Genomic DNA, 62,334 nt, shown 5'->3' with positions numbered 1-62,334 from the left:
ATTGCCACTTCTAGATCTATAACTCAAGATCTACTCCAGACTTGTTACAACCAGTATTCTTTGTCCTACCAAGTTATTGTTGGCTCTAATCAAATCAGAAGAGGGTGAGGTAGCTTACACACTAGCTAGCACTAAATCATCTTATAGACGGATATACAATCTAAACACATAGTCTTTTCTCTCAAGGTGTTTTGATAGCTTTACAAGAATTTATAGAAATATACAATTTTTACATAAAGAATTTGAATATGAGCGCGTAAGTTCATGTCCCATGTCTTCAAAGCTTGTGGTATTGATAGGTCTTCTTCAACAAGTGTTTGTTGTATATAAACAAATAGATTTTTTCTCTTGAGCTTGCGTCTCAAGATTGTGGTTGTTGGATGCACATACTTCTTGTTGAAAAATCATTCTCTTTAGCTATCATGTTAAGCACTCTAGCAGAAAACTATTACTTTTTGTGTCAAAGCAGGTATGTACAATAAAGCCCTTCTTTTGATGGTGATTGACAACTTTTAAAACTTGATCTTCATTTATTCTTTATAGGATTTGACAGATCCTAGGAGAATTGCAAAATAAATCTCAAACACAAAGTATTAAATGAAATCTTAAATACCATCATTTAATGTTGTATCGATCAGATCGTGACTTTAGTTTTTTATTGCTTGTAACATCATACCCAAACTCATGAAGCATGTTTTGATATCTCCTAAGACATAACTTTTAACATTTGCGTTTGTTTGCATCTAATCAAAATAATTAAGGGTCCTAATTCATCTTAAGACACAAATGTCTTTTAACTTAACAAGTAATTTTTATGGCTTACTTTTCATGGGATTTTTACCATTTGTATGACTCTTTGGTTCGAACATTGATTGAGTTTCATAGTTTATATGTAGGTGAATTTAATGAGACAAATTTACATCTTAAATAAATAAATAAAAATTATTCAAAATCATGCCTTGAAATAAAATAAAATAAAAATCTTTGTTTCAAAATGACAATAGTAACTTGAATATGAGAGTTAAATAACCAAAATGAATCATTTAAAAGATATAGACTTAAAATGAATTTTGAAAATAAGATAAGATCTAATGCTTCTATCCTCTCGGACCTGGATCACATCCAACTTGTGGGAGACTCCCATACTATCTTTAAGGCATTAGTGATGGCCATATTAACATTAGGTTTATTGTTGGAGGATAATGATATAAACTAAAGTGAGGATTTTACTCTTCCGTTTCAATCAAGTAGTTCATGAGCCTCTAGTTGCATTTTGGCAGAAATCTAAACAATAATTTGTGCTAGATGAGGCATCTCTAGTAGATGAACTTCATTTAATGACCAATGAAATTGCATTCTTTCATTAAAAAAATGCAATAATCCTCAATCACAAAAAAATCATAAATACAAACTTTAAATTTTTTGCTTTTGTCCTGTTGTGATGCCTTTGCAGGTCATAGCTTTATATATAAAAAATTACTATTGCCTATGATATTATGATAAAAGACCAAATTAGTATATGTATAATACTATAGGGTATTTAAAAAATAAAAGTGACTCTAAAGCAATAGATGAGAATAATAATTCCAAATCCAGTGTTTAGTTTAATTTAGAGTTATCAAGCTTCCAATAAGCATGGATGTCTCAAACTATGCCTAGCTTTTTGCAACCATAATAAAATAACTTCTTACAAACGTTTCAGACATTAGTTAAATCAACCAAAAATAAGAAATAAAATCATTGCATTATGTAACATTACTTTTTAGCATATATTTGAAACCTTCGACTTTGTACAATTTCTTATTGCATAATCTGCTATTAGGTGTAAAATTGGGTGGGGTTAAGTTACACCTATTTATTTTATATAAGTTTAAGGCGGGTTTATCTTTTTGAAATTTTTTATTAACTTATCCTAATAACCCATTTTGTAGTAAAGCATTTTAAATAGGCTAGTAAATATATAATTTAATACATCACAAGAAAACACAAAAGTACTATAAAATCCTATATATAGTAACACGACATTTTTATTTACTACTACAAATATTTGTATATTTTGTAGACGAAATACAATCATGTAATAGAAAATCGGAGCACATACGGTCCATAACAATTGCAAGACCAGGCTCCACCGTAGCCCAATGGGCCACAAACGTCTCAAACTACAACATATGGTGATACATACACTTCCCATAAACAAGAAAAAAAAAAACTAGTGATACATTGTATTTGCCTATCTTGTCGTATGACTCTAGGGACAATCATAGTGATACCATTTAGAATCTTTGCTTGGTAATTTTTTATTATTTTGTGCATATAGTTTATGCTCTAAAACTAAAAGCAACTCTCGGGTTGAACTGAACCCAATGCTGCTCCACCAGCATGGTTGCACGAAGCCAGGGCTGGTTGGTTCTTGTAAGTGAGCTTCACATCCTCTAACTTTATCCCACTACATGGATACTTGGAACTGCAATCAAATTTGACAGCAACATGGGTCGCAGATGTTCCATGAATGTCTTGGTATGTCACATCACTCTGACTCCAGAAGCCTGTTAATTATATTGATTCAATTGGGTTAAGAAAAAAAAATAATCAAACTTTAAAAACAAAATCAGCTCACTTTTATCATAATGATTTTCCTATTTATTTTAGGATGTGTTTGGAAGAGTTTATTTATACTTCAGTATTCTCTAATGAGAATTGGAGTTTCGTCTTAACTTATCATGCATATAAAACCAATTTAACCTTATTTCTTCTTGAATTCTAAAAGTGATTTATTCATAACAGTTTACTATATGATAATAGTTATTCAATAAGTGTTTAATTAAACTGGATGATATATATCCAAAGAGATCTAGTGTTCATCTTTTTTCTTTCTTAACTCAAGTTGGTTGTTGCTTCCTGCACTCTTTTCAGAATGTGTTTTTATCTTCCGGATAGGTCATTCTAAAAGCAAATTAAAAGAGAAGTGCATTCCAGAATGTAACAATTTCACATTTTGGATTGGTCATTCTGGAAAAAAAAAGAAGAGTGCAGGAAATAACTAAAAAACGAAGGAAGCACTAGCCCCTCCAGGTCCAGGAGATACTACAATTTGCATACCTGACCGGGGCAACCCTTGTTATCTGAGCAATAGTTTTGGTCAATTATAACGGGGTTTTCAACATTCTCCATGATTGCGTCTTGGAAAAGGACGTTCCTCACAAATCCGTTGCTGGGTCTCCCCCACGTCTTTATTCTAACACCATTTTGAGTTCCAGTGAATGTAACCGTTTTAACTGTCACATTTTGAACACCAGCTTCCTTCAAATCCTTTCCCAAGCTTCCAATGCTGCAAAATCCAATAAAAAATTGCAATTATTAACATTATAAAGATAATAATAAGCATGTCAACACCTATAATCCGCTAATAACACGGAGCAACATTCTTAATTTAACCTACTAGTAGGATCTGTCGACGCTAGTGCTAGGAGTAGGGATAAATGCATAAAGGTCTTAACATTCGAATCTCGTCCTCGTCATTAATAATAATAAAAATACCTTATTCCATGTCCTGGTCCACAAGCAATGTTTTCGATCCACAAGTTAGTGGTTCCAGGACCAATGGAGATGCAATCATCGCCTGTTCGAATTTTGGAGTTGATGATGGCGACGTGTGATGACATTTGGATATGGATGCCGTCGGTGTTGGGGCTGTTTCCATCGGCCAAGACCTTCACTCCTTGCAGCTTCACGTTCTGGCATCCATTAAACACTATGTGAAACAGTTGACTGTTCATTGAGGTCAACCCACCAATGGCAATGTTATTGGAGTTGGTGAACGCCAATGTCTAAACACAACAAAACAAAACTACGGTTAGTTCAAATTCTCCTTTGCTTTATATGAAATTTACGAATAATTGTTTTACATGCAAAGCGCCAAGAGAAGCATGGTGTTTTGTAGACTTGGTTTAATAATAATAAGAAGAAGAAGAATATTAAATATAGTAGAATTGGTGTTGAAATTACACTATCAAATGATTAGATGGACGAGTTCTAAATTAATTAATTAATACTAAAATTATCAATTTTATCATGCATGAGAAAAACAAAATAATAACTATCACAAATGATCATATATAATAGATTTATTGACATTTTACCATAATTAATTTGAAAACATATTAAACATACAGAGTTAAATTCAATAAATAATTGGTCGAGTGTAAAAAAAATTGTTATAATAATAATAATATGATTTTTTGTAATGATATTATAAGTAATATTTTTAATATTTTTAATATGAGAGTAAAATGATTAAATCTGAATCGTCTAAACATACATACATGACTAAGATCTAATACTAATATTAAAAAGTCAAATAATTTTTTTTTAAAAATCACATAACATTAAATTTTAATCATTTACATTTAATTAAATATATGATTTAAATTTAAACCCCTCACTCACATACAAAAAAAATTTTCTCTCATATATCATCATTGTTCGACGTTCATATATCTTTTGATGTATTATATTTTTATTTATATTGAATAGGAAAGCCAATCTCTTATAATGTGTAAAAAAAAAAAAACGTCTCTTATAATGTGGCTAATACAATTGTACTAGTATGTTAAAAAAAAAAATCGATGAGATAAATTATCAAAAGTCCAGGCCCCACTTGCAGCAGCAATATTCTAGCAAACTAACCACATAACTATATATATATATATATATATATATATATATATATATATAGACTACTAACTCCTTGCTTGATATTTGCTTCAACTTCTAGCAACCACTCTGAGCAGTGGAAAACCGTTCCATGAATCTCCCCCACTAAACAAACTCTCACTAATCACCAAGTCCACAACTCCACCTCCAACATCAAATCAAAAAAATAAAAATGGGAGCAAGAAATTGTGCATGTCAACGAATAATGTTCAATCCATGAAAGTTAAATTAATTAATTTAACATACCGTGGCTCCGCTGGGGCAGTTTCCTTTGCCGGAGTTCTTGCAATCCCACAAGGCAGTGCCTTGGCCGTCAAGCGCCCCGCCGTGAATCGAAACTCCGTTGACACGCTCGAATTCCAACCAGTTACCGGAGTTTTCGGTGACCCTATAATCTGAAGGAGCCACCAAAGTGCCATCAATTGTTATAGAAATACCCTTGTTGTTACATTTCCCATTGAAGGTTGCACTTTTAAGCAAGAACTTTCCTTGTGGCACGTAAATTGAGGCTGGGTTGGTCGAAGCACAAGCTTTGGCCCATGCATTGAGAAATGCCTTGGTTGAGTCCGTTTTGCCATCCGATTTGGCACCAAAATTGACCACATTGTATGTGGCTCCCAATGCCACGGATGAACACAACCAACAACCTAAGATCACACGAAGGATAATAAGACTAGGACTAGGTTTTGGTGTTGGGTTTGCCATTTTTATTATTTTTTTTAGTGTTGAAGATGATTGATTATGATCGAGGTAGTGATGAGAGAAGTTGGAAGATGGAGTTGTGCAAGTGGTGAAGAAGGTGGTGTGGGATGGGAGTTGGAACGGTTTGTGAGGGTATTTATAACTAAGGATTTGAGGGCAACGCACTGTGCAGGTTATTTTAGTTTGTTCCATGTCTTGTCAATTATTACTAACTATGATTTTATGTTACTATGCTATATGCTATGATATTTTATGTACTAATTATAAAAAAAAAAAATATATGCTATGATATTTTATGTACTAATCATTAAAAAATATATGCTATGATATTTTATGTACTAATCATTAAAAAAAATATGCTATGATATTTTATGTAATAAGGAATAAATAATTGAACGTGTTAATGAAATGGAAAGAAAGTAAAAGTCGAGCCGAACTTTTGAGTTAGATAGGAGGGCCTGATTTACTGGCAGTGACCTTTGCGTGCTCCATTCCTTTATTAATTGTTTCATTATCTTAATTTTCTTTTATTGGTTTTAAGATTTTTTCGGAAGAGTCAAAGACAGAGAGAAGTTAATTCAGTGATTGGTTACTACAATCTTGTATGAGTCAAAAGTGTTTCGTGAAGGTTAATTAAAATGGGTCATCAAAACGTGGCTGTATGAACTAATTTTTTAACTGATATTTTAATATATATATATATATATATATATATATATATATATATATATATATATATGAATTTGTTTAAGTATACACTCCAATTTTTTAATATAATAGTCTTAATAAGTTATATTATTAGTGTATTTTAAGACAAATTCTATTTGTTAACGTATTTATATTAAAAAAAATAAGAGTGTGTTGGACTTTAACAAATTCTATTAGCATTTGTTAATGTACACACTCATTTTTAAGTAAGTATGAATATGTATTAATAAGTTATACTATTAATGTATTTGAAGACAATTTTTAGTTATAACTTATTATCATACTTATTCTAAAAAACATGAATGTGTGTTAACAAATCCCTGTACAAAATATATAGAGATATGAAAAATCATACTCTTCCTTTCCAAATTACATGACGTTTTAATAGATGTCATTTTATAAAACCAATGTTGTATTAAATACTTCTTCCAAAATTATTCTTAATTAATACTTAGTGGAAGTAATGTATAAAAAGACTATATAAGTCATTAATTATTCAAAAGTTACCTAATATTTCTTTTGAAATTTAATAAATTAATTACATATGATCTGGAACGAGGGAATATGTTCAATAAACATACATTATATTTATTACATTTAATTAATATAATATTTAAAGTTATTCGAAAATCAATTTTACTTCAAATATATTAATTATAGTATTTATTACATATAACATAACTAAATATTAATATAATATAAGATCAAATAAAATAATATGGTTAAATATTACTACTATATTCATTATTTTTCTCAATGCTACAATTCATTAGAAAATGTTGAATAGAGATTATAATAATTATTACTAACATAAAATTGAAATTAAGACTAAATTCTATATTTAATACTTATTTTCAAGTTTATTCTATTTTTTATGAGAGTTTATTTTACTTATATAATAGATATAGATGTAGATGTTATAGGATTACCACAATTATAAGATTAGATTCACTTTTTTTGTTAATGTTAAAATATTTTCGAGTGTCATTTAATTATGCACTGACATAAATAAGTTTAATTTTATCAATAATTAGTTAATAACATAAAATAAATATTACTCTTCCATAAAAAATATTATTCTCATTAAATGATTAAATGATACAACAAATATTAATGCGAAGCTTTTTGTACATTTATAATATATTAAAATTAATTTCATTAAATTTATGGTTAGATTTAATTTTTTTATCCATAACTTATGATTAGACTAAATAAAGGTGATCAATATCTTTATAAAATAAACCTTTAAGACCATTACTTTTACATTTTTATTTAGAAAAATGCGTAGGTTTAATTCAATGGTTGCATCATAGGTCTACCAAAAAGGAAGATTTAGCTAACAATAAATTAAGGGGAAGTAGATCGAGGAAAGAAGACAGATCAAAATATAGAAAGTACTGACTAATTGGGTTTAATTTATAGCTTTAGATATAGAACAGCTTGTCTTTATCTATTGTATTTTTGTGTGGCAGTGTGGAGAATATATAGTTATATAAAGTTCTATTCTATTAATTACTGTTGAGGAGAAAAGGGAGCAAATCATGTTGGGGTAGAAGAAAAAAATGAACATATATAGAACATATCTTGCTAGATAGAGTGATGTGCTGGTATATGGTAATTACTACTACAAATTAGATGGGGAAATGGGAGATCAAGGAGAAACTATAGTTATCAATAGTAGGAAAACAGACACTTCGTGTCTATATGTCTTTTCAAGCTTTTTTTTATAAAAAAAAATAATAAAAGATAGTAAATATTTGTAGGTTTGTGAAGATAATTGTAAAGACAAAATAATAATTTATAAATATAATTATAAAAATAAAATGATATAAAAATGTATACATCAAAATATTTATATTCTTTTTATATATAATCCGAACAAAAAAGATACTCATGTTATTAGAAATTAAAATAAAATATTATAATAATTAAAGATAAAAACACCAAAAAAGATCATATCAAATAAAGTTATTCTCTTTACAATAATTATAGATTATATGTTACTCGGACAACAAATAATAGTATTACTCTATATGTATGGTTGCTTGAAAATTCAACAGAAAAATTTAGACATAATTTCATTACGACAAAACAAGGAAATCACCAATAACGTGATGTGACATTCGCATCTTGTAGGTTGCGGACATGTTACCAAGTTAAAAAGCCTAAGTCACGCCATCATTTCGTACTCATTTTCCGAAGTTAACGTAGTGTGTAATGTGTATATACCCATATACTAAAATTCAATATATACTCGAACTACCTCTAAGATTCTGTCTAGTGCACTCACTGTATACTTCAATGAGTATTATAGAAGTCATATGTACCATGATTCCTGGAGTCATAAAGCAAGCAAATGCAGGATCCTACAGTTATCATTTAAGGGTGTACATTTCTTTGAATTAATTATTTAAATTATCATCCAGTTATAGTTGTGACTAGAAAGAATCAATATTTGACAACGGTTTTTACTCCAAAACTGTCTTAAAATGTCATAATTCTAAAAGGATTTTAATTAATAACCGATGTGGATTTTTTATGTCTTATTTGGATAAATTTTTCTAAAATACAATTTTCAAAGCAAAAAAAATAACAATCCAGTTTCAGTAAATTATATCCTGAATTTCATTTGTATTAAAAATCAACAGTTAACAAAACAACATATACACAAACAAATATCTCAAATACTAGGTGACCTCAGATTGTGGAGGTGAAACTCCAATTCATATTACAGAACTATACTTTTAGTATAGTAAGCATAAATGCATCTAAATTTTGTATATGTGAAAATGTTGAGTTGAACTTGAAGAAGTTAGGAAGAATAAGTCTTACCATGCACACAAAACAATAGACTACCTCTTGGAACATACTCAGAGATTACTAGTTTCTCATCCTTTCTAAAATGATAAGCTAAAGGAGTCAATATATTCCAGTGTTTAAGCTATGTCAGCTTCCTCATCCCTACATCAAAATCATCTTTCTCCATAACATTAATTTCTATAGTCCTCTTCACCACCACTGCCACTCCATTAGCCAACACGGCCTTGAAAGAACACTACTAGAAAAACCTAATTTTACGACGCACATTCCACATCGGTCCTATGAAATCGTCATTGAATAATATGCGGTGACAAATTTGTCATTATGTTCTGCGTAAATGACGACGGTGGAAAGTAGCTCGTCTTCGTATGGATGTTACAACGACAAGTCTAGTTTTGACCGTCGTTGAAATGAGAAATCCACAACGTTTATGGATAAACACCGTCGTGGTTTGGGAATTCGATTAAAAGACTACCCCTTACACCCATCAAGTCACTCATAGGCCCTACCCTCTATCTCTTACCCTTAGTGATTATCTCATCTCCCGTCCTCCCGTCACTCCTCCGCCCTTGTTGGTTTCTGAGTCGTCGTGTAAACGCATTGTGTGGCCATGTCGTGTTGTGCATTTGGTGTTGTGGTGGCGAGCTAGGTTTACACGTTTATTGTTCCCTCAACAAACGTATGTCATTTACTGTTCCCTCGACAGGTTTGCTCTCTTGCTACCTAACTATTATAGTTTTTGTTCCACTCAAATGGTGCTTTATTGGTTTTGTTCACCCAATTAGGTTAATGTCAGCTTTATGTCAAATGCATAACATGATCAAAAATTGATTTGGAAACGACAAAGTATAGATGCATTCATTTGTGGTTTGCAAACCTGTAGTGTCTTATTAGTATTAATATCCCCCTTTTGAAAAAAAAATATAGAAAAATGTCTTACTACATGGTTTTGGGTATACAAGACAAAACATTGGGGATATGATGCCATTGGTAAATTTGCAGATAAAAGGAGTATGTTTTTCAGAAGAACGTGAGGGAGAAAATGACGAAGGGGAAGTGTGCATTTAGGATATTTTAGGAAAATATAAAAACAAAAAAGGGAGTGTATTAGTAAATATGGGAACTGAAAATAGCAATTGCCTTAAGGGAGTGTATTAGCATTGATCAAGTTTGTGATGACATTATAAGATACCTCCATGGTTGAAGTAAGCTAGTTCAACCTTGAAATAGTAACTAAAATGGTCACAATACAAGTTAAGGAGATAGTATGGAGCTGGAAAAGGTCTCACATCATGAGATGATAATATACATACAAAATGGTTAAAGAAATACCAATAGGTATCAAAGTAGTGATGAAGTTAAAACCGATATGACACTGACACCACTCTAGCAAATAAATAGTAGATATTTTTCAGATAAATACTATATATAGGCTATAATCTTAAGTCCAACATCATAGCTTACATGTGTTGTAGGAAGAACATGTACATCACCATTGAGACTAAAGCCATTCCTTTTATAGTTGATGAGAATCATGGCTGCACCACCAGATTTCTTTACTTCCTCTCCTTTGGCAATTCTTCCTATACCTCCTCCTCTCTCACACAAAACAACCTTGCCTCAGAAAGTTGTATCATTCAAGGATCCATTAACACAAAATACAACTTCTAATGTGCAAGGGTAGCAGAGTTGGAGAAAAATCAGAAGGCTGGAAAATAGATTCATCGTCAAATTCTTGCCCATTTCCTAGCTTTGTTGTTGCTGCAATGCTTTTGTTGATAATGCTTGCTCCAACTATGAGGATCCAAGGCGCTCCATTAACTATGGAGCCAAGGAGAGGGCCAGAGTTTCCTACAACACAACTTACAAAAATTCCCTTCTACATTGCCACAAATGTGCCTATAGCAATGCTTTCATCAAAAAAAGAATTTGGCTTTCTCGAGCTGAGGGATATTGGTAATACATCTATTCCATCCTCCACAGCTGCATCCAATGCAACCAATATATCACTCTCTCGAAAGCCTTTAAAGCATACCCTGTAAATTGCTAGGTGAGCATAAGGGGAATCCTTGCTACTGTGCCTTCAACATTTCCAAGTACTTCTGCATGATCAACAAAAGCACCAACAACTGTGCTTGTTCTGTGAGTCCCATGTCCTTCCTCATCAATGGTTGCCTCTGCTCTTTTAATTACTACTTTAATAGGTTGGGCTTGTATACACTATTACTTATTGCGGATAAATAGTAGATATTTTTCAGAGTTTTTCTTGTTCAAAATTATTAAACTACAGATGATTATATGGGTGTGAACATGGAAACAGACCCGCCATTCATTTTCCTTTTTAACGGACAAACCATGTGATGTACTCTCCTCATTGGCATCTTTGATGGTCTTCTTTGCATATGTCCACACCACCTTAACCAATTTTTCTATAATTTTTCCTTGATAATTGTCATAAATATATCTCCTAGTATGCGAACATTTTGTATCTTGTCATTTCTTGTGTGGCTACATATCTATCCTAGAATAAATGAACAAACTACAATTGTAAATATCGTACATATTTTAGGATATGAAAAGATCTCTTTGTATCTTGATATTTTTTTATATGTATTGGAATAAGTTCTGATGATGGGTAATGTGGCTTGGGTGAAATGGCACCTGCCTGGATCAAACCTAGGACCCAGAACAAAAAGGCAATTCTACCTAGGCCAATGGCAAGTTTAGCAATAACCAGCATAGTTAACCGTGCTCAACATGAAAAAAATATAAGACCTCCCACTTTTAGCTGCTTGTATAACTTGAATATGTTGACCAAAAAATCCTTTTGGTCTTTGTTTTGTACAAATCAAAAGTATTGTTGATATTGAATTAGATCTATATCGGAGGTATAAACTTGTTTTACAAGGCTGCAAACCAAGAAAAAGTTTGAAGGGGAAATTATTCATCAGAGTATTGATTTTTGTATTTATTTATTTTTGGATAAATTGCATAATAGAAATTTAGATAGTTAAAACTTTGTGTTCTACATTAACCCATTAGTTGGTAGAGATGAAAGCTTACCATTCCATGGCACCAGATGAAAGGGAAAGCTTGACAACAGGCCAAGTAGTTGTTGGCAATTATCTCAATTCCACTAGCATTAACATATCAGGCAAGTTGTAAATCACCCTTAGTATTGGAGGCTTCAATTAAGCAATCTGACATTGTTTAAGTCCTTTAATCTATTGAAGTTACATTCTCCTCATGGCCTCATCTAGACCAGATAGTCTTTCTTTGACAAAACAATGTTTGGGACAAAATTTTGAGTTTAGTGTTGACTAATTTAATTATAGACCTCACTAGTTGTCCTCTACCTCATCCTCATTCCCCTTCCTTGTCATATGCTTGTCCTCTAGACACTTCAAATCATTGTCCTTGAAAGCTCTTTATTTTATCATAAGGAGAAAAAACTGAAGCATCAAAATTAGAAATATAAGAAGCTAATATAAGTTAAGCTTGTCATCAATACTTAAAATTAAATTATTCATCTACGTAAGTTAGAATCAATTTTTGGAGAAGTTAACTTAGAGAACTTTTATAAATTAGTTAGTTCATAAATTAATTTTAACTTATGTGAAAAACTTAATTCATTTAACATTTTTCTTTTCTTCTCAAGTGTTTATTGATAAATTTGTCCAAATAAATTAGAGTCATCCATATATAAATAGATAGACAGCTTATACAACAATTAGTAAGTGAGCTCTGTCTCAAGTAGAAATAGGCACCTCCTCTGTTCTTCACTGTTGATAGGGTATCTATAAGGGTAGGTGCTCCATCAAATCCACTTATATAAACCAATATCTTCTCTAGAAAATAAAGAATGTTTTTGAGTGTGTTCTAACCCAAAGAAATGCACAAAAGATGCCACGGATATGTACTTGTAATACCCTAATTTCGTCTGGGGACCATCCGTTTGTTGGGATGCGACCCTCGTTTGACCACTTCGAGGTACTTGGCACTCATCGTTAGGCAATTCATGAAGTTCTGTGATATGCTGAAAGTCAAAAGAAAGCATTGTTGCACAATCCGTATAGTTCTGTGACATGCCGGAAGTCAAAAGGAAGTGTTAATGCGCAATCCGTAAAGTTCTGTAACATCCCGGAAGCCAAAGAAGGGATGATTACGTAATCCGTAAGGTTTTGTGACATTACGGAAAGAAAACAAGTATTGTTACATAATTCGTAAAGTTCCGTAACATTACGAAAAAAGAATCAGCAAAAAAAGCAAGGGGGTGTATTTAGTAAACAGGGGGTGCAAATAGCGATCAGGCCCACTTGGGCCTTCCAAGAAGTTCCCCAGAAGGCGGTGCCATCTGGAGGAAGCAACCTAGCTCGCCTAGGCGAGCTGGGTGGCAAGCTTCTCATTCTTTTCCCTATAAATAGGGGAAGGAGGGAAGAACAAAAATGTTCAACCCTCCTGGTATCTGAGAATCACTTAAAATTAGTGAGAAAAATTGTTTCCGTGAAGAAAACCCAAGCCGAAGCGCTTCCGTAACGCTCCCAGATGTTTCCGTGGGTGATTTCGTGAAGATTTTCTGCCGTTCTTTGTCATTCTTCGTTCGTTCTTCGTCATTCTTCGGTCTTCAACCGGTAAGTTCCCGAAATCGAACTTTTCAATTCATTCTATGTACCCTTAGTAGTCCTCATTTGTTTCGCGTGCTTTTATTTTTATTTCATTTACTTTCTGTACCCCCTTTTGACGTGTTTTAGTCATTTATTTAAGTCATTTTCTCGCCTAATCAAAAAATAAAATAAATTTCCACCGATCATTCATATTGTAACATCTTTTAATTTCTGTTAAAATGAAATCTGACCGTTCGGTCATGTCGTAACCACGTTTAAAGCCAAAAAAGAGGAAAAATAATAAAATAATAATCAAAAAATATTTTTTAGTAAAATAATCAAAAAGATCAATCGGACGTTTTTCTTTGAGATTTTTCTTTCTTAATCGAATTGACTAATAACCAAAGTGAAACTAAAGCTAAAATCAATTCATAAATCAAGCTTTTGTCATCACCTAAAAAAAGTCATTTTTAAGGTCCAACGCCTTAAAATGATCTTTTCCGCTTTTATGGAGATTTCTAAAAAAGACCTAAAATCAACACGTAGCTTTATTACCTCTTTTAAAAAATAACAAGAGATCATTAATGGTCCAATGCCTTAATGTTTTCTCATTTCAAAAGAATTGAAAGATTATTTTATGGTTCAACGCCTTAAATGACCTTTCATTCAATAAAAACATATTTTGCAAAAAAGATAAAAATAATTTAACCAACGTTTGGTTCTCAAAGAACTACGTAGGTCTGATTTTCTTATCACAATTGAGGAATACGTAGGAGCAAGGGAAACACCGTCGTCGACCATAAAAAGATGAAAAATATATAAAAGGCATAGGAACGTGAAAAAAGGGAAGATAACATAAATTGAAGTCATATTTACACATTTGATTAAAGGCTGTCGTCTCTTGTGACGGATGTGTGGGGTGCTAATACCTTTCCCGTGTGTAAATACAACTCCCGAACCTTTCACTTAAAGTTCGTAGACCATGTCTTTTTCGGTTTTTTTGACGTTTTCCTCAAATAAACGTTGGTGGCGACTCCGCGTGTATTCCTTTCTTGGAAGACACCCCCGTGAGTCCCGCGTCGCCCTCCTGCCGAAGGGTAGGTTGCGACAATACTCAACATTTCTTTTTTTGAAGTGGAATGTGTTAGTATTAAAGTGGCTTTAAAAGATAGAGCAATAGGCATGATTGCAATTAAAAATCACTAGCGATTGTTTTAGGAAACAACAATGCCATACCTTACAATATACTCAAAAAGTACATAACAAAATGAACAATTTTAGTAACTAAATTACAATGATTTCAAAACTATACCAAAGCATTATTAATTTGTCCAACTGATAAAGTTTTTGACATTATTTCAAGAGTGACCACCTTCTACTGTATTATTCAAGGTTAATTCCTTCAGTTTCAATGACCTTGCTTTTATGCAATTATCAGCAACTAATTGCTCTACCTTATTCCTTATCTCTCCCTTTGATATGAATCCATTCTCATCCTTGTCTAATCCCAATCCAAACCTCCACACATCACAAATATATCACTTGTTAACAAACTGATCCTTGGCTAATGGCCAACACAAGAAAGGTATGCCACCACATACACCTTCTATAGTAGAATTCCAACCACAGTGACTAATGAAACAAGCTATGGCAGGGTGGTTCAATATCTTCTTTTGTGGTGTCCAACCTACAATTCTGCCTTTACTTCCATGAAATTCATCAAAGTATGCATTGTTTACCTCGTTATCATTACTCAGTCGTACAACCCAAAGAAAAGATGTGTCAACGAAATCAAGTACAATAGCTAATTCCTTAAGTTGGTTGTGATCAATTACTGCCGAACTACCAAAGGCAACATATATAACTGATTGAGGAGTCCAATCAAGTTGTGTCTTGTTGCCAGGGTGAACTTTTGTTGTTGTTACTAGCCATCAATGGACTATTAGTGGGCACCGTGGTTATATGGAAAATGCGACAGGCTGGAGACCTTTTATTTGTTAAGGGCTAAAGCTTAACATTGAATAGAATTTTAATCAACTTTTTTGTTGTTGCATTCCAATGTTACAATGATTTTTGAGAATTCACAAGTTTGTTTTATTTTAGTTTATGAATTTCTTCTGTTTATGTGTTTTTACTTTCTTGTGATTGTTTGTGTTTTGCTAAAATTGTTGCATTTTTCAGTGGAGTGAGATTCATGTGAGGTTGTGGAAGGGAAAAGGTTTTATTATCATGATTCTCTCTTGAAAGTCACCGCTCTTTTGATTCTCATCAATTTTTTTATGATAACTTTTAGTCTTTTATTAATTTTGTTGACATCACTTTTAGTCCCTCTAAATTTTTTGTCTATTTTTAATCCCTCATTTATTTTTATTGTTCAAAATTACTCTCAAATATAAAATAAATAAGGGGCTAAAAATAGACAAAACATGAATTAATTTTAAGAAATAAAAATAAACAAGGGACTAAAAATAGAGAAAAATTTAGAGGAACTAAAAATACTAAGAAAAATTGAGGAAAGACTGAAAATTATCCAAAAAAACTTGAAGGACCAAAAATTAAAATTTGAGGGACTAAAATCCTAATTAATCCAACTTTTTTTTTCTTTTCATCACTTGTCATGGAGGAGAGGTTATATAGCAATTTGGCCCCAGCCATGAGGTTACGTACTTATGTAAAAGAAAAGAATAGAAACAATACTGAAACTATTAATAGCTTGTGCATTTGATTAAATAACAAGGAAATAATGGCCATACACAAATACACAAGCAGAGGAAAACCAAATTCACAATACTGAAACTATTAATAGCTTGTGCATTTGATTAAATAACAAGGAAATAATAGCCATACACAAATACACAAGAGGAAAACCAAATAATAGCCGTACACAAATAATAGCCATACACATACTGCTAATAGCTCAACTCAATCATGTTTGACGGGGGGCCTTTGATCCAATGAACACAAGTCACAAGCTGGCCCATCACCCAAAAGGAAAATCCACAAATAATATTTTAAAAAAATATTTATTAAACCATTGATATGGGAGTCTGAAAAAACAAATGGTCACTATATTTTCCCACCTAGAGTAATCTAGTATTCAACTATTCATATTCCACCGATAAAAAAATCTGGGTCTCTCTCTCTCTATATATATATCTCCAAAAGGCAAAGTGGGACTACCAGACCAAGCAATGCTTATAATTTCTGACCTAACAAATAAATGTTTATAAGATTTGTTAAGTTATACTTTCTTATTTTTTAATTAAAATAAATTAATAAATTATAACTAAAAATTATCTTAAAATCAAAATGTAACCTATTAACATACTTTAATTAAAATACAAGTGTATAACAATAAAGCAATTTATTTTACCAGAAGCAATAACTTTTCAAGTGAGCAAAAGTAATTCATTCTCTAAAAGCAAATAAACTTACATGTTTAGCCATTCCAAAGTCTGTCAACTTGATTTCACCATTAGGATCAACTAGAATGTTAGCCCCTTTGATATCCCTGTGAAAGCTGACTGAGCAAATGGATCAAAAACCAGAAGTAAGTTTCCTATTAAAATTGTGCACACTCTTTATTCACATGTAGGAGCATCAAATCATCAAGGCATGTACCCAAAATTTTCAAATTTGAGTAATCTTTCAAGATAGTATATATATAATCAAATTCAATTAATCACTTGTCAATAAATAAATATACTTACAGGTTGTTTGCTAACACGGCACAAGTAATGCATATGCTAGGCAGAGCAAGCCAAACATTACTTGAAGGGAAAAAAAAAACACATCATTCAAAGAGCACATAAAAGAAAAGTAGAAGCATTAGTTACAAGAGTAGAAAAGCATACAATTGATCACAAGTAATGCAGCAACTATAGCTTCTAATGGAGATGGAGACCAATACATTCCTGCCACCAGCCACAAAGTCCGAGGCCAAGTACTCTTATGACAAGTAACACCACCTTCATTAATTTAATTTTCTTCCAGCCCAAGAGATATACAATGTCCTAGGATATCAACTTAACTAAATGAGTATTGTTTAATGTGAAATAACAGCATTAAAACTATACTAAAATGAGTCAAATTTACAGCCTAATGCTACACTTTTGAGGGCACAAAATTGGAAGCGTCTTTCGAAAATCACCAACCAAATAATTATAAATGAAGGGAGGAGGATAAGAATTGTACAGATCCAGTAGTTTAAAAGGTTTCCCACCCACCCAGTTCATCTAACCAAACACCAAACCGCACCTCAAGAGGGAAAAGGAAATGAAAACTAGGAAGTTTGTGTAATTTCACAAAACCTCATAGTTAGTGTAATTTACTTAAGAATAAATTTGTCTTTTGTATGTATATCTGGATTCTACATTTCAAGAGAGCTAGATGTATCAGACAACTTTAATTTAGATTATTTCAATTGTCTCCTCATGTTCTAACATATATCCTTATGATGTATTTAAATCAACTAAAAACAAAATTTGACAGAAACCATCGAAAACTATACCAAGAAAAAAGGAAGCAAAAGAAAAAAGAAAAATTATCTCTCTGTACCTAGCCAGGTACACCTTAAGCAGCTCTATGTAGTCTTCAAATTCTAAAGTGTTAGAGAGATCCAAAACGGGAAGACAAATACCAAGCGGCTCTCTGTACCTAGCCAGGAAGCATCTTTTGGAAAGGGTTAGAGAGATCGAAAACGGGAAGATAAAGGGAATTTTGAGGGCACAAAATTAAACTTGCTAAATTGAAGATAATTGAAAAAATCTCAACTTTATATGTTCATCTCACAGACATCCCCAACAACATGAAGCAGAGAAAATATAAAAGCAAGAAAATACCCTCCCGACAAAAAATAAAAATATGGAATTTTTGCCTAACAAAACAAAAATTAGTACATTTTTTTGGTGGGGTGAACCCAACCGATGCAGCCTCTTCTTTTGCTGGTGCCTCTATGGTGTCGTCATCGGCGGCTACTGCTTTGATTGTTCTGGAGAACTTGAGGGGCTTCAAGCGGGAGAAGGAGAGGCGCGGTCGAAATTAGTGGCGCGACGTTACACGAGACTGAGTAGGGTTTTGTCGAAAATATTATATATATATATATATATATATATATATATATATATATATATATATATATATATATATATATATATATAATATCATCTTTCATTTAATTTCAAAAATGCCACTAGACCGTGCTTTCTAAGACGTCTTTAATGCAACCGTCATAGAGTTCAATCCAGACATGCTTATATTTACGGTAATGCCACCGCATTATTAATTAAAACGGTTTTGTCACGACCATCGTATAAGGGACGTCGTAAAAAGCCTATTTTGTAGTAGTGATATTGATTCTAGCTTTATGTCCTCATATACTATCTTTTCTTGTAATATCATCTTCTCATTCTCACTTTTGAATTTGAACAATAGATGTAAAATCATATGTGGATATCTTGATTTTTTTAATTACTACAATTATTTCATGATAAATCTAATGACATGTTTAAATTGGGTGCAATAATAAGCATATACCAAAAGGGAGTAGTGAGGGTGAAAAATTGGTAAAAGGGATACTAAGTTATGCGGATGAGAAAATTAAGGATGACAATCACGAAAACATTGCGTCAAACAAGTGATGAACATAGTCAATATAAGAAAAAATATGATTAGTTTTAGCACATAAAACAAACATTAATTTAATTTTGAAAACAAAGAGAAAAGTGTAGAGGGGAGGTGTATATTTGACATTTTTTTTATTTCAAAGAATACAAAAAATATGTAAGACGCACACATGTTGAAGAATATCAAAAAGAGAATATGGTATGTGTGATAAGAGAAATTAAATTCTAGTAACCAATAGAAAAAGAAAGAAAAAGTTTAACATAATCTCAAGGGTTTAGGTGAGATTGTTTGATAGATGTTTCATACTAAAATAATCTCATGAAATCTATTGAAATCCTTCTTAAAAAACAATTCATCCAAATTTGTATTTTTTTAATAACAAAAGACTTTTTATAAGTTATAAAAAAAATCCTAATTGAATACTATCACATTTTGTTGTCTTAAAAAATCTTTAAAAACTTAATTGAATATCACAGGATTTTTATATAAAAAAAATATTTTGAAATCATAATCTAATACGTCCCTAGTTTAATTGTTGTCTAGTTTAATTGTTGTGAAAGGGTTTTATGGATTTATTACATAATGTAAAAGTTTCACAATATTAATGAAGTTATATTGTTTTAGAAATAATAATAATAATAATAATAATAATAATAATCTATTAATATTGCACGATAAGAGTAACAAGACAGGTTGAATCAGTTGGACCAAACTCATTTTGTCTCTTTTTTTTTGGCAGGGCACCAACTTTGAATTTTTACATCTTTCTAAAAGACATTAGTCAAGCGTAACTCTTATTTGTCTAATTGCATAGTGTAATAGAACGTTGGATCTTATTTGTCTACTATGCAAGAAATTCACTAACGATTGAGCATCCTCAGTTCCAATCAACTTTAACTTTTCAGTGTTGACATAATTTTATATATTTTTGCTCCAAGTAACTCCCAATCTAATTATGCAGTCTATAAATATTGACTGTACGTCATGAATCAGTATCAAAGGTCTCCTTATCTACTATATCATGTATGTCTTCCTATCCATTGGTTTCTTCTTTGTTTTTTTACTCATAATGGAAGATTATTCTTATTTTGACAACGATGAGAAATGCATAAATAGTCGATCTTAAACGAAGAACATATCGATGTGAACTTTGCATATGTAATATTATTGTACACACATCTTAATATTAGTTGTTTAGATTAGATTAGATAGTTTCATAGGTTGTATGAATCTTTGTATTTGTATCAAATATTTCTTCTTCTTTTTTTTGTAATTTTAAGTTTATGTTGCATATACTTCTGATAGATAATCATCCATATCTACATATGTCTTAGAAAAGCAATTGTCTGCAATTGATGCTTCTTCAGGTGGTCGGGCATGTTTATTTTATAGTATCATCTTTATAAATACACAACAGTTGTATATTGGGTTATCTTGCATCTGTTTCTATTTTTTAATTTTTTAATTTTAATTCAACAGGTTATGCCATATGGTTTCTGCCATCTTGCTATCAACAAAAATTCCAATTTGATACCGTTGTTTGATCCTTTAGGAAACAAGTGGCCTTCCAAAGTTATTTGGGATGTGAATGCTAATTTAAGTTGAGAGTTGATTGGTGGATGAAATGATTGTTTTTTTTATTTATTATTTTTATGTACCAAATCAAAATGTGACTTGTTACCCCTCAAATGAAACACAACACAAAGAAAGGGATCACAAGGCTTTACAAATATGAGATTGTACAACTAAGGATGAATTTAAGTAATTAATTGGCATCACCTATACCGACAGGATATATTTATTTTTCGGATATTGTTATTTAAGAACTCTAAAGTAAAGCGTACTTGACTTGGAATAGTTATGGAATGAGTGACCTTTCGATAAATTTTCCAAAAAGTGTGTAAATCAGAACAAAGTACGCTGAAAAGTTGCGTATTAATTTGTAAGAAAAATCAATGATAGGTTAATTTCCTTATATTAATTTTCTTATTTTTATATGTACCAAGAAATAATATGTACAATAAGAAAACACAAATTGACTTCAACTTATAACCAATAAACTTTATATATATATATATATATATATATATATATATATATATATATATATATATATATATATATATATTTCATTCTTGAATTGTAATTGATAACTTTGACTAAGGGAATTTGAATACAAAATGTTGACCGATAGCTTTAAGTACAATTCAAAACTTTCATGTTAATTTGTAAGAAAAATCAATGATCTTGAGAGCACTTGAGTGATGTCAGAGATGGTAGACTTAGAAATGACTACTTAAAAAAGGTTTTAATTAACAAAGATATTAGATAAAGTATCATTATATAAAGAATTGCTGAAAAGTCAATAATTAAGTGCATTACATGATTCAATTCCCAAATTTTTAATGTATATAAGTAAATTTAATTTTCAAAAATTTTATACAAGCTAGAATGTGAATTTTATAAAGGTTCTAATAAAATTGTGAATTTTATTTAGAATATACGTACATCATTGTGAATTATTTCTTTATTAAACCTTTGAAAATTTGAAATTTTTTAGTTCCACTGTTTAAAGATATAATTTGACGAGTAAAGAAATTTGACTAGATATGAATATGATGTGATTTACTAAAGAATTACTTTTTTCCTCACTTAGGAAGACGTTTAAAGATATAATTTTATAAAGGGCATGATTTGTACATACTCTCCTATCCTTTTGACATAATTTTTTATCCTTACAAATATTATATAATCATGCTTGAATATATGGTAGATGATTGGGAAAGTACTTTTATTAAAGTTAATGAAAAAGAGTATAAGAGTGGAAATTAATTCCGTCAATTATTTCCAGATTTTTCATGATTTTCTTTTTTACTAAACAATTTAATTTAATTTTTATTAAATAATATAATTATTTTTAATTAATAATTTTATTTTTATTTTTATATTACATAATCATTTAAGTCTGCTTTTAATGCTTAATTTTCATGAATTTGAATATATGGTAGAATTACCAACTCAAAATCTATGTTACCAAATGATAATGGGCTTTGTAGCAATATCAAATTCAAAATTATCATTTATATCATTTGTGCTATAGCGTTAATTAAATATTTTGCTTGGATAGTTTCATGGAATTCCATTTCCAATATTGTTTCAAAATATGTATAGCCATAATGATATCTTCGTAATAAAAGATTTTTGAAGTTACTAATTATTAATTAGTAGATGAAGTTTAAGAGATTTCTTGGCAGGGGTTGAAAATATGTTGCAGTCTCAAGAGTGACTTTTAGGCAACGGTTGAAAATATTGATAACTGATTGTGAAGAAGATAAAAACAGTACTTTTAATGTTGTTTAGAAAGAAGTCTTCAATAATTTATAAGAATAGGTAATTTTAAAATTGTTTTTTTTAATTACAAATGTTTTTAGTGTAATTCATTTTGTTGGAAATTGATGATCTTGCATTCCTTTTAACTTGGGTTTCTGTAGCAGATATTCTTGACGTTCTTATTTTTCAATATTCCCGTGTGTGTATGTCATGCCAAAGTAGTAATTACTTTTGCTAGGTATTTACAAATTCAGTTTATAATGTTTGGATAAATGTTGACAGTATATATTCATCAATAAATTTAAAATTTTATTATGCTAAATGATATAACTATCTAGATGCACTAAATAAGTACTCATTATGATAAAAGTTAAGTATACATACAAATATTGAAATAGTGGGTAAGTGTTTAATTGAGTCTTTATTTAATGGAATTTGAGGACGAAGAAAAAAACTACAGCGGTGAAGACAGTTTAAGTCAAATTTGACCTTCAAATGGGCTCTGACAGACGGTAAGGAGGGCAAGGATGATAAAGTATGTGAAAAATACAACATAAGCAAGGAGAAGTGAAACCAATTTTGTTAGAGTCGAAGAGACCCTTCATGAGAAGTTAGTTGATTTTCATTGTTTTAAACTTTATATATACACATTATTGTCAAATGTATAAAGTTAGGCTAATGTGTAATTGTTACAGGATGTTCAAAAGAAGGCGCAGACCATTCAGAAACAAAACACTGTCATTCACGTGTTGTCTCGTAGGAGTTATGATTATCTAAAAGAAAAGTTGATGGAGGACAAGAAAAAGAAATGATTGGAGGAAGCAGCTCAATCTAGGAGCAATGACACAATCCTTGATCCTCTGTATCCCATTAGATGACACATGAAGTGGAAGATGGCCTGCACGAAAAAATCTGGTCAAATGACGTCGAAGGCGACAAAGAAAATTATAGATAGGATTGTAAGTGACTCTCATTTGTCAATGGTCATTTTTTATAATAATTTTTTGATGAGTAAACCAAATTTGTTTCATCTGTTGACTACAAGATTCCTTGGAAGAACATGTCTCACAGGGAAGCTTTGTCACCCATGGACATCAGGATGTACTGACTGCTGCCATTGGGCGACCAGAACACTCTGGTTGTGTTTGTGCTGTTGGAGCCGGTGTCACGATCAAACAATATTTTGGACTGGCTTCAAGGATCTCTCGCACATCTACGTCCATGGCTCCCAAAGACCTGGAGCAACTGACACAAAAAATCAAGGACCAGCTGGAGAAATCAATCACACAAAAAGTGGCTCGACAACTAACATTGTCCTTCAGCCAGATGCAGCCCCTGTTCCAGTTGTAGATACAATCACAGGGACTCGCACTACCTCTTGAGCTTGTGGTTGATCCTTCTACTACCCATGTCAGTACAAAGGAAAGTTGTGTCGATCCCTCAAGGCAGGATCCAAACACGGCTGACTCAGAGAAATGTCGGTTGTATGTCGATAAAAATCATCCCCGCCCAGTTGCCCATGGAAGAGTTTATGAGGGGTCAACCACTGTCCACAACATCCCTTAGGCAATGATCAAGTCAAGGTTGGTGTTGAGGAAGTTCGAGATGTTGATGCTCGCATTATTGTATCCACTCAAGAGGTTTAGTTAGTGGGGCAAACACTTAACACCCTCCTCACTTGGGCGACACATCTTGTAAAGCGTTTTTTAGGACATGTATTTCATTTTATTGTTTTAAAAATTATTAAAAAAGAATGTTACAAATAAAGTGTTGACTAAAATTCATTATGTTTATTAATTATGTAGGGTAAACAGGGAGCTAAGGGACCAGCGAAACCTGCAGATAGGCCTGATCCTGATGTTGATCCTCTATACCTGATGACATTGACCATCCCACATCTTTTCCTTAAGCCTTTGCAGGCCATAGGATGCTACCGTGTTTGGGGTGTATAATGAAACTTCGCCTTGTACATAAAGCATGAAGATCTTTCTAAAATAGCACACGATGGTCAATGTCTCAGTATCTCTGTTATACAATTGTGGATTTTGTAAGTTACTTTACAGTATTGTATATTAGCTAACTAATTGTTTTAAATTCATAGACAATTTACATAATTTTAACAACAATAGGCATATGATTGAGACAAGTATGCAGCAAGGAATGCCTGTGTATGGATTCCTCGAGCCACAGTCCATATAGAGATCTGGGCAATCACAATTTGAATCAGAATATTATATTAAGAAATTGATGCAGAATTCACATAGAGATGTCTACCTAGGAGCCTACTTGAATGGGTAAGTTAAACTGAACAAATCAATTTTAATAATGTATGCATTATAATAACTTAATGTTTTCTAATGCAGTGCATATTGACAAATGGTCATTATATGTCCCAAGGACAATGTTATCATCTGGTTTTGTTCCTTGCACAATAGGTCCGACAACTATTTGAAAAGGAATTATCAACATGTTAGTTGTATTTTGTAATACATTTACTTTATGATTAGTATTTGACATCAATACTTTAATTGTACATTATGCATGCCTGTTTCTCTTAATCAGTGCTTTGAAAGGATTCAACGATAGTCAAGGAAGTAAATCCAAGGTTGTTGCTAGATGGATTGTAGTTAAAGTAAATGATTTAAATGATGTTTGTTGCCTTAAAATTTAAATTTTATTACTTTGTACACTAATTTTCGGTTAACTTTGAATGTCTAAATATCCTATTCAATTTAGTGCAATAAGCAAAAAGGAAGCACTGAGTGTGGGTACTACGTAATGCATTGGATGTCAATGATAGTCCTAGGAGGTTTCAAGGATAATTGGGAAACAATAATTGTTTACTTCAAAACTAATTCAATTTGTTATAATTTTTATTATTTATATTTATTAACTTATGTTTTATTATATCATGCAATATTTTACTGATCCAATACCATTGGAACCAAAGACCATGAAGACAATTCGCATTCAGTGCGCAAGATATTATCTAAAAGTTAAAAATGAAACACTAGATGTTTAAGTAATTTTAGAATTGTAGAGTTATGTTAATTTAGATTAGGTTACAATTGATTTTATGTATTGACTTTCATTACTTTAAATATTTCTTTTAATTGACATTAAATGTTCAACTATTATGGACAAAATTTGAATTGTCTGGATTGGTTTTATTTTTCAATTTGTAGGTTAATCTGGGGTAATTGAAAAAACAGATAGGATATTTAAAAAATTTCAGAAAACAACATCGGTTTCTTTAAAAATCAACGTTATTGTGCAAAACACAACCTCAATTTTTCTAAAAATCAATGTTGTGATTGCGCAACTACATCGGTTTTAAGAAAAAACCAATGTTGTGGTTGACTGACAACATTGATTTTTAGACCGATGTTGGTGAGCAGAAAATAATAGTGATTTTTGAAAAAATCAATGTTGTGACACAATCACAACATCAGTTTTTTTTTTTTTTCTAAAAACGGATGTTGATTTATAAATATTTTACATTTTTTTTGTTATTTCTTACTATACACATCAATTTTATAAAAAATCGATGTTGTGTAGTTTAGTTTAACATTAGTTTTCTAAAATTGATGTTAATGTTAATATTTTTAAAGTCGGTAGTTTCAACATCAAGTAATAATTGATGTTGAAAGTTCTTAATAACAACTGATGTTAAAAGCTTATATTGGTAGTAGTGTAAATTTTAACTTTTTAGTTATTAAAGCTAACAAAATTTGAATTTCTACATTGAAACTTAAATGTTATTTTTTAAAAAAGAAAAGTTGACTGCTGCAAAAGATTTATGAAAGAAATCTCAACTAGGTTGACCTCTCACAAAAATTAGCAGACAACCGGCTAGGAAATATCATTCAACCAATAAAGATAGCAACAGAAGGCACAGGAGACAAACCAAACTATACTCAAATTGTGTGTCAGGAATTGTGTGTCAAATTTTCTTTATGAAATTTATATTTATCATACTTATACATAAAGAATCTCTGTATATTGTTATTTCAACCTCGACTCATAAAATATCAAGATTGAATCGATACTCCAAAGAAAAACTTTATTAGTTATAATAATAATTTTATTCAACTCAACTCTAATAAAATTATCCCATAAGCTAAAAAAGAAAAAAAGTATAATATTCATATGGGTTCCTTTAATTTACAGCAGCAATCCACAATATTTTCTCTTAAAATAAACAAACTAAAATCAGTGGCCATATTTGGTTTCGTTAGGCTAGATAAGTTAAGACTAATTTTTCTGTACACCAGATAAAAAAAATTATTATCTCCGGTCCAACATTATTATTGAATATTTATTTATGTGAGGCAGCAGCAGGGTTTGGTTTGTTTTGGTTTGCTACATCGTCCTTAGAATGCGTGGAGTCTTGCCAGTTGTCTTTCTTAGCAAAACTAACCTGTCGTCTGATCTGTACAATACAATACAATCCCTCTGCATCTCTCACTTCTTCTGACTCATTTCCCTTTTGTTTTTGTCTTCTTCCCCTCACACCATCTCTCTCTCTCAAATATTCTCTTTTGGTACATCCTCTTTGCTTGAGGTTCAGCGTGCTACCAACCTTTTTTTTCCTTTAAAAGGGATTCATTCAGTCTCCTCTTTCGGGTTTTTCTCCCAAGATTCTCTCTTTCTTTATTTCTTTCACCATCCCAATTCTCCCTTCAATTCATTCATTCTCTCTCTTACTTTGTATTTTTAAGAGCCACATCAATTATTCAAAATTCAGTCATTGCTCTTTGTTTTGATCATTCTGTTCTTTCTTCTTCTATAAAGAGATCGGCTGTGGTAATGATAAATGATGATTATGGTGTTTGTTACTACCGAGATTGACACGGCTTGGATAGGTCTTATTTCATTATAATACTAAATGGATTTGAATATAAATGTTTTTTTTTTCACTTTGCAAATCCATAAGCTGATTTTGACTCTTTTCTCTTTGTAGATGTTCATTTTAGTGGGGGACTCTATTGAAAACTGGTCAGATTGTGCTGCCCTTAAAAGTTGGATCTTGACTTTGCAACATATGTGGACGAGTTCTCTTCATAGATGTTGATCCCTTGTGACTTGTGAGTAAGTGAATGATCCAATCTAAATATAAAATTGAATTGAGGGTTTGAATGGTGAGAGAGTGATTCTGACATGAAAGTGTTGTTTAATTGCAAGTTGTCTCAGTTAATGGGTGGTGGCACTGTGAAATCCTTGACTTGCAAATTTGTGTTTCTTCTTGTTGCTCTTTTGATTCTTAGAGCTCTGTTGGTTCCTCCCTCCCCTGGCTTTGGTGGGGTTGAATGGAGCAACTTTGTGTATATCAGGAACCATTCTCCATCATTTGGTGTTGGGGTTAGGCAAGATAAGTTTTTGGAGGTTCCTCAGATTGTGTGGGGATTGAACAACCAGAAGATTGCATTTGCAAGGGCTTGCCATACCGCTAGAACGATGAATCGAATTCTGTTGATGCCTAGTCTTAGTGCCTCCTTGTTTTACAAAGAAATTGACCTCTTGCAACCCATTTCCTTTGACAGGGTGTTCCAATATGACAAGTTTAATGCACTGTGCAGCGGGTTTGTGCAACTGGGTCGGTACTCAGATCTCTCGAACCAAACTCGGGTGCTTGAGATGCAGAAAGGGAGTGGTAGGAAGTGGACAGTGGAGAGGGATTTGGATCAATTGAGAGATTATAGTAAAGGGGAGTTTGAGGACCACGAGGTGATTAGGATAGTGGGGAAGAACCCTTTCTTGTGGCATGATCATTGGCCTGTGAAGGACTATGCAAAGGTTTTTGAGTGCTTAGTTTTGATAGATGAGATTGGTCGAGAAGCAGATAGAGTTGTGTCTAGGATTAGAGCAGTTGGAAGAGAAACACAAAGCAATAGTGAATCAGTGGAATTGGAGAATGATAGTTCTTCTTTTCAGCCTCTTCCTTATGTTGCTGTCCACATGAGAGTGGAAATTGATTGGATGATTCATTGCAAAAAATTGGAGCAGAGATTGAACACAAACCAAATTTGTAGTAGCAAGAAAGAGATAATGGAAAGAGTTGCCAACATCAAAGGTTTGAAGACTCCATCCGTTGTTTATCTTGCAGTAGCTGATAAACTCCTTCAAAATTCTTCAGTACTTGAAGGTTGGGAAGAAGGCTTTCTACCTTATGAGAAGAAGAAACTTGGTGTTGATGGAATTTACAAGAAGTATCCATATCTAATTCAATCAGCAATTGACTATGAAGTGTGCTTGAGGGCTGATATCTTTGTAGGGAACAGCTTCTCCACATTTTCGAGCCTTATAGTTCTTGAAAGAACACAAAAGATTATCACAATGGGTGTGAACATGTGTGGAAAAGATGTAACATGGCCCTCTTATGCTTACAACATACAAGGAGAATCAAATGGCCCTATGAGATGGGTCACAAATATGTCTCATTCAACCCTTCAAGAAATCAGCTATGGCACCAACCACATTTCTTGTTGACTATGCAATCTCCTTTCTCTTGTCTCAATTTTCTCACTTCTGGATTTTCGTTAGGACACTTAATTCTTTTTTTATGTAGAGAATTCAACAATGGTACATAGCTGTTCACAGGACACTAAGGTACAGTTTCTCATTATTTTAACTCTTAATATAATGCATTATTGTAAAACATTCAGGATGGTTTTGGTACTTAGCTGTTCACAGTACACTATGTTAATATTGAGTAGGAAGGGTGTTTTAGGTTTCCTTGTCTATATTTTTTATATGAAAAATATTAATTGGTTTAATTAAGAAATTAAGTAAAAAAAAAAATTGTTAGGATGAGTAAAATTTCATTCTAAGAATACTAATTAAGAAACTAAATAAAAAAAATTGTTGAAATGAGTAAAATTTCACTCTTCATAATTTTTTTGTTTTTCTATAATTTATATATTAAAAAAAATCTTTTAATTCCTTAACTAGTGTAGTTAGGAACTGATTGACAAGATTCTTTTGTTTTAATTTTGAGGTTTTCTTTTTTCCGTCTGTTGAATTTGGGAATGTGAAAGGGGCTGTAGTTCTGTGATAATAGGAAAAGATGTAGACAAGTCTGCAATAATCTGCGGTCTGTGTCTATTTGTCGTACATTGTAGAAAACACAAAGTGGGCATTCTTTTGTAGTTTTATTATCATACACAAAAAAGTGTTCCATTTTCAGAAATTATTTTCTTGGGGGAAGTGGGGTCTTCTGGATTTCCCTACAATTTGTAAACACTCATGTTTCACTTTCAAGCTAGTACAATCGTGTCTCTCGTGAATAACGCTTAAGTGTAGTATTATTATGCCTTCTCCCTAGTGTTGTTCAAATTTATTTTTTATTTCTGGTCCAAGGAGTCACCGCAGAAATATTTATGAAATGATGTCCCACTCTCGTGAATAACGCTTAAGTTAGTCACATTATTTTTAAATAAATACGACTTTTTGCTAAGATAGATAACATTTTGTTGTTACTTTCTCGGCCTTCATGTGAATTTTGGTAGAGTTTGTTTGGTCATACTCTCAATCAATTATTAGTAAGTAACGGCACGGATCGTCATGTTATATTTTGTTTTTTTAGAACGAAATTATGATTAGATTAAAAAGTAAACTTTTTTTTAAATGTTAAAAAAATTATAATTTGAGATAAATTAATAATACAAAGTAGAATAGACTTCGGTTGGGATATACTAAAATTTTAATGGATATAGGAATGACAATAATTTGAACGTAAATATATAATTTAAATATAGTTATTATTATATTTCATTGTTTATAATTTTATAATATATAATCAAAAGTGTAGTGAAATATATTAGGAGTTGGATTACTTAATCATGAAAACTCCAATCAAGACATTGGTGATACCCGGTGTTAACCATTAGCTTAATCTTGCACTTTTGTCATGTGGGCAATATTTCATGAGGTGTGTAGGAATCTAAAACGAATGTGGTCACGCTGAACATAATTGTTTGCAATGCTTGCTTTCCATATAGTGATAACATGCAACCTATAGTGTGAAATTAAAATAGTAACAATAGTTGTTTTTCACTTTTATTGTCTAGAACAAACCAAAAAAATGGTTACCTTGCTATTGATTCCTTGTCAAAAAAAGCTTTCTAAACAAAAAATGGTTACTTGCAGTTTCCATAGTTGCACAAAACAATTTAAACGTATTAAAATAATGTTTTAATGATGTGAAATACATGGTTTTATACACATAAATTGAATTGGTCTATGAGTAGAATATGTTTAGTATTAAAGTAATAATCCACCTTGTTTGAATGTGTATGAAATACACTGGAAATGATTGAAGCAGTCGTTGTTTACTTCATAGTCTCACTAATCACCTAGATATCAGTAAAGAAAATTAGTTAAAGTCATGAAACAGATCTTGAGAATAATATAGAATAATATTCTTGATGTACAATATGCTTATTTATATTCTTAAACCTTAGTGGTAGTAAAAGAACACTATTTGAAGTATGCAATGCTTGCTTTCAAAACAAAAAAGCTACCATTTTGCAAAAAAGTTAATGGAATGACTTGCTAATTGAGTGACCAACATTCATTCTACCTACAATTTAAATATAAGTAGTAAGAATTGAACTATATACAAAGAATCTTATATTCAATTGAAGGGATAGGTTTTGACTATTGTATTTGATCAAATGACCATCATTGTTAATCTATAGAAAGTAAAACATGGTAATGGTTCATAATATAGAAAGTCTTGTTATAGAAGTACTTTGTAATACCGCTTGATGCAACAGTTAGCACAATCTCTTGCTTACTTCTAAGGGCCGATGCTAATGTTTGCCACATGAATATCTTGCATGTCCCGCCAAAACCATGTAAGAAAAAGGAAGAAATTTCAACAAAGAAACTTTAAAGTAAACAAAACAAAAGGAAGAAAGTAGGGTTCAGCTTGATAAACAAAATGAGAAATCTGAGGAAAAACAAGGAAAGAGAAATTTGAGAACTAAACTAGGAAAGGAAAAATGAAAAATTAAGATTTTTATCACCTTAAACAGTGCAAGGCTGAAACAAATATTAACCCAATCCCATACAACAACACCATATGTTATATCAAAAGAAATAACAAAATAAGTGAAGTTCAATTTTCTAAAAAAATCTTACAGAAAGCACACAGTTCTAATTTCTGCAAGGAGAAGATGAGAATGCTTCAATAATATGGAAAATAGATGATGAAAACCACATAGCCATGAAAAGAAAACTTTCCTCTTTGTTGCAGTAGCATTCCATAAAAAATGGGCAAAAAAATGGAATTTAGAATGATCAATCAATTGAAAGCAATTACCTCATTTCTTAGCTTCAAAACAATAATGTTGGTTGTTCTAGATCTAAAAAAATATAACTAAAATCATAAAAGTAAAAGAAAATGACATAATTCATCAATCAGATGATGATTCATCTTTCTCCTATTCTCAAAGTCATTTTTTCTCTTATAATAGCAAGCAATAATACTGGTTGTTCTGGATTTAAAAAAATATAACTAAAATCATAACAGTAAAAGAAATTGACATAATTCATCAGTCAAATCAAGATCCATCTTTATCCTCCTATTCTCAGAGTCATTTTTTCGCTTACAATAGCAATTGACACACGCTCATAGTGAGACATAAAAATGACAAAAACAGAAAGCATATACAATAACCACTCTTTTCTGATTGAATCCACTCAATACTCAATCACAACCAACACATACACTTCACAAAGGCAATTCACACACACAACACCCACTTATTCTCCTTGTATCAATAGACACAACCTCACTCATAGCCATTTCTAAAAATCACTCATAGAATGTAGCATAATTATCTATCTTTTCACAATGATTATTCATTCTCAGAACAAATTTTCTCTTAATCTCTAAATCTGATAACTATTTGTGAGCTAGTCAACTCTTGTTTAAATATTGTTTATATTCCCTCTCTCAAGTAAGTGTCTTCAAGTAGTTCCTTTTTTCCTTGTCCCAAAAGGAGCAAAGTTAATAAAGTAACTTGAGATAGGTATAACTTAATCTTGTATCAATAACAAAGGAATATATTAATCACACACCAGTAACAATATTTTAATAAAGAAAGTAATTAGATTGAAAAAAAGGCTCAACTGGCTTAAGATATTTATTAAAAGTTTAATAATTAAATTAAGAAGCATATAACCATAAATCCAAGTAACATGGGCAAAGGTTTAATTTGTTATATCAGAATATAAATATATATGTTACAATGAGGGAAAAAAATAACATTGGAAGCACAACATTAAATAATTTATTATGCAAGAGCATATATTTATCACAATCTCAAGAGTTGATTAGCTTTGCATTTTTGTCTCATAATGAACCCCTAACTTTAAAGGAGTTATTTTCAACAAATCTATCAATCTCAAGCATATATCTATCCTTCGAAATTTATTTAAAGATAAAAACAAAAACTCCTTTAATTCTTATTTTTCATACACCCCAACAAAAAAAAAGAAAAAAAAGAGAAAGGGAGAAGCTCACCTGCACAACGTAGGAGGATCCTTTTGCAAACCCTTAAGCTCCTTCAAGATGCATTTTGAAGCCATACCTAAGCTTCAAAGAAAAAAAAGATAACTGAGAAATAAAACACAAATAATAGAGTCTAAAAAATAAACCTTTCATAACGTTAAAGGTTATAAGCTACACATCGCTATGCCAAGAAACCGATTAACAAAATAAAACCTAAAAATCTAAAATTGAAAAGGTATTGGCAAAAGGGTCATCAATCAGAACCCGGAAAAGGGAGAGAGAGAAACTGAACTAGGTCAAAATCGAAGATGAAGACTAAAGGGATTTAGATTTTTCAGAAGAAGAAGGAGAAAATGATGAAAAGGAGAGACAAAAATAGAGAGAGGGAGTTGGCTTTGCTGTCTGTGGAGAGAAGAAAAAAGAAAAAAAAAAAAAGAGAGAAACGTATCAGAGAAGCCAAAAGGTGAGGAGAAAAAGAAAGAGGACAAAAATAATCCTATGTTGGACAGTTATCTAAAAATGAAGAAGACTAACAATGTAATTTCAATAGTCTAAAGAAATAATGAAAAGAAAGTAGACATATCAATACAATGGGGATGCGTGCTATAAGGAAATTGAAACAAAGTATAAAATATAAGAAACAAACATATTTCACAGAAACACAATACATAGATGATTAGTACTTAGAACTTAGAAGATATGCTACCTGATCATACTACCATAAACTATAAAGGATAATAGGTGGTTGTTGCAATTCACTTAAAATGTATTCAAATATATTTAAGCTCATTATCTTAGCTGTAGTTGTTATAGTAACAGCACACCAGCTTTAGCCTATTTATCGTGTAACAACATCCTTAGAGTAAGGATCACTACTATTCTGAGGCTTTGAACTGTTATTTTTTGTTGTGGTCCCTCACTCCCTTGTTTATTCTTTAACTAAGATCCTCCTTATACAAAACTGCATACTACCACCTGCAGCAAGCGCGCAAACTCTCAAATTCACAATTTTTTAGGGCAGGTTCAAATCTAAAGCATGCTAAGATGCACAAGAAAGTAAATCATTATTAAACTTGAACATCCTTATCTCTACTGCTTCCACCCTATTCAGAACCTTGCTTTTGTTGCACTTATTGTTCTAGCATATCTTCAATTTTTTCCATCTCTCTTAATAGTCGTCATCTAAAGAAACTTCGTACATGAAAGTTTTACTATGCACAAAAGCAAAAGTAACAAACCTTACAAAAAGAATAGTGAGTCCTAATTTTTTCCTCTCTCATATATGAAAAATCTAAATCCATTCTAAACATAGCATATGAACTTAAAATTGAAGAAGCAAGGGCAAATCTTTATGCAAATCTAAAATAATTGGATATTCAGCTTACCAAACTTGAGTTTTGGAATTTATATAAGCCAATAGTTGCAATAGAAATGAGTTATGTGCAAGCAAATGATCAAACAATTTAGTTCAAATCAGGATCGATGTCAAATGTCTCAGGAGTAATTCCATTCCAAATTCAAACACCAATTAATTACGTCTATCTTCATGTCTCCAAGTCTCCAACCTCAAACCCCAAAATTAGACATTATATAGAATTGCTAACTCAATCATAATTTACTCAAACTTTCATACATAACATCAAGCACCAAGTCCATATGAGTGTATTGAAGTTCAACTCCTATTCAGTCTAAAATCAATAAATTATGACCAGTTTTCTTTTTTTCCAATGCAAGGACAAAAGGGCTTAGACTCTCCATTCAATACCAGCTTTTCCCTATGTTTTTACGAATTCAAATAGCAGACACGGGAAAATGGACAAGACAGAGGGCATATCCGAAGTCAAGAAAGTATGAAATATAAGGTATTAAAAATGGAAAGTAAGTCATACCAGCTTTCAAAATTTTCTACTTACCATCAAAAGCTAATTTTCCCAAATTGTGTTTGTAAAACTGCTAAGTCTACTCCACTGGTCCACCCTTGTATTGCCTTTACTATCTAGAATATGAAATTATTCATTTCCTCAAGAGTGTGTTTGGATAGAGAATTTTAACTCAGGAAATTAATTTATCAGAGAATTTAAATTTTTGTAATCTAAAATTCATTGTTTGGATGTTTTTTTATGAAGAATTTAAATTTTTGGAATTTTAAAACAGAATTTTAAGCAACTAAAAATGTGAAATTTCAATTTTCTTCTAAAAGGTGAGAAATTGAAATTCTCTTCTTGATAGAAGAATTTTCTAAAACATTCGCGTATTTCCTTTATAACTGTCATCTTCTCTTCCACCTGAAAGTTCCCGAAATCCCGTTCTCAGACTTGCGACTCTTCCCTCACTCTGATGATCCTCTTCTTCAAGAAACATCGTCTGAGCTCGTGGAACATCAATCAGGTGTGGGCGTATGGGGACACGTAGAACTGCATCTGTCAGTCAGGGGAGCAGCCTTCGCTATGCATCACGCAGCGGAGGTGCTTGCCTGTGCCGAGGGCCTGGGTCATGCCTTACGCCGTTGACTGAATGTTGTGGTCGGGTGTGGTGGTGTATGTCGTCGTGTCCTGGTTTCTCTGTGACTTCCCATGCGCATCAGTATTCTTCTCTTTGGAAGTACACCAAGCATATCTTTTCTTCTCTTTGCATTCATTTTCTTTCACCCTTACAATTTTAATTTTTTTTATCTAAACACAAAATTTAGAAAATAAAAGAATTTCAATTGAAGCATTTGAAATTCTTAGAATTAAAAATTTCTCAGAACTTTAAATTTTCTCATCCAAACACACTACACACTCTCCCTGTAATGTCCAAGAAATTGAGTAAATATTTGGTAGAAGACAAAAATGGTCTCCAATTGGATATGTGTCACAAATATGTTGAGATTAAAATGGTATTTTCACTGGCCTAAACATTTTACAGTAGATAGTAGATAAATCACAATTGATAAGTGTTTTAAGATAATTATTATAAACATTAATAAATTTATTATAAATAATATTTTATGATTATATAATAATGTAATTATTTTATAACATGTTTGGATGAGATTTAATTTTGTCATAATTAATTCTAAAATTATGTTGAAAGTTACAACAATAAATAAATTATACTTTTTTAATTTTTCATCATGATTTTGAGTTCAAGAATCAACTATCCTTTGCTATCCCCAACATATACTTACATAGTCGGTAAATAATTTATGTTCACGTTTTGATTAGATGATTTGTCCCTTTAAATATATATGTTGTAAAGAATGATGAACTAATTTGGCTAAAGTTGTTTTACTTTGGCTAGAGAAAACGGGAAGCATTTCTTGTTCAGTGTTGTTTTCTTTCCTTTATTTGTTGGGTCCTTCTCTTTGTCTGATTCTTACCATTTTGGCCGATGGAATTTGGTGTCCAAAGTAGAATCACAACACAACAGAACACTTGCCTTTAATGTGTGGGTTCCCCTTGGTGTACAATGATTTGTCCCATGAGTCCCTCGTAGAATCACATGCCACTGCTGGGGAAGAGTAAATGTAAATCAAATTTTGAGAGCATTTAACAGATGAGGATATATGTCCTTTTCTTATTCAGCGGTGTTAGTTTTCCGTTGTCTTACTATTTTTCTTGATGAGGAAGTGACAGAGGATGGGATTTGTGTCCCTTGAAACGTTGCTGACCAATTAAAAATATCTCGGGGGTGGTTATGTGAATAAATTATTGGAGTCACGTGGGTTAATGTTGAAAAATAGGGAAACAAAAGAGTAAATAAACAATTTAATTTTTAAAATTATGATTCATTGTCACTTTAGCTTTTAGAATTAATGAATTTTTTTAAAAAAAAATTAAACTACATGGGATAATGTTGAAAGGTAGGGGAAAAAAAGTAAACAACACTGCAACTGAGATTCGCTATATTATTTTAATTTTTAGAATTAACAGTTTAAGAGTTCTTGAAATTGTAATTTGGAGCTCACTATTTTCCAAAGTTTTATGCAACTTGTGACTTGTGATAATACTAAATATGTTCAAGCATCGAAATGACAATAGTAAAAATAATTATTTTAGAGACATAGATGAAACAAGTTACAGGTATATGAATTTTCTTTTTAAATTTGATAAATATCAAAACTAAAGTAACAATGAATAATAACTTTAGTGACTAATTGACCATCTACTCAAAAATAAATTGGGATGGGAAGGCAATGTGAGCAAGAATATTAATAACATACTTGTGTAGTATTTTTTAATATATTTTTCATTATTGTTAATATTTATTTGAAATTTGTTAAATGATACATGTTTTAATCTTTATTTAATGAATCACTTTCTTAATTTAGTGCAACTAATGAGGTTTTATTTAAGTGTTAAAAAATGTGTGAAAATGAGTTGAAAATATTTCTCCAATAGTTAGAGGAGTGACTGCTGTGAGATATATGGGTGCAGTAAAAATAAATGTAACTAAAGGGATGCTGCAACATACGGTTAGGAATAGGCCAGGTCAGGCTTTGAAAGGCCTGAGTCTAACCTACGATGAATTTTTTAGGCCTGAGTCTGACCTATAGCCTATCAAAGGTTTTTATTTTGGCTCGGTCTGGTCTTTTTAAAAGCCTAGCCTGACCTGATAGCTTTTTTAAAAGCATTCTTCATATTAAATCTTTAGTAGTATGGAGTAAGAAGAACCTAATAGGTAAAGGAAAAAGAAACACGAATAGAAAAACCAATAAAAATAATGAGAAATATAAATGGACACATGACTCACACCTAAATTGTAATTAAAGTCTTACTTGATTATAGGAATAGAAGTTATGGAACAGTACTGTGTAATCAAAGTCTGCTAGTTTCAAAAATAAAATTAATTATACCCAAAAAATAATATAAGTATATATTGGTAACAAAAAAATAATATAAATATATATACATATATATAGGCCAGTCTATCATACTTATAAGACTTTTTAATAAGTCTAAACCTGGTCTATTTAATTTAATAGGCTTTTAAAGAAGCCTGAGCCTAACCTTTTAATTAAATAGGTCAATTCAGACCAAGCTTTATGTAGGTCAGGTCGTAGACCCCGTTTGCATTAGTTTGCATTATTAATTCAAATTATGTATCAAATGGCTCAAATCAAAATCTGATATGATTGTACTATTAGTTTGCATTATTCTAGAAAGTCAGTTGTAACAATATTCTTCTGATGAACAATATACTGGGTCACACTAGTCAAGGAATCCAATTATTCATTCCTGATACATTTCTCCAAATCTCCTATATTTTTTGAAGTCCTAGCAATTGAATCATTAAAAAAAAAATACTATATCTAAGTTTTAAAACAAAGTTAAAATACTTTTATAAAAAATTGCAGGCTTGGGATCTTACGAGGTCAATTTCCAGGAAAAAGAAAAAGGATTTCATGAGAACCATACAGAAAAGGAAGAAAATAATATTCCACAAAAGAAGACAATTGCACTTTTTTTTCCTTTCATTTTAATGATTTACTTATGTTGAATACTTTGCTCCTGCACACTTGTTATCTACAATTCATTGTAATTTTTCTTTCCATGGAACGTACTTTGTTGTAGTCCTTAATTCTGTTGTGTCTCAATTTCAGGTGAGCTCATGAGTTTTATACTTTCGATATTCTTGTGGTGCGGAATACAGGGATGGTCAACAGACATGTCGTTGTGCATTTTAGTGTGAAGACAACTCTGAAGACTTAATCTTAAAATCATGCTCAACCAAAAGTAATTTTATGAATAACAGCATTTATGAATGTCTGAATGACACCCGCCATGCCATCTATCTAAACTTACAAGTTTTGGTACAAATTCTTAAAATACATATCGACCTTGTCTAATAATATGTTTGGCTACTTCTTAAAATCAATTTTGACCCCAAAATCATGATGAAAATTGACAAAGTTAAAACAACTATTTGTTTTCAACTTGATTTCGGAATTGATTTTAGTAGAAATGATATCAAATGAAAACTAATCCAAACTCACGTTAATTTAGGTGTTTTTCTGATAATGTTTCTGTATTGATGAGCATACACAGTAGCTATCTTATATTGTTTTAAAGAGTACATTACAACATACTTACACCAATATATAATCCATTCGGTAATTCATGTTTGCCAAAATTTCATACAATTTTCCTTGGTGAATGTGCAGTAGTTATTATGATTTCACCCCATCTCATCAGAGATTACAACAACACATAGTACTGGAAATTAGTTATATTAAGCATTAAAATTGAAAAGAAAAAAAAAAAGATATAACTAAGGACAAGTTACATTACTTAGAACCATGTTTACCATACTCTTCTACCCTGTGAAAAGCATCCATGAGAACATCAGTCGTCCAATCCTTCACGTCCTCCTATACACAGCATGTGAGGAAACTTCAGCCACTAAATCTAAATGCTTCCTTTAGGCAAAACTCTTGTTATCTAACCGCGCCATAAATGTCACAAGTCTGCCCGTGTATGTGTGTGCATCATGTGTGATCAAGATTATTTCATTTCACCTTTCAAACATGATATATCCCATAAATATATGAGATGAATTTAATAAGAGGCGAGATAAGTTAACTTTAACCGTTGTTTTATGCACCAACATGGCATGGTATGATTAACAAATAGCATTTCCCTTAATCATGTGGTCAGGGTTCAATCTCCAAGTCCATGTATTAGAAGATGTTAGTTCTTTAAATGCATCTTAATATTTGGAGGAATTAGTCTCTTGACACCCCCAAAAAATACATAGTTTCATGGTTCTATAGTCAAGATCAGTTCCTCTAGTGAAAGCACGTTCTCATCAAATACAATTCCTACATGTATGTAAAAAAGGTTTAATTACTCATTTGATCCTTATATAATATTGTTAAATGGCGGTGCTATGGCCACCATGGCGGAATGGCGTGGAGGTTTTTTCGCCAACTGCCATAGACAATTTGTGAAGGGAGGCTTGCTATGGTGGTGCCATAGGCCACAATAGCATGCCTATATGGCAGAATTTTGGCCTTCTGCCGTGTTTCGCCATCCGTCATTGATAACATTGTCCCTATATCTATTATCAACACACAATTTCTGTTTTAGTCCTTATACCTAAAATCTAGTCATTTTAATCCTTACACTTGTATTTTAACTCATTTTAATCCCTATACACACACTTACACTTTTTAATCCCTTCTAGACTCCACAATTTTGGATGCCAAGGACGAAAATAGATTAAAAACTGCATATGTAGGAATTGAAACATGAAGTTTTTAGGTGTCGAGACTAAAATGTCAAGATTGTATTGATACATCATATATGTAGTAAATGAGTAATTAAACCTATAAAGAAAACAAAGCATATATTGAGGTGTGCATTATTACCAGATGCAACTGTTGACCGAAAGTACAGGAACTGAAAACATTTTGTTTCTACCCTTGTCTATTCAAGATTAGTTCCTCTAGTGAAATCATGTTCTCATCTAATGCAATCCCTACATGCATACAAAGAAAACAAAGCGTAAAGTGAGGCACATGCTATTACCAGACGCAACGGTTCGCCGGTTCTTATTCTGGAATTGGGGCGCGCAAGCGTGGACTCAAACGGAGTTCTGGGCCTGACTTCTCGAAACTCATCCCACTCCTCTCGAGTGAGCATTCTAACACTGCCTTGCCCTTCAGGGGCATTCTTTATCTTCCGCTCCAGCAGCTCTTGGGACCTCGAATCATCGTACTGCCACCACCCGTCACATCCATAACTGTTAGTTACTACTTCGAAAATATAAGGTGATTTGGATGGTTAGGGGAGAATGGAAAGAGGGGAAATGTTGCGGTTTCGATCCCTCTGTTAACAAAATAACTAACATTCTAACAAACTAATGTTTGTCAATGAAAAAAAAAATACGTTAGTCACTACTTCATTTCATCGAACACGTGGTGTGCAGCGAGATGAAAAAATGGTTATAATAATAACTATGACATTGATAATAAGATGAGTGGTGGTGGTGGATGGCATACCGTCATGAGGAGCTTGGCGAAGAGAGCGATTCCGATGGCGGCGAAGTACATGGGGATGGTGGCGGTGTCGAGGTAGGAGAGGGATTCGGGAACTGTGACGATGAACTGGTCCTTGCTCTTCGAGTGCCGAGTCTTTCTCTTCTTCTCCAATTCCAACGCCCTTCTCTTCAGTGTTCCAGAGGGGGCGTCGCTGCGAAGAGTGTGCAACAATCTACGCCTCACTGCGTTCATCGTTTACCGTTCATCAAAATTCAAACCCAGTTGATGCGGTGGTGTTTAGCTTCCTCTGAAAAACATCGCTCTTCCTTCCTTATGTTATTCGAGTGGGAACGTCTGAGTTAAAGGACAATATCACCCTTAATTTTTTCTGCTAATGGCAGTTAGCCAGTTATTCGCAGTTCCGCACTCTTCTATGTTTTTTTTTTTTGTCAACAGTTCAATGAGCCACATGCTACAAGGGGCCCAAAGCAAGAACCAAGAACCAACAAGGGTGTTGCTAGGTGCACCCAGCATTATTTCTGGTGCACCCAGCATTTTTTTCAAAATGCCAAAATTACCCCTGCGCTTTCTTCGCATTTGTGATGCATGTGCGTGAGGGTGGTCCGTAAATCTTACAGATCAACTTGATCCATAAGCCTTTTACGGATCAAGTTGATCCGTATGCACTTAACCCTTGATTCGTATCAACTTGATCCGTAAAAGGCTTACAGATCAAGTTGATCCGTATGCCTTTTACGGATCAAATTAAAGGCTTACGAATCAAGGGTATTTCAGTCTTTTCCCCTTAAGTGTTGGGTGCACCAGCAATAATACTAGGTGCACCTAGCAATAGAGCCGTCAAAATGGGTTTTGTCCCGTGGGCTAGTCTGGCCCACTGTGGGCTAGAGGTGGGCCGGCTCAATTTTAAAAAAAAAAATCGATACCGGCAACTTTTCAGCCCGGTCCACTTAGCCCATGGGTTAGGTGGGCTCAAACCATGGATTGGTGAGCCAATCCGTCAACCCACCAAATTTAAATAATATATTATTTTATTATTATTATTATTATAAATTTATAATGGTTAAGAAATTAAATTTTTATTTTGTAGCTAGCAACCCAATTGGCCATTCACATTCATTAATAGAACAAGCTCAAACAATAGCAAAGTCCAATTCAAGTCATTGTTTGTTAATGATCCGCAACGCAACTACGCAAATCCTGCACCTTTCTTAATTTCTTTGCAACCTAAAGCAACACCAACACAGTTGACATTACGCTTCGCACAAACAGAAAAGAGAAAAGTAGACAAGTAGAAAACCTAAACAACAACAAGCCAACAAAAGTTACAAAACCTAAATCCCTAATAGTGCGAATTGCGAAAATTGATCTGGCTGCACCTCCACCACACGAGCCACCGATGGCGACAGTGACCTCCGAATGCTCAATTGCCCATCACCACAGCACCGACCTTCCTCTTCCACCTCGTTTCAATCGTTTGTGTCGTCGTTGTGGTCGACCTCCAAAACGGTAATTTCTCTCCTATTTTCATGCTTTTAATTTCTTTCCTTTTCTTTGTTAAATGTTAATTATTCTTGATGTATTGAATCTGAGTTGAATGGCTTCTAACTGTGAACCGAGTTGAATCCGAGTTTAATTTCTTTCCTTTTCTTTGTTAACTACTGGTGCATTAGATTGATGGAAATGGCGTCTGAAACTGTAAATCGAGTTGACTCTGTTGATGATATTGAATTTATGGAAGATGACGAAGAAGCCAGGGTTGACAATGATGAGAAAGAGAGTAAAAAAGGAGAACAGAAGTGACAATGATGAGAAAGAGAGTAAAGAAGTTAAGGTTTGTACTTTTGTAGCTTGGAAATATTTTACTAAAATGGGTGTGGTAGATGGTAAAGAAAAGGCGAGATGTAATGCATGTGGGCAACAACATGTAATTGGTGGGAGTAAAGTAGGTACTTCACATTTATTGCGTCATGTTAAGCTCTTGTGGAAAAAGAAAGCTAAATTTCATGATGTGGGTGGAATGATAATTGATCATGCTGGAAAGTTAAGATCTAGGGAAGTTGACCAAAAGCGTGTTCTTGAGCTTCTAACAATGTGTATTGTTCGACATGGTTTGCCATTTAACTTTGTTGAATATAAATGGGTTAGGGAATTACTTTCATATATAAATTCGGATGTTAAGCATGTGAGTAGGAACACATTGGTGTCTAGTTTGTTGAAACTTCATGGTGAGATGAAAGAAAAATTAAAATAAGATAATTAAACTATAAATATAAATCTGAAACTATTTATTATAATTATGAAGTTTGAAAAAATATACCTGAAATCAAATTAGTCATCTTATAAAATGGCTTCAAAAATTCACACAATTTTTCAGCTCTTTTTCATTCCTCATTAGATGGACAACATTTGTATTTTCTATCACGAATAGTGAAACTTGCAAAAGCACGACAATACCTAAGAGCACTCTCAAGCATGATATAAGTAGAATTCCACCGAGTAGGCACATCCAACCTCAAGCCCACTTTAGTATCAATACCTCTCACTTGAGCAATACATTTGGTAAACACTATTTTTCTTGACTCGGATGCCCTCACATATTTAATGTTGTCTCTAATTTTTTGTAAAGCAACTTCAGCCACTTTTAATCCATCTTGAACTATAAGATTCAACACATGGGCACAACACCTCACATGCAAAAATTCACCATCACACAACAAGCTATTTTGCAATCTTAATTACTCACCCAAAAGTTCTTGCATACGATCATTAGCACTAGCATTGTCTAAAGTAATGGAAAATATTTTTCTATCAATTTCCCATTCAGTCAAGACTTCAAACACTTTGTTTGCCAAATCTTCATCGGTGTGAGGAGGCTCCAATTTACAAAAAGCAAGAATCTTACTATTCAATTTTCAATTATTATCAACAAAATGTGTTGTTAGACAGATATACCCCTCTTGAGTACAAGCAGTCCAACAATCAGATGTCAAACAAATTCTATTATGACATTTATGAATTGCATATTTTAATTTTTCTTTCATCTTACCATGAAGTTTCAGCAAACTAGACACCAATGTGTTCCTACTCACATGTTTAACATCCGAATTTATATATGAAAGTAATTCCCTAACCCATTTATATTCAACAAAGTTAAATGGCAAACCATGTTGAACAATACACATTGTTAGAAGCTCAAGAACACGCTTTTGGTCAACTTCCCTAGAGCTTAACTTTCCAGTATGATCAATTATCATTCCACCCACATCATGAAATTTAGCTTTCTTTTTACACAAGAGTTTAACATGACGCAATAAATGTGAAGTACCTACTTTACTCCCACCAATTACATATTGTTTGTTGCCCACATGCATTACATTTCGCCTTTTCTTTACCATCTACCACACCAATTTTAGTAAAATATTTCCAAGCTATAGAAGTGCAAACCTTAACTTTTTTACTCTCTTTTTCATCATTGTCACTTCTGTTCTCCTTTGCATTTGGTTTAGGTTCAACCTTGGCTTCTTCCTCATCTTCCATAAACTCAATATCATCAACAGAGTCAACTCGATTTACAGTTTCAGAAGTCATTTCCATCAATCTAATACACCTGTAGTTAACAAAGAAAATGAAAGAAATTGAACTCGGATTCAACTCGGTTCACAGTTAGAAGCCATTCAACTCAGATTCAATACATCAAGAATAATTAACATTTAACAAAGAAAAGGAAAGAAATTAAAAGCATGAAAATAGGAGAGAAATTACCGTTTTGGAGGTCAACCACAATGACGGCACAAACGATTGAAAACAGGTGGAAGAGGAAGGTTGGTGCCGTGGTGACGGGCAATCGAGCGTTCGGGGAGGTCACCGTCATCGTCGGTGGCACGTGTGGTGGAGGTGCCGCTATTCGTAAGCATAATGTCAATTGTCTCAAATGTGTTGGTGTTGCTTTAGGTTGCAAAGAAATTAAGAAAGGTGCAAGCTTTGCGTAGTTGCGTTGCGGACCATTAACAAATTAACCATTGCTAATTCAATTGGGCTTTGTTATTGTTTGGGCTTACTCTATTACTGATTGTGAATTGCCAATTGGGTTGCTAGCTACAAAATAAAAATTTAATTTCTTAACAATTATAAATTTATAATAATAATAAAATAAAATAATATATTATTTAAATTTGGTGGGTTGACGGGTTGGCCCATCAACCCACAGGTTGAGCCCACCTAACCCACGGGCTAAGTGGGTCGGATTGAAAAGTTGCCGGTACTGATTTTTTTTAAAAAAAAAATTGAGTCCGACCCACCTCTAGCCCGCAATGGGCCGGCTGGCCCATGGGTTGGAACCCATTGGAGGAGTAAGGGAACCTCCAAAAGCAATATTAAGAAGGAAATTATTGATAATTTTCTTTATGTTTTTTATACCAGCAAAGACTTAATTTTTTTTTCTATTTTCTTCTATATTAATTCAAAATTAAATAAATTGAAATAACAAAATTATTATTCTGTTTTTGTTTTAATATTCATTTTTATTTCTAATAGAAATAGAATTCTATTCTAGAATAATATATAAAATAATACGAAAGATTTTCATTATCATTAGATTAGTTTACTCAATTCATGAGTTGATTAATAAGTCTCTTGATTTGAAATCACAGAATGAGTAGATCACATAGATGATGAATTTATTTCTAAATTATGTTATTTTATTTTTCTTTTTATTTGTATGTAATAATTTATTGATGAATCTCTAATTTTCAATTGTATCTTTTAAGTAGTGTTTTTTTTAATCTTTTTTTTCTCTCTCAAAAATGGAAATTTAGGGAGCCTGCATAACAAGCATTACAAACAAGGGCCAGACAAGGACAAACAGAATTGCACAATTCCTATAACCGAATTATTCTAACAAGTATATTCTCCTACTAGATGCCAGCTAATCCTATCTTGCCAGCTAATCCAACTTCTAACAGAATTTTGAGTTTCTTCACACGTAGTCCTTCAGGTACTTGGGTGGGTTAATTCTCCTTTTGGGTCTTCCACTGCTGCTTCCTATATCCTGTAGGTCCATCTCCTTTGGTATATAGTCCTAGACCTACCACAATATGAGAACTACGGGAAGCAATTGCCTCACTCTCATATATGTATGTGTGTGCTCACGCTTTTAAAAATAATATGCTTATAAGTCACAATAATTTTATCCAATTTTGTGTATCAAATTTAACAAAATGGTATATTTCAATGTGCATTAGTTAGGGAATTGCTATTGGTATATCATAAGTGCTAATGGCACTCACATGGAGTGCTTTTCACATTATTCTAAAATTACTCTTTTGACGAAAATGTCAATATTTACAGACTTGTACAATTGAATGTGTTTTTGTTACACACCTAGGGATAAAAAAATAAAAACAACAAAAATATACAAGTGTATAACAAAATTGTATTCTTGTTGCACATACGAGGAATGGAAAAAAATAAAAAACAAAGAAAATATTGTCTCATTGTACACTTTTATATTCGTTGTTTTTTATTTTTTTTCCCCACCTTGTATATGTAATGAAAATATAATTTTGTTATACATTGTAGAATAATGAAATGTATTTTTGTTATTGGCTCAACATCCCTCAACAAGAACATCAACATAGATTCAACAATGGAGGCTACCACCTTCCATCATGTCACCAATGCCTTCAATCACCTAGGCCATGACCATTATCGCGTTGTGCCATCACCATCATGTCATCGTACATCTCTATCTCACACATATGAAGCGACCCAAATAGCATCCAAGACAAACAAACTACACATGTGACACCTCCATGTCACCTCATCGTTGGCGCGTCGCCACCAGTACCATCGAACACGTGTGCATGCCAACATAAACATCCTCCTCCACCACTGACCTATAACACCTAGATCTGTTCTAATCTTGTCACCAACAACAACAACAACTAGGTCAGATCCCACGTGCGACCTCAACCTCCAAGGCCCTCCGCAAGTGTGTGTCACCACCACCCAGACCCTATAGTTGGAGCGACCCTAATCTTTGCGGTTCGACAATAAGGGTTGATTTCATGGGTTAAAGTAGTTTGGGTCTCGATAAGAAAAGGGAGTGAGAACAATTTACTGAGAGAGCAAAAGAGAAATTTTTCATAATTTGATAATGACAATGACAAAGTTGATAATGATAATATTAGTTTTTCAAATAATTATTAATTATAGTTATTGGTAAGAAACATCAAATCACACACCGTCACTTTACTTTTTTTTTTAGGCAAAAAATGAATATCATTCAACGGAAGAAAAAGAATTTTCATCACTAAAAGGAGAGAATCAATCTGAAAAGGTGAATACTACCCCTTTACTTTTCGTGATACAACCCTTTGAATTTTATTTTCGTGATCATCAGTAGTATTATAAAAATTGTTGTACAGTTTTTCAAGTTAGATGTTTTTATATTTTATTCACTTTTTAGTTTGTTTTTGTTTTTTTCTGTAAAAAAAATTTCGTGCAATGCACATATCTCGTTGCTAGTCTATTTACTATATTATAAAAGCTTGTCGTCGCTTATCAAGTGTGAACATTTTCTTTGTCAAGTGTCATCATTTCATTAAAAGTAAAACCTTTTGTCACTCCCTCTCTCTTTCTTATTTTACTCTCCGTGGGCGTGTGGGAAGGTTTGTGATGGCAGGGAATTTCTTTTCTTTTCTTCTTTTAGTTCATCATTTTTATTTTTTATTTTAATTAATGATGGTTTTTTTATATTCTTCTAAAAGAGGCAGGTTTCAAAAAAAAAATCTATAATGAATTTTTATACCACAGTTTCATATATTTTTCATTTTTTCAATTTCTCTTTTTCTTTCTTTTGTCTCATTCCTTTTATTTATATTATATTTACATTATATTATACTTTGTAATTAAATAAGTTATAATAATATTACACTATTACATAAGAATAAAAAATGTTGTATTTATTTTGTATTAATTAAATTTTTTATTTTAAAATTCTATAAACTCATTTTTACATGGAACTATTTTAATACAAAGTAATATTTTGACTCTATATTTAATAAATTTATATACAAAAACTTTGTCTATTAATACTTATATGATAAGTATAGTTTTTTACAAAAGAATATAATAAAATATTAAAATATATTTATTAAATATATTTTAGGTTTAATTACACTTTTTATCCCTAATTTTTACTTTTTAACAGTTTTAATCCCAACAAATTAATTTGGCATACTTTACCTCGTATTTTTTTGAAAAATTTGAAAATTTTATCTTTCGTCAATAAATTAACGTGACATGCTGAAATAATTTTATTTTTTACCCTCAATTTTTTTAACAAATTTTACCCTTAATTTTTTTTTTTTTACTTTTTGACAAAATTTATACCTAACTTTTATGTTTATGTCCGCATGCAATGTCATTTGAACTACATAAAGAAAATTTGAAGTTTTTAATAAAGTTGAAAAAAATGCATCGAATAATTTGATTGGGGTAAAATTTGTCAAAAATATAAAAATTACAATTAAGTCTATATGTCGTTAAAAATAATTTTAAATTACTTATTCAATAACATTGTAAATTTAATATTTTTTAAACTATATTTATGATAAACATCACAAGTATATTTTATGAGAACAAATCCTCCTTGAGTTTGTTTAACTTTAACATGATTATTACATATTTAAGATTCTATTTTTTTAACTACTTTTATAAATACACCTCAACAATCATTTTCATATTTACATTGTTAGAGTTTAAATTTCAAGTAAAAAATAATTATTTTATGCATCATTAAAATATTCAATGTAATATTTTTCATTATTTGACAAGTTTGCTATAAGCGTATTTCAGTATTCTATTTACACTATTTATTTAATATATTATAAAATTTGTCCTTTCTTGTCAAGTGTTATCATTTATATACATATATAAAAGAATAGTCTATCAAAAATACCAATTTAACCTTATTAAATTTGTGATACTTATCCAAATTTCAGTATTCTATTTACATTATTTATCATATATTATAATTGTGATTAAATAACAATATAATTTATATACATTTTATTCATTTATTAAATTATAGTTAGAGAAGAAAAAATTATAAAAATTAATAAATTATTTTTATTTGTTTTTTAATAAATAAATTGTTGATCCAATTATATGACTTAAATTATCCTTATTGACACTTCGATTAAATAGGAAAAGAGAAAGAAAACTACATAATAAATACATGAGACATACCTGTGAGTGTAACAACCATGTGTTATGGAAAGAAAAGTAAAGATGAATATATCATTTTTTTTAATAATGGAGAGGATCAAACTCTTTTTATTCACTAAATTAAAAGTAGTTTGAAAAAAATATAAATAATTTTTTATACTTTTTCTTACAATTTTTATACCTTTTGACATATTTTACTTTTTAATCTAAGTACAGTTAAAGCATAAAAAAAATAAAACAAAATCGAACGATTCGTGCATACACAAGAGTACGTGACTAGTTTCATTTAAAGTCAAACTTTTTTTATTGTCTCTCTCTTTCTTCTTTTACGGTATATTTGGTTGCATAGAAGGAAAAATAAGAAAGGAAAGAAAAGTTTAAAATATGAATTGAAAAGAAAATATCAAAAAGGAAAAACTTTAATTTTTGTATCTACGAAAACAACTTCTTTTCATTTTTTCTCCAAACAATAAGAAGAAAATACTGTTTTCTACCAAACCAACCATTACTCTCTGTGTGAGAAGGTAACGATTTTTTTTCTTCTTTTACTTTATACGATTACAAATCTAAGATTTGGTTTTTTTTTTTTTAAACTAGTATATGCATTTATGAATACACCTCAACAATCCTTCTCATATTTACATTGTCAGAGTTTAAATTTCGAATAAAAAATTATTATTATTATGCATCATTAAAATAATTCAATATAATATTTTTCATTATTTGACAAGGTTGCTATAAGCGTATTTCAGAAACTATTATTTGAGTTAGAGAAGGTAAGGTAATTATCATATTAACAATTTTTTAATTCATAATGTTGAAAGTAAATATTATATAGAGTCACAGTTCACTTTCATTGCTATTAGAAACCATTCGAGGGATAATATAATAACAATAATTATATAGTATTTTACTACAAAAATACGTTTTTAATGATATTTTTAAATATTTCACCGTATCTAGTATATATATATATATATATATATATATATATATATATATATATATATATATATATAAAAGAAAATTCTATGAGATGATATTAAGTGCATGATAATCTCGTATTTATTTTTTTCAAATAATTCAACTAATTAATGCAGATTTTATATTTATTCTATTTTATTTATTTTATTTTATTCTATTAAATTGATTTAATCATTCTATTAAATCTTAAATTAATTGATATGATATATATTTTAATTGATTGGTGGGTTGAAAATATAATAATATATACTTAATTAAATAATATTTATATTTATATGTTATATATATTTGTGAGTGGATGAAAATTTTACAATATTATATATGTTTTTACTTTTTTGTAATATTTTTCTCATTTGACTTTGTTTATTTTCTCTAGCTTTTAATTTGTATCTTTTTCCTATAAATTTTTTTTCCCCTTAGAATTAGTTCTACTATATATAATCATTATGATCATAGAATTGACATCCTTTTCTATTTTTATTTTCATTTTTTTATGTCATTTGATATGGAGGTTGTTGTTGATTGGTATATATATTTGCAGGTATGCCACGGTGGATAATTTTCAAGGTATAATTAGAAAGACATGTCATAGTCTCTACCATGTTAAGTTTATTTTAATATATTCAAATTGATATTTTTATATTAATATTTGTATATTACATAGGAGTATTATTTTCTTTCGACAATCTTAATTTCTTACTTTCTTGATAATAGATCGAAGAAGTATATGCTGTTGGTACAGGATTTGATGCTTTATTCAGAAATGGAGTGGACAAGTGTATTAATAAGTGTAACTATAGCCTTATGACTATCTTTTATTAGGAGATTCTCATGTACAATAATTGATCTCACCTATATAAGAAATATACATGTAACAAAACAAGCATGTACTTATTCTTTATTAATTGATCTCACCTATAGCCTTATATGTATTGGATGGAGAATGTCGCTCTCCCCCATCAGTTTATTTTTTTTATATTAATTTTGATGTACTAGCTTTTGTCATTTGTAAATCATTTGGAATGTTTATAATAAAAAAGGTATATGTCTTAATAAATGTGGTAATTATTTTCACATATCAATCTTGATAAATGCTTCTATCATTTTTTACTCACCTTATTTTTGCAACATCTTTTTTCTAATTAAACATATGAAATTTTAAGTTTGATTGTTGATATTGTTTTCTAATTTTTACATTTGCAATTATTTAAAGTAAATAATTAATAATATATTAAAAATTCAAAATAATATTAAAAATTTACTCATAAAAAGTATAAAAAGTGAAATTTTAATACACGTGCGAGGCACATATTACTAGACTAGTATTAACACAAAATTAAAATTATATATAAAATAGACAATAATTAAAGATAAAAAAAATTAAAAAACAAATATAATTATCTATTTTTTTATAATAACCCAAAGATTTGAATTAAATCTACCCAATTTGACCATAAAATTTTTAAAATCCAAATAAGATCAAATCAATTAATTTGATTTGGATAATAATTTATTCTCACTTCAAATCCAACCAAACCAATTATAATCGATTTAGTTTCCGAAATTATCTACTTTCAACTGGAATTAATCCAATGAATTCATCAATTATTTCTTAATTTTAGATTAATATACGCCAGACTTTGGTACTTAAATTTTTGTTTCTTTTTTTCTCTCTTGGATTAGAAACCACAGATGTTTCTTAATCTATTTTGTTAGAAATTAATTTTATTTGTTGTGCGTGACTATTCCTTGGCAAAGGTCTTTTATTGGTACTGTAGTTTCCCTTTGATCAGGTATTGGACCAATATTACCTATTGAAAAAGTTTTAACTTTAGGTTTTTTAAACTTATAAAATTAATTTAATTTTAAAATAAAATAGAATACCATGTATATTGTGCATCTAAAAAAAATCATTTTTGAAACGGTTAATTTGTAAATACATCTATTCCATTTCAGGTCTTTTTTTTCTCTTCAACCTTTTTGCATTAGTATTATATGTAGTAGTATCAAATATTAATACTATCTAATTTTAAAATTATATTTAAACTAATTATTTTAGCTTAAAAATACATTATTTTAAAATATGTATAATAATAACTTATTTTAATTATTATATATATCAAAAAATTAAAATATGAATAAAAATTAACATAGCCCGTGCGAATGGACGGGTATCATGCTAGTTAATATAAAAGGTCTTTCTTCAAAGCATAATAGATTGGTCAACCAACAAGTTCCTTTACATTGGGTCATGCAGGGGCACCTATCAATCAATTAACTACTGGTTTAACGAGTTTCGTTTAGCCATTAATAATTCATCCCATCGAAAATTTTACTTAGCTTTAAGTCCTATTTGCATTCATTTGATGAGTTGTTATCATCTCCTGATGAAGTATGATAAATAAAAACATCTCCTGAAGTATAATTAATCACATTATCTTACTAAAACTTCATACAATCTAATTATTTACTTAATAAAAAAAAATTAAGCTACCGGAAATCTTCTTGCAGACTCACGTAACTAAATAAAAAAAAATTATTTAATACTGTAATTATGACTTTTTAGAGAATGCAAGAGGATATAGTAGAAAGACATTACTCTTATTTCAAAGCAGCAAATCTAGATCACTTTATTTTTTATTTATTTAGTCAAATACAAACATAAAATAACAACCACTAGGATCGGCTAGTATGAAGAGATTTGGATAGTATATATTCAAACCTCAATATATATATTGTTAAAAAAAATTACCAACATAAAATACTTGGTTTAACGGTAAACGTAAACTGTGTCTTCTGGATATAGCACATCACTGTCAAACTTCCTATTTAAATGGAACACATCAAAGCTTGACATTGCCAACTTTGAAGATGCTCTATGACAACATTATTGCTTAGACCACACGTAAGGGAAAATTAAGCCCATTTTGCCATAAGGGACATGCCACCAGCACCCAAAAACACAGCTACGTAAGATTTTAATTGAAGCTTAATGCTACCCTGCAACCTTGGGCTCATGAAGTCAGCAGAGAGAAGGTCAACCAAAGCCATGTAGATTAAAAGACCAGCAGATGATGCATTAAGCAAACCCACGGTGATTAGTGCACTTGGGCTGTTCTCTTTGTAGGTCGTGGACATTGCAATTCCTAGGGCAATTCCAAATGGGGTTGTGACGGAGAAAAAGACCACCATGATGACCTTCTTTAAAAACTTGTACTCGGCCTATTCAAAAAAATTAAAGGGTTAATTAATTTTAGAGTGAGGAAAAAAAATGTTATGTATTACACTTACAATCACATTCAATTACAAATTATTATATGTGATAAATTTATTAATTTTTATAATAGTTATTTTATAAATTCATACCAATAATAATTGGTAATTAAATACTAACGTAAAGTTATTTTATACTCATCATCATTAAATTATTAATTTTAACCGCATAATCATGTGAAACTTAAATGAGGTGGGAAATAATGTGCTCTTATTACCTGTAGAATGCACCCACCAAGACCCATTCCTTCAAACATTTGATGGAAGCACATGGCGGCTATAAGACCTCTTATTGCGCACGTGTTATTTGAGGCTCCCATGCCAAGTCCTATCACCACTGAATGAACAATAATTCCAAGTTCTAATACCTGCATTTCCAACATCATTAATTTTCTTAGAATATTAAATTATCCACGAAAACTTAACCGTCACACATTTCATGTTAAAATGGAGGTATATGGGAGAAATTATTAAATGATTTAAGGTTATTATAGTTTCAAGTTTCAACTAATCTTTGTGTATATAATTAGTTTTTTAAAATTAAAATTTTCAATTATATGTCATGAAAAAATTAGTCAAGACATGATAATCTAAGAGCATATAATAATTTCTACATGTGTGGGGGTGTTAGAGATGTACAAGTTGAAAATTCACTATAACCCTCAAAGAAAGAAGAGTGTAAGGACACAATAATTTGGTAATTGGATGTGGCAATGTAAAATTTTAAAAATATTTTTCATCTTTTTAGTCCTTAAATTTTGTAAAATTTTTATTTTTAGGTCTTGAATATTTTGTCTATTGGTCAAATTTTTTACTTTTTTTCATCCCTTAACCTTTTTATCTTTATTTTTAATTCTTGATGGAAAAAAAATAAAAGACTAAAATCAATAAAAAAAATTAGGGAGTAGTAAAAATATAATAAATCCATTTTAAAGTATTAGATAAATATTTAAAATTAATCATTGGCCAATTAACAAGCTTTGAAGAATTGTTATATGATTCAAGATTATTATAATCCTGAGTAATTTTCGTGTAACATAATCAAATCTTATTTATCTTTAAATAAATGATCAATTTAATCCTTAAAATTATATCTCGTTGTCACATTAATCTATAAGACTAAAAAGTCTCAAATAAATCCTAAAATCTATATTATTATTATCACTTCAATCCATGGCCTAAAGATCAACATGAAAAAAAATAGTTAATTTTAGAGACTTAAAAAAATTCTAGACCTAAAAGATGTTAGAGATTAGAATGACAATGAAATATAATTTCATGGATTAAATTAATTATTTACTCCTAATTGTTTCACACCAATTAAAAAACTAGACCATATAATGTTATATGGAGATTGATGGGAGCATGGTCTGATAATGATTCCACACTACTTACCATATAATAATTTTTCTGGATAGACCCCAACAATTAATTTTGGGATAAACAGTACACTAGTCGGTAACGAAAATGTATTTAATTTGCAAGAGCCAAACAGTATCTTACCATGGCAACAACACGATAACGTAGAAGCTGTGCTTCTTTGCCCTCAATCTTGGTCTCATGAGCATGGTGGTGGCCATGGAAATGCCCCAAGTTAACAGCAGCCATCTCCAATTGGTCCCCACCACCTGCACGGTTGCTCTCACCAGGAACAACCTCAGTAGTCCTATACTTCTTGGTGTAAATACTAGTGGACAAGGAGTCCACCATCATCGTGATTATGGCGGAGAACATAGCGGCGAGACCCGAAAACGGAAACTCGTGCCACGGCTTCTCCTTCAAGCAATCCGACCAAAGCATGTCGAAGGAATCCGGGAGCACGTGCATGAACCCCGTGCCGAGGATGATGCCGGCTGCGAAGCACTTCACTATTATGAAGAGGTTGTTTTCCGGGCTTAGGGCAGGGACCGAACGTGTCACCAAGGGTAGGGATATGCCAATTATGCTTGAGGCTAAGATGGTGAATATGGCTATGATTTTTAGAGGTAGGGCTTTCTTTTTGTTGTTGCAACTGTTTCTGGATTCGGCTTCACAATCAGCCGTGGCTTGGGGTGTGAGGAGAGTGAAGATAATTAAGAAAACAAAGATTGTTTTGAATAGGGTTAGTGAAGTGGCCATTGTTGTAGTTGTCTCTTTCACAGACTAAAGGACACTTCTCACTTGTACTTGTAATTTGCTTTATATAGACGTTACAATCGCCTTGTTTTCATTCAAGAATTTAATAGTGGGCAAACTATTATTATAGTCCTGAAATTATAGAGCATTCTTACATTAGTAGTGTCTAAAAGTAAGAAATTCAAAGCAACTCTATATGCAATCATCTTAATTCCTTAACTTAATTACTTGTTGTTGCTTTAGTCCCCCAATAATAATAGGGATGTTGATGGATCACATTCGATCAGATTTGGTTAAATTCATAGTTTAATTTGATTAAAATTTAACGAGTTAAGTAGGATTCGGTTTGTTTATTTTTTGTTTTATAAACTTAACTAAACCAACTTATCACAAACAAGTTAAGTTAATCTCAGAATATTTGCAAAATATTTTTTATTTAGTATTTTTTAAACAATAATTTTTTAAATTAAAATTTTATAAGTATATAATGATTAAATACATTTAAAAGAGTCTAAATTGTGACAATATTTAATTAATAGAATTGATGATTTTGATGTTAATACGATATTTTTATTTTAGATAGAAATAAATTATTATATTAGTATGAAAAAATATAAATAAAATCGATACAAAAATAAAAATAACAACTTAAAAAATAAAAAAAAAAGTTATGAGTAATTTAATTTAATAAAATATGTGAGTTAAAAATTAATGTATTTTATATTTATTTATATGAATTGGGTCAACTTCAAAACATAGAACTTATTATTCAATTTTTTTATAATTGAATCTTAATTAAATTAGATTGAGTTTGATTAAACACTTAAAAAAAATTCAACCTATAATATGATTGAGTCAGATGACTTACTGGTAAATCCAGACGGATGAACATTCCTACCAGAAAGCATCTTAATATTATTAAAGATCTTTTACACATTAAAAGTTTGAGTCTTATTCTAACTATCTTAAAAGTTATACATATCATGAATAATAATTGGTTCACAGTGTAAAAAAAAACTTTATATGTATGCATTGCAATTAAATTCTTATTATTGAAGTCCATAAATATTTTAAATTTTGAACTAACGAGAATAACAAATTCTTTTTCAAGATTTTTTTTTTTAATTTTACTACTTCTGAGAATTAAAGTCTCACACTGTAAAGGACAAATTTGGGAATTCACTCAATTAATAGCAGCAAACAAGTACACACAGGATAAATTATTCCACGATGGATGCATAACACCAACTAATGTGACTGCACAACAGTTTTAATCATAAGAAGATTAATATTATTAGTACGTATTTAACCGTACGGAAATGGGTACTAAGGCAAGGATCACCAATTAATTCCAATAGGATGATGAAAATAATTTTATATATAGAAATGGGTAGGGAGACGTCAATGCATATCACATAGACAGAGGCAAGTACAAATAATTTACGATTAGTTTGCACAAAATCAACAAAGAATTGAAGTGTTCATGGATCATGCTGTCTGTCAAAGTCGTCTGTGAATTTTAATTTTATTTATAATCTATGCCTTTGATTTAAAAATTGTGATTAAAATTAACAAGAAGTAAACGCAGTGACGTACGTGCGGCCCTTATGAACACGCATAAAATATCTAAATTGAACACTTCATGCTGTTTGTGATGAGTCCATGGAAAGTGGTACGGCACGGGTCTCTCTCTGCCTTGTCGATTGCCAAGAGCTCCTTGTGGCCGTGTGTGTAACAGGATGAATTTATTTAATGGAAATTAAAGCAAAATCTGCATGGCCTTTCTTCTCATGAATTTGAGTTTTATAGCTATTCACAGCGTAAAGTAATTTCATATTCTCATTTAATTATAAATCATGACTTTAAGATATTTATGGTAAAAATTAATAAATTTATTATATGATTAATTGTGATTAAATTGGATGAGTTACAAAATTAATTATTTTACATTATCATCATTACATAGCCTATGTTCTCAATGAGTTTATCTTATTAGCTTACAATACTTAAAACTAGATTTTAAACCCTTCTCATGCAAATGTTTTTTTATATTTATATAAAAAATATATACATTAACAAAATATAATTATATTAAAATTGAGGAAGATAATTATTTATACTTTAATTCAGGAGGAGATGTTGTCTTAAAAAAATTTATGACTATTAATTATTTTAGTTTATTTTCAAATTTATATGTATTTAAATAAAATTATTTAATTTTAAATATTCAATAGTATATTTCTAAGATTTATAGATTAGTTACATTTTTAATTGATAATTCTGAAAAAAAATGTAAGCAAGTTGAAACTTAGTATGGTTTATTCTTTCTGTAAGTCAATATAGTGATATAATACCAATATTAAATGTATAAATGAAAAAATATATAAATTATGATAAATATAAATTTATAATTATTTTAAAATTTGATCCAAGCTCCCTTTGCATATATAGTACATGGATACTTTTGAAATTAACGTTAGGAAGATTTGGAATAAAAAAAAAAAACCATTAATCAATGAATTCGATACACATATAATATAATGATAAGTTTTGTGAAAATATTTTCATTTTATTTATTTTGTGTACAAAATCGTTAAATATCATTTTAAAAATTTAATTCTTGAAAACAATGATACAAGAGATAAAATATAGAATATTAAGAAGTTTAAAATCAACTCAACTATTATTTATAATATATATATATATATATATAATCTAACGGCTAACAAAATATCAAGTTTTCTTTATATATAGGTAGTATTTCAACTTGGAATTTATTACTATATTTTTATTCTTATTCTCAATATTTTAATAAATAAATATTATATTACATTATTTATTTCAATAAATTTCTAATATTATACTCCATTTGTCCCTATTTGTAAGACATAGTTGATAATATTATACTTAGTAAGAAAACTACTTAATTTAGGTATCTGCATTAAATTTTTATTTAGCTGAAACATTTCTTCAAATTTGCCCTTAACTTTAATGGGAGTTTATTTATCTTCTCCAATCTTTATAGGAGAGAAAAAAAAAGTAACAATTTAAAGTAGCATTTAATTATAAATTAAAATAAATGGGTATTTTAGTAAAAAAAAATAATTAATGCACAAGATAAAAATTTTATTGACTATGTCCTATAAATATGGGTGGAGGAAGTAATATTTACTTTTATTATTACAATATTTATTTTTAAAAAAATATTTGACCTCTCGACGAATTGAAAAATTAATAAGAGTTTCAAAATTAGGTAAAAACAAAATTATAATAAAAAATAAAAATAGTAGTTATATAAAAACCATATAAAATATGTCTTGTTATGTTAGTTTACATTTTAACAGTTTGTTGAACAATTAATTTTATCAAATATTTTTTAATTTTATAAGCTAACAACCTAATAACTAATAGTTGAAAATCAGTTTTTCATCTTTCAATTAATTAATTGATTATTTTATCATAGACAAAATAAGTACTTTGTAACATATTATTTACCTAACTTACAGAATTTTATTCGATGGTAATAAAGTCTTTAATAAATAAATTTATCTCACTAGTTTATAATAATACCTAAAATAGTATTTTTGAACCTATAATTTATTACAATATCTATTGTGATTTCCAATATTATAATTAATTTTCTAATTTAATTCCTCTTTTAATATTACATATTTTTGATAATAATTTCTATTATAGTGTTCATTTTAATTATTAAAAAATTATTTATTTTTAACAAAAAATTTGATTTCCTGAAATAAAATTATAAGAATTCAAAACTAACTAAAAATGTAAAACTATATATAACTACATATATATATATATATATATATATATATATATATATATATGTATATATATATATATACACATGATATTAAAAATAGTATTTGTGTAAAATATAGAAAAAATTAGCCGTACATTCTTTAAAATACTTTTTTATTAATTAAAATTTATTAGAAATCTATGAGTCTTACTTTTTATTTAATGAGTTATAATTATGTTGTATCATTTTTAATAAATTTTAATTAATAATATAAATGTGTTTTAAAAGAAGTGTGTTAAAATATGTTATTAACACTCCTCAAAACCATATAAATACATTCTTTTATATTAATTTACATTTTCAATAAACCAATTTCATACTTGAATAAACCAATTTTATACTTGAATAAGTTCTATTTAATTATTCGGCATGTCCATAAACTTTCATCAAATTTTTAATTAGTTTCTTGAACTTTATTTATTGAATCTCTGAACTTGTATTTATTTTTAATTAGATTCCTGCATTAGGAACTTGATTAAAAAAAATAAGCAAATACAAGTTTAGAGATATAATTTAAAAAAATTAGGAGACCTAATTAAAAATTATCAAATAGTTAAATTACCAATAAATTAATTTAACGAATAACTTATCATTGTTAATGGTCATTTCAAATTAAAATTTATCATTAATTACTGACATCTAGTCTAGCTTTTATCCTTAGGGTTTCAAACCCTCTATCGTTTCTGGATTCAGAATAACCATATATACAACGAATAGTTAAGGCAAATATTGTTTGGAGTATATGTTAGGAATCGAAAAAGAAGAAAAGTGTTATTCATGCAATTATCTGAACAATATTCCTTTTGTTCAAATCATTTAAATACTATATAAGAAAATTCACATTTTAATACGAGCAAATAGCTGAAAGAATGTTCAGGGACATCCGATAAAATGGGTATGAAAATGTCACAAACGAAAGAAAGAAAAAAATCAGAGTAGAATATGTACGCAAATGATCTCACCTGGTTACTCTAGAAACAGAACGTAGTGTTGCAGACGCAATCACACCCGTATTGCAAATTTTAATATCAACTTATTTTTTAATTGGAAAAAATAGTACGAGGATAATATATGAATCTACCATAAGCTGATAATGACGTGTAAAACTTAAAGCTATCGATTTTAAGAATTTATATGCAACGAGAAACGGTGGATCAGAAAAGTGTGAGCTATAAAATAACATTTTTAAAATCAAGATATATAAATCATTCATTAATTATTCATGGATAAAATAAAAACATACTCAAATAGGAGGAAAAGGAAAGAGAGTAGAGTATGCGTTTGCACCTGATTAATCTTGAAACACGAATGTTACGTTACAAGCCATGAGTAACGATGAACTTGGTGGGCTTCCTGAACTGGCTCTAGTTGCTTCTTCGTTTCTTAATTTTGTAGCTGGTTGAGGCAGAGAAAAATAGAGAATGGAAGTAACGTGCTTCCACTGCCACTGTATAACTGCCACCATAACAATAGTTGACAAACTTGTTTAATTTCACTCCTAATTATGTGTTAATGGGAGGACATAACATAAATCCTTTTAAATATTGATTGCTTTTAAATAATGGGTTGAAAAGAGTGATACAATTATTCTCATTAAATTTTATTTCCCCCCTTTCTCCATGGCAGTTGGTACTTGGGACATTATGTGTCATTTGGCGGTTGATTGATATTTCTCTTTAACTCGAGATCTAAAAATCTATTTCCTATATACGAATTTTAATGTCATATAATGAAGCAATTGGTTAGGTTAAATTAATTTTTTTCCTCTAATTTATTATTTAAGTTTAATTTAGTTCTTTAGTTGTTTTCTAATTTAATTTGATCTTCTAATTTTTAAAACTAATTCAATTTGATCCTTTAATTTTTTTTGTTCAATTTGATCTTTTAATTTTTAAAATTATTTTTTTAAAAAAGAAACATATGTATTTTATGGCAGTTTAAAATCTCTTAGTGGCGGTTTTGAACCGTTATAAAATGTGATTTCTTACAATTTAGATTGAAAGACCAAATTAAATCAATTTAAAAAGGTAGAAGACTAAGTTGAACCAAAAAATTAAAACACTACTAGGAAATAGGCTTTTAACATCTGTTTTTTTTTTTCGACTTTCAACATTAGTTTTTAATCAATATTGAAATCACCGACGTTAACATACAATACACAACATCGATTTTTTAGAAAGATTGATGTCGTAAAAAATGTAAAATATGAAAAAAAATATCGGTTTTTCCTAAAAATTGATGTTGTGGTGCACTCATAATATCGATTTTTAGAAAAATTGATGTTGTGGTGCACTCACAACATCGAGTTTCTTGAAAATTGATGTTGTCATGTGCAATACAACATCGATTTTCAGGAAAAAAAATGTTGTGAGTGCATCACAACATCAGTTTTTTTTTATAAAAAAACGATATTGTTTTTTGCACCACAACATCAATTTTTAGAAAAATCGATGTTATTTTTTATAATTTTTTAATATTATCCAAAATTTAAAAATAGACTAATCCAGGCAGTTTCACAGTACAAATTTTTATATTACTATTCAATAATTACCATCAATTATAAGAAATAGTTAAAGAAAACAATAATGTCAATACATAAAATCATGAGTAAATTATACTCGTACCCCATATGTTGTTTGTAAATTGCACCCAACACCCTTCCTTTTTTGCACTTTGCAAAAGACCCCTTAACTCATATTACACCCATACCCCCTTCCTCTTAAACACCGTTTAATAATTCAACAAAATGTAGGCACATGTTGGTCACATGACTTTCAATGAAAATTTATGTCAAAAATAACATCATCTTCTTCTTCTTAACTCCATAAAAGACATGTCACCATTTTCGATCTGAAAATATGTTAACACCCTTCCTTCTTCTTCTTCTTCTTCTTCTCAGTTC

General features: G+C 30.6%; 4 protein-coding genes and 1 long non-coding RNA gene across 9 annotated transcripts; 1 reads left to right on the top strand and 4 right to left on the bottom strand.

Annotated features, from left to right (window-relative positions):
• Nucleotides 1-2,186: 2,186 nt before the first annotated feature.
• On the bottom strand, nucleotides 2,187-5,648 carry LOC100793088 (polygalacturonase). Its single transcript, XM_014777572.3, has 4 exons — nucleotides 4,963-5,648; nucleotides 3,541-3,830; nucleotides 3,103-3,331; nucleotides 2,187-2,549 (listed from the first exon to the last, which is right to left on the bottom strand). Exons 1-4 carry the CDS (start codon nucleotides 5,608-5,610, stop codon nucleotides 2,526-2,528), a joined length of 1,191 nt encoding a protein of 396 aa, XP_014633058.1. The 5' UTR covers nucleotides 5,611-5,648; the 3' UTR covers nucleotides 2,187-2,525.
• A 21,203-nt stretch (nucleotides 5,649-26,851) lies between these two features.
• On the top strand, nucleotides 26,852-29,163 carry LOC100792558 (O-fucosyltransferase 23). 5 transcript variants are annotated; one of them, XM_003528506.5, is made up of 3 exons: nucleotides 26,863-27,370; nucleotides 27,469-27,596; nucleotides 27,699-29,163. In XM_003528506.5, the coding sequence occupies exon 3, from the start codon at nucleotides 27,702-27,704 to the stop codon at nucleotides 28,992-28,994; it is 1,293 nt and encodes a 430-aa protein (XP_003528554.1). In that variant the 5' UTR covers nucleotides 26,863-27,370; nucleotides 27,469-27,596; nucleotides 27,699-27,701; the 3' UTR covers nucleotides 28,995-29,163. The 5 variants fall into 5 exon arrangements, with proteins under 5 accessions (XP_006583935.1, XP_003528554.1, XP_006583938.1 ...); XM_006583875.4 differs by having other exon boundaries at nucleotides 26,887-27,370; nucleotides 27,469-27,592; XM_041017391.1 differs by having other exon boundaries at nucleotides 26,887-27,370; nucleotides 27,469-27,592; nucleotides 27,690-29,163.
• Nucleotides 29,164-30,179: 1,016 nt separating this feature from the next.
• Nucleotides 30,180-34,048, bottom strand: LOC106799386 (uncharacterized). The gene is made up of 3 exons (XR_001389078.3): nucleotides 33,037-34,048; nucleotides 31,258-31,340; nucleotides 30,180-30,859 (listed from the first exon to the last, which is right to left on the bottom strand). It is a non-coding gene; the product is annotated as an uncharacterized lncRNA (long non-coding RNA).
• A 5,060-nt stretch (nucleotides 34,049-39,108) lies between these two features.
• Nucleotides 39,109-41,357, bottom strand: LOC100527894 (uncharacterized). Its single transcript, NM_001369193.1, has 3 exons — nucleotides 41,009-41,357; nucleotides 40,536-40,724; nucleotides 39,109-39,376 (listed from the first exon to the last, which is right to left on the bottom strand). Exons 1-3 carry the CDS (start codon nucleotides 41,237-41,239, stop codon nucleotides 39,293-39,295), a joined length of 504 nt encoding a protein of 167 aa, NP_001356122.1. The 5' UTR covers nucleotides 41,240-41,357; the 3' UTR covers nucleotides 39,109-39,292.
• Nucleotides 41,358-52,834: 11,477 nt separating this feature from the next.
• Nucleotides 52,835-60,880, bottom strand: IRT (probable zinc transporter 10-like). The gene is made up of 4 exons (NM_001287456.1): nucleotides 60,720-60,880; nucleotides 54,998-55,741; nucleotides 53,713-53,862; nucleotides 52,835-53,443 (listed from the first exon to the last, which is right to left on the bottom strand). The coding sequence occupies exons 2-4, from the start codon at nucleotides 55,610-55,612 to the stop codon at nucleotides 53,138-53,140; spliced, it is 1,071 nt and encodes a 356-aa protein (NP_001274385.1). The 5' UTR covers nucleotides 55,613-55,741; nucleotides 60,720-60,880; the 3' UTR covers nucleotides 52,835-53,137.
• Between the last annotated feature and the right edge of the window lie 1,454 nt (nucleotides 60,881-62,334).

The sequence above is a fragment of the Glycine max genome, chromosome 7, assembly GCF_000004515.6.
Source record: "Glycine max cultivar Williams 82 chromosome 7, Glycine_max_v4.0, whole genome shotgun sequence".
In the NCBI taxonomy this organism is placed as follows: Eukaryota; Viridiplantae; Streptophyta; class Magnoliopsida; order Fabales; family Fabaceae; genus Glycine; species Glycine max.
Note: the sequence above shows the minus strand (reverse complement) of the source record. Positions and strands in the feature narration are given on the sequence as shown.

Excerpts from the sequence above, each read along its gene's own strand:
- LOC100793088 (XM_014777572.3), bottom strand. The coding sequence starts at position 5,610 with ATGGAACAAACTAAAATAACCTGCACAGTGCGTTGCCCTCAAATCCTT. Across the intron at positions 3,831-4,962 it reads ACTGCCCCAGCGGAGCCACG|ACATTGGCGTTCACCAACTC; the intron begins GTATGTTAAATT and ends TGTTGTGTTTAG. Across the intron at positions 2,550-3,102 it reads ACAAGGGTTGCCCCGGTCAG|GCTTCTGGAGTCAGAGTGAT; the intron begins GTATGCAAATTG and ends TATAATTAACAG.
- LOC100792558 (XM_006583872.4), top strand. The coding sequence starts at position 27,666 with ATGAAAGTGTTGTTTAATTGCAAGTTGTCTCAGTTAATGGGTGGTGGC.
- LOC100527894 (NM_001369193.1), bottom strand. The coding sequence starts at position 41,239 with ATGAACGCAGTGAGGCGTAGATTGTTGCACACTCTTCGCAGCGACGCC. Across the intron at positions 40,725-41,008 it reads TCGCCAAGCTCCTCATGACG|TACGATGATTCGAGGTCCCA; the intron begins GTATGCCATCCA and ends GGGTGGTGGCAG. Across the intron at positions 39,377-40,535 it reads CCGGCGAACCGTTGCGTCTG|GAGGACGTGAAGGATTGGAC; the intron begins GTAATAGCATGT and ends TGCTGTGTATAG.
- IRT (NM_001287456.1), bottom strand. The coding sequence starts at position 55,612 with ATGGCCACTTCACTAACCCTATTCAAAACAATCTTTGTTTTCTTAATT. Across the intron at positions 53,863-54,997 it reads GTTATCGTGTTGTTGCCATG|GTATTAGAACTTGGAATTAT; the intron begins GTAAGATACTGT and ends TTGGAAATGCAG. Across the intron at positions 53,444-53,712 it reads TTGGTGGGTGCATTCTACAG|GCCGAGTACAAGTTTTTAAA; the intron begins GTAATAAGAGCA and ends TTTTTTGAATAG.